General features: G+C 34.0%; 1 protein-coding gene and 1 pseudogene across 1 annotated transcript; one reads left to right on the top strand and one right to left on the bottom strand.

Moving 5' to 3' along the window:
• Positions 1–30,299: 30,299 nt before the first annotated feature.
• LOC137813752 (NAC transcription factor 47) lies at positions 30,300–32,501 on the bottom strand. Its single transcript, XM_068616167.1, has 3 exons — positions 32,023–32,501; positions 31,583–31,881; positions 30,300–31,264 (listed from the first exon to the last, which is right to left on the bottom strand). Exons 1-3 carry the CDS (start codon positions 32,183–32,185, stop codon positions 30,689–30,691), a joined length of 1,038 nt encoding a protein of 345 aa, XP_068472268.1. The 5' UTR covers positions 32,186–32,501; the 3' UTR covers positions 30,300–30,688.
• A 20,881-nt stretch (positions 32,502–53,382) lies between these two features.
• LOC137815653 (uncharacterized) lies at positions 53,383–53,943 on the top strand (annotated as a pseudogene).
• The last annotated feature ends 18,146 nt before the right edge of the window (positions 53,944–72,089 follow it).

Here is a 72,089-nt window from a genome sequence, read left to right as displayed (position 1 = left end):
TATTCAGGGAAGGTCACCCCAAAAGCTTTGTAAGCAGAAGACCCGTTAACAACGATGTACCTGATGGTAATCGTCCAAGCCACGCTTTCATCGAAGAAGGTCGTCCTCAGCTCAACGTACCCACATACTTCTACCTAATCTCCCACGAAGCCCACCAAACACCCATCGTATGGCCCCAATTGGTCAGGGGATAACTGGAAGTTGGTGAACATTCCCTAGAACATCACACTAGCCGAGCTTCCCTGATCGACCAAGACTTTGTGCACCTTCTGCCCTACAGTGAGGACAAATATCACCACCGGATCATCCTCGTGATGAACCACGTCTTCCAAGTCGGAACTCGTGAAGCAGAGAGTGGGCTCCAGAGGATTATTAGGTCTCCTCATATCCAGGGATATCACCGCTCACGTGTATCGTTTACGTTTGGAAGCCGAGTTTCCTCCTTCGAGAAAATCGTGTCTCATGTGTTTGGTCGTTGATAGCAACCTCTCCCTTTGGTTCTTCCTGGTTCACCTCGAGATACTCCTTCAAGCCCCTTCTTTGACCAGGCTAGCCAGTTGGTGACCCAAGGCTATGCATTGTTCGATGTTGTGCCCAAATGCTCTTTGGAACTCGCACCAGGCATCTCTTCGTGATCCCAAGGTCCGATCTGTCTTTTGGGGAAACTTTAGCTTGTCTGCTACCCCTGGCATACTTTGGAAATCTTTATAGCATACTCGAAATTTGGGCCGAGTTGTTGACTCTTCCCTGGCCTTCACGTTGGGCTCATATTTCTTGGCTACATATGGTACGTACCTCGAGTCCATTCTCTTCTTGGCAGAGGTTTCGTTGACCTGTAGGGGGCGATCTTGGTTGCTCTCCTTAGGCCTAGATTGCCTTGAGCGCGAGCTGTCGTTCTTCATGAGTATGGCCTCTTCCGCCTCGATGTGGGCGATAACTCGTTCATGTACCTCGGAAAATGTCTCCGTTGGTTTCCTGATTAACGAATTACTAAACGGTCTTGTTGCCATCCCTTGTTCAAAGGCGGCGATCATCATCTCTTCATCATGTGTTTGACCTTGGATGGATTGAATGGGCAAGCTCCTCTTCTGATTTGTCTCCAATTGGTGCTCCGAGATGCTGCTCCACTAGGACAAAGGGGGCTCTAATTGTTGATCACACTCTGACGATCAAGTCAATGAGAGCATACAAAATAAATATTTAGTTTCAGTCTCAAGTATTCAAAAACAACATACCTTTACTAGGGGCCTAGAGCCCCTTTTATAGATATCCCTTCAATCGCTTTCTCTGATCTCAACAGAGTGAGATTTCAATAGAGAGAATATAATCTCAACAGAAAACATATAATCATAACAATAAAACATATTGCTTTTGTGCACCTTTATTTTAGGATGCTTAACAACAATAACACATTTTGTTCACATGCACCTTTATTCTCGGGTGCTAACTACTTTATGCCAAAAAACTTTTTGGTATTTAATTAGTGTATGTATTATAAATAATCACAATATTCCTTCTTTTTAATTATATTTTTTGAGCTGTCTACCAGCATCTGGGCCGAGCTTACGGCCCACCGTTTAAATTCATACTTACGCAAAAATTGAACTGACCTAAACGCTTAAACCAAAATCTCCAGGACTTATGACCAATACAATACTTTTTGTATTCTAAATTTGCTTTTTTGAAAACGGGATTTTGATTTTGAAATTCTATTATGAAATTTCATTTTCAGAACACAATCATTTATTTTAGATATGCTTTTAAGAAAAGGTATTTTTTTGAATTAAGTGACGTTGTATAGACTTTAATATGGGCTTAGGTCACTCATTAGAGAGCCCGACCAACGCAAGAACTAAACACATAATTGATACAAAACAAGTTTCTTATTTAATAGAAAGTATAAGAACACTTTGCAAACAACGAGAATTACCTAAATTAAATTTTGTTTTTTCAGAATAATATTAAGCATCTACGTTTTGAATTGGGCTTGTAATTAATGCCCATATTCTGAAAGGGACCACTTGAGTCTATGGTCAGCCCAATATGAGTTCAACATAATATAATATGTACTACCGGAATCCTGAATAACCGACATCCTTCCGGCACCTTCTCAGATCGTCAATTGCAGAACCGATTTAGGTCGCCTAAAACCGTAAGACCTCCGATCCCCGAAAACGGTTTTCAGTCAAGAAGTGCAAGAACACTCAATAAAAAGGATGAATAGAGACGCACAAATAGCAATACAGAACCAGAGATTGCTCAAAACAGCGAGAATGGAAGAAAATCACTAATTGAAAATCGATTCAATCATGAGTGTGAAAGGCTTGCACCAAGGAATTTCAACAAAATGGCGCACGTAATCGGAAAAACAAGTTTACGAATCTCACCGGAAAACGTCACTTCCAATTCACCGATCAACACCGCCCATTTCTTCGATGAAGCTTTTCCATAAGCGCTCCAAAAGATGACCACGGATCAAAACGCATGAAAATGTTGCTATGCGTACCTTTGAAATTCCTTTTCGCACCAAAGATTTCAAGAACTTCACAAACAGATCCAAACGAACTGATATTCTCACCTCTTAATTCTGCATTTTGCACCCTGAAAATTTTCGGAAAAAAAAAAAGAAAATTTGCGAAAAAAAATTGAAAGTTCAAGAAACATAACTCTAGGAAAATTGCTAATGATCTAATAGTAATTAAAGAACCCAAAGATAATAATAAAAACACTCTAAGAATTTGAAACTATATAGAATGTTGAATATTTTTTACAAAAGTTCACTAAAGGAAGTGATGACAAATTGATACTAATCATGACTCTACACAAAACTTCATCCTAAAATCAAAATGACGCAATTGTAGAAAAACTTCATTGATTAAAAGTGAAAAATAAAATTCAAGATATGATCATTCTGCCAAATAAAAGTGAAAAAAAAAAGTACTTAGAAGGTTCAAGATGAACAAAGTGATTTGAACCGAAGAAAAAAAACAAATCTACCAAAGTACTCAATATAAACTTGCAAGACATTCAAAAAAATTATGAAACAACACAAAATTAGAAGAAGAAGAAAAAAATGTGTGAAATTATACTTAGCTTGGGCGAAGGATCTTGATGTGCTCTGATCCACCTTATGCACTCTAAGCTCTTGATTGTGATGGAAGTGTGAAGAGGTAGTGAAAGACTTTGTAATGGATGAAAACCGAGATGCAAAGTGAGGTAGGTTTTAGTGAGGATGGATGCTTTGAAGAGGAAGGAGGTTATGTCAACCTTCCAAGGTTCACTAGGCTTTCTAGGTTTGCTAGCAACACGAGATTTGGGATAGAATGGATTCTTGATTCAGAATTATTCATTCACTTTATGTCAAATCTGAATACAAAGGGTTTATGAAGGATATTTATAGATGAAAAGGATGAAGGTAGCTTGCTCCTTAAGCTACCATAATCCTAGTAAAGCAAGTTTAACTATGGTGAGGTTTGATGGCTTAAGGAGTGGTATCGAGATCCTTGCTTGTGTGATAAGTGAGAGTCTTCTAGAGTGTCTTTAATTCATCTACAAATACTCTTAAAAGTATTTAAAAATACAAATCCTATACAAGCATATTTTACTTATTTATACAGATAGTTCTTTTGTCTTTATTGTTGTGTATGGTGGCTTGGATGGTTCGCCATCACTGGCACAACAAGAAACAACCTTGTGTGGCACTCTCAACTATAAAGGCAAAATACAATGTTGCTGCAAGCTGTTATGCATAAATATTATGGCTCAAACAACAACTTGAAGATTGTAGTTTAAAGCTAAGAAAAATGCCTTTGTTGTGTGACAATAATAGGGCCATCAATCTCGCCAAGAATCATTTCCTTTAGGGACAATAATGTGACAATAATAACATTCCAAAACAAAGCACATCGAGATTTAGCATCATTTCCTTCGTGATGATGTTTTGAGTGGTAATTGTGAAATTAAGTTTGCTAAAAATGAAAAACAACTCGTTGATATTTTTACAAAACCTCTTCTTAGAGATATGTTTAATGTTTACCCTTTTCATTGTTGAAAATCAGTAGTGTAGCTAGAGCACCAAATGCTGAAGCACTGTCGCCCCTCCCTTAGCTCCACCACCACAGTCGTCGCCGCCCCCGCCTCCCTCTCCCTCAATCTTCTTTTCCCAATTTCCAAACCCTAAAATTTCGTTCAGTCTATGTGTGCAAACCAATGCCATTGTGTGCGCCACGTCATTAACAGTTAATGTCGTTGGTGGAAACTTAACGGAAGGGACCAAATTAAACCTTTTTAAAAAACCTTGGGACCGAATTGATTTTTTTTAAAACAACTATATTAAATTGAATATTGACCCAAATGTAGGAAAAAAAAGGTAATTATACCACAATTAAATGAATATTTGATGTATAATATATTCACAAAAATACAACTCTAAATCAAGGACATGACAAGAGATCATATCAAGAGTTTCCATTTAAAGCATCTGACAATAAGATGATCAAGTTAAATAGAGTAATTTATGCTATCACGTGCAACGACCAAATTCAACAAGCATTAATGATAAATTACATTGATGAAGAGAAAATGAAGAAAAGCGTAAACAAGAGAATTTTCAATCAATTAATTCGCAAAGCTCATTTTGAATATTTGAAGTTTCCTTTTAGAGCATCTAAAGGAAGATTGAAGATTCAACCTAGCAAGATTGTTTGATAAAGTGATTAGGCGTAGCAATTGACTTTATGAGAAGATATATACATTCCAAGGAATGTTTTGAAGAGCTACAATGTGATCAAGACGCAACAAGAACATAAGTCCAAGTTACCTAAAGTAGAGTCTAACACATGACAATACGAGAAGAATGCACATTCCTTTTTTAGCAGTCTTAATGCATATGGAAATAGAACACATGCAATTCTGAGTTGGAGAAAAGCTTCAAGAGATATATTTGAATCATTAGTGAAACATTTCAAATTCAAATATATTCAAGACTCATTGAGAAGATCGAGATAAGAAGATTCCTAAAAGAGTGTTTAACAAGAAAATTGAAGTTATTGTAGAGCGAGATTTGTGCAAAGGATTTAATCCTCATAAAGCCACTAAAATAAAAAAAGGAATCAAGTGAGAAAGAAACATTAAAACGCGTGGAAGAACTTTCTATTTTTAGTGTTTAAAGGAACAAAGTTGAAGTGGAGAACAAGAATCTGAGCACATTCAAGATATACTTTCAACATTCAAAACAACACTAAGTTTAGAAAGAACTCAACAGTTCATTGATGCATATATCAGATGGAAAAGAGGCACATATATTGTCAAAGCCAATGTTTTCATATCAAGTGTCTACTACATTTAAGGTGATATCAAGGTGATTGATTTACTTGAAGATTAAAGTCACAAAAGCTATGAAGGGTTAATGTTCACATCAAAGATCTGAAAGGAGACAAATCAAATTGTTTCACATGCTCAAAGGCATGCAAAGCCTAATCAAATCAGAAGTTACCATATTCAGCATCTGATGAGAAGAAGATGATGAACAATACATTATGGTGAAGGAAATTATTGAAGATATTCAATATCACAATACTGAAATATCAACTTCATAATGGGACTAAAAGAAGGAACAATTCAAATTATATTTAAAGTCCAAGTTGCAAAGGAATCAATCAGAGCAAGAGTTTACATATCCAATGTCTAACGATCATGTAAACAAAGAGAAGAATTAAAGCCTTAATCATTATAATCTGAAGACTATATAAGTACCTTGATAGTGAAGAAGACAACACACAATTACATGAGACAAGATACAAAGCTTACATAGTGTATTCACATTCTTAGGGTGTATAGTCTTTTTATGAGAGAATTTTGTATATTTGATGTTTAGAGCACTCATTGTTTGGTGATTGAGCCTTGTATTGTAAATTTTGTTAATTGAATAAGGAAACAAGCAAGTTAATACAATTTTGTTTTAATCAAAATTAAATGTCAAGTATTTTGAGTATGTTTGAATTCTTTCCTTAAGTAGAATAATGGCAAGGATACATAAAGAATCAAATCAAATAATTCCTATATGAGCATCCACACCATTAAATATGAAGATAAACATTGAAGATCATTAAAAGATCAAGCATTATCAAATATTAACCTTTACAAAGCTTCAACAATTATCTCTTAACATCTATGTAAAGAGATCAATTAGAAGATGAAGAACACACAAGTGTAATACAAGTCTTATCAAGCTTTGAAATCTAAGTGTTCTTTGTGGATGTGATCTAAAGCCTTGTAATTCTTCACTTTGTGAAGTTTTCTCGTGAGCTTTGAGAGTGTTCTTTTATATATGAGAGGTTTTAATCTTAGGGGGAGATTAAGACAGGTTAATTCGGGATTGGTTAGTGTACTCGTGAGAATTCGAAGTGCTTGGCATACTCGTGTATAACTAGAAGTGGTTGGTGTACCTTTCTTGTAATCATTTAATTGATTACCGGAATGTCTTAAGTTGTCTACTTAAGGGAGAACGGGAAGTAGTCCGTGTGTTGGGGTGAACCAGTATACATCTTTATTGTGTTATTTGTTCTTCTTAATAATAAACAACTAGCCTAATTTGCTTCGAGAAAGAGTCAAAGGCTCTATTTAACTACATATTCTAGAGTCAATTGTTCCAACATCATATGCCATAATGTCTATTAATATACTTGATATTTATCCTAACCAATATTCTATGCACAACATCCAAACAAATACAAAAGTATAAAAATAATAATAGAGGATATATGTAACTTTAATTTATCTAACTTCATTGAATAATTGTTTTTATTATTACTTAATATGTATTATTCAAATTATAAAAGGATGATCTTTAAAATGATAAAAAAATAAAATAAATAAGAATGAAAGTAAGAAATTTAAATAAATAACTAGATATAACAAGTATATCAAAGACAAATAAAATAATAAAAATACAAAACAATAAAGAGGATCATTACATAACTAAAGATAAATAAAATGACATAAGAGGACTAGTGCAAAATTGGAGATAAATTAAACGATAAAAACAAATAAATAAAGAGGATTAGTGTGTAATGGAATATTAGATGATATAGTTATAAATTCATAAACATGATTAGTGGGTAATTAAAGATAAATTAAATTACTTAAATATAAATAAACAAACAGATCAATATGTAACTAGAAATTAAATTAAATAATAGAAATGCAAAAACAAAGAAATTAAAATTGTTAGAATTAGCGGCCTAAACAAGAGGAACGTTGAATTGTTTTCACAAGATTTTCGCAAAGTTTGAAGGTGAGTAAAAAGTTCTGAAAAATCAAGATATTAATTTTCTGTTCAACTCAATAAAATTTCTATTTTAAGGTTATTTTCAAAAAATCAACCTGTTGTTTTCACGAAACAATCGATTGATTATACCAACAAAATATAAAATCAAGATAAAACAGTTTATAAGAGTAGAGATAGTGAGAATCACACACGGGGTTTATACTGGTTCACTCTTAACCAAGAGCTACATCCAGTCCTCAGCTAACTACTTAGAATTCACTATGTAATCAAACCTAGATTACAAAACATAAACCAAGAGTGATGATCTTGAACCCCTCAAGAACACACACTCCTCCTTGGCAACACCACAGTTTCCAAAAACACTTTTCTAAAACGGTCTTACACAAGAACATAAAGAAATACATGTTCAAGGAGAAGCGAATAAAATACACCTGGGTATTTGATTAACATATATTTATTCACATTTAATAGCTTTAATCATAGGTTATTGGACTATAATAAAAAATAAATCCATTGTTTTAATTCACATTCATATAATTGGTTTTATTCGGGCCTTAACTATTATTTTTCTTAATTTTGTGTTTTTAGAGTAAATTATTTGGAGGGAGCATCTACCTTTGTGAATAGGCCAAATATGCAAAATTTCAAGTTGCTTCTTTGAATCAAAACAGAAAACAAATTTTGAAGAGAAGAAAGAGAAAATAAAAGCTACAAGATCTAGAAACAAAATTGGAAGCAACTCTTTTGCAAAATAAAAAAAATTATGGAAAGTTGAAAATGGTCAACAAAATCTAAACTACAATATTTTCCCAAGATCATTGGAGCAAAAAAGCCTATAAACTTTGGTTTCTTAGTTAGTTCGCATTGTTCTAATTAATTTCTTGGACACATGATTCAAGGGAGAAGAGATAAGCATTCCTATGGAGTATACGCATGGAACAAAGTGGGTATTGATTAAACCCGGAGACGCATGCTTTGCTGGTGAGTTTCAGTTGAATTAGATTGACGCTTGTTCAATCAGGTTTAGCTTTGTTGGAGGATTGAGAAATGATTAATCTTTAGAGAACCTGTGAAGAATTCAATGGTGGAAGAACTTGAGGATCAACCGCTTTTTATTTGCTCTTTTAATCTCTTTTATATTTTTTGCACAACTATTTCAACCCCCTTTTTATTATTATTGTTATTGCTAACTTGTATTGCTTGTAGATAGATTCTAAACACCACTCTACTAATTTCAATATTGGATTCGTTGGGAAACGATTTGGGGTCATCTGACTACAATTATACTATCATCTATCTAGCGTTAGACAGTTCTACGCTGGAATCATATTTAATTTGACTGCTAAACGATAACTATCAATATTACAAAGCAATAGTTCAAAAGTATACAAAACCCAGTCCTATTCCACACACTTGAATTCTTGAAAAACGTTTTAAGTAATCTCTCTTTCTTAGTCAGTTCAAAAGAATGTTAAATACCCTTTATATAACCTTAATCAAGTGGTCAAAGTTGTTAGATCAAAAACCATAAGTAGTTGAAAGCATTTACAACAATTTAAAACACATACCAGAATTTTGTTATGAAAACAATAGTTGTTTTCCAAAACAATCGATTGAAATAATTTTCCTATTAAGGTTTTCATAAAAATAACCAGTTGTTTTATCGAAATAACCGATTATTTCTGTTTAACATCAAAGACAAAACAAATCAAAGCTTTTTCAAATCATTTTAAAAACCATTAAGTACACTAAGTGTCAAATAACAGGTCACAGCCTTTTAAAAAACCCATCTTTTAAAAAAGATAAAGATTCAAATAAGCTTGGATCATCTTAAGGAGTAAATTAACAAGTTAAAAACTACTAGACAACACACACACACCCAACAACAAGGTCTTCAAGCTTTCCACATAGATTTGGAGACATCAAAACATCTTGTTCAAAAAAATAATATATAGTTCAAAATAAATCAAAATTTATTAGAACACACATAAGTTTAATATTTATTTGTTGAAGTGACACACTAGAATTAGAACTATAAGTGCTTTTAGAAGGTTAAAATTTCTTGAAATGCTCTCTCTCACACATTAGAAGGTTCCTTTAAATAAATTTTTTATAATTAATTATTTTTTGTTTCGTTTTTTTTTATTTTACTTAGTCATAATGTTTTTTAAAAACTACTTGATTTTGTTTTTCAATATTGAGACTTTATCTAGATAGAATATGAAATATTTTTAAAATATGACTTTAATCATAGGAGTTAAAAGGTAAATTTTTCTACTCTTTTTAAAGTAAGGAAAACATAGATAATGAAGTTATTTAAAAGTAGGGATGTCACATGGAACATGTCACTTAAAGGTTATTTTTTGCGCCATCCTCTACCTCTGGATGTCCAACATTGTTTTTTAGTCCCACATTAAGTTGGTCAAGCTTATAAGGGGAGTTATGTCATCTATATATATAACCTCTTACTCCATGTACAACTCACTTTTGATTGAATGAGAATTGAATTAGCATTATTTTTGTTCTGTAAGGTCACACATGGTATTAATCTTCTCCTAGTTCTTCTTCAAGGATCCTTCCTTGAGAGGGGAGCAAATATACGTTTCTTCTTAAAAACTTGGAAAGTGTACAATTTTTTTTATCTCCAAGAGCCTTTCGTTTCTTGAAGGAAAATAGAGGCTTCATCACTCTTATTCTTAGTTGTATGTTGTACCACATTTTTTTCCCAAATCCTAATATATAACATGGTTTTCCAACTACAATTAACACTATGAAATTGTGATTTGGTTAGCTAGGCCAAGCAAGCTTTAAGAAAAAAAAGTAAAAATAATTAATTGAATAATCAAATAATGTTAGAAAGGAGAAGATAAGTTACATGATTTAAGTAGCTACATCAACCTCTAAAAATAGGGTGTTTAGTCATTCATGACTTTACACCTACACAAAACTAAAAGAAAAACTAAAGACCCGAGCTCATTTTGATATGTGTCTCAAAACATTTTGGTGTAAGCTTTGGACTAAGTTTATAACATTGTGTTAGGTTTTTCCTTCATGACCTACTTAAAATATGTCTCCTAGGTCAAGTAGCAGTAATGAAAACGACAAAGCATGCTAAATGAAGGGTAAGCTGAAGTGTGCATGCCACGTGTCTCCCGCTTAAGCGTCCTTAGGGATTTCTTAGGCGAGCAAGCACAAGCTATAATGCTTCGCTTGACTGAAAGTTCTTATGTAATTCAATGTAGAAATCACACCAATTTTACAACTAGGCTAGAAGAATAAATTTAAAAATTGTTAGAATGTATGGCTTTAAACTAGAGGGGGGGGTGAATGGTTTAAAGAGGGTTTTCGCAAACTTTTAAGTCTAGAATAAAATTCCTTTAAGCAAACTTGATTAAGAATTCAGTTTTCCAAAAACACAAAGCAATTTAGCACAGCACCAGAAAAACAATCGGTTGTTTCGCATAAACAATCGTTTTTTTATACCAGTTCACAAATATAAACTGAAATTAAAGAGTTCAAAGGATAGAGAGATTGCACACATAGGTTTATACTGTTGAACCATGTGGTGTTCAAGCTTTGAAGAATCCAAATCCTTTGAAGGATGTTGAAGCCTTGGCTGTGCTTGCTGTTGCTGTGCTGGTTTAGTTTACTTCTGGGGTATTTTGAGTGTTGTAATCCACCCCTTGATCGAATCTAAAGCATAGGCATTCTCAATCTTTGTGAAAGTAAAATGTTTTACAATATAAGTTAAAACAACCGATTGTTTTGTCGAAACAACCGATTGTTTATACTTAGATGTTTTGAGAAAAGATTGAAAACTGTTTTTAAATGGTTGATGATGTGATTCCAATAGCCACATAGAGAAAGGTTCTTGACCTTCTTAGGAATAAACTTGAGTTGGACAATAGTTAGGCACTTTTTCTTAGAATTGGATCATTGTTCTAAGTCAAGAACTCTCCAAAAACTAGCACCAATTCCAAACTCATATGGAAGTTTCAATTATAGTCAAATTGAACCGAACAAAATGGAACAAAAGATAAGCAAACAGAATTAGAAGTGCTGGAAATTAAAATGCACCGAACCAAAACATAAAAGAATAAGAACAGCTGCTGGAAAATGAAAAATAACCAAACCAAAACTCAAGAACACAAGCTAAACATGAACAATTGAAAGAGTAGGAAGAAAGGAGAAGAGAAAAGCTTATGGAGATGGAAGAGAAGGTGAGTGATCACGCCACTAGAAGGATGGTTGCTCCTAGATGAGTGTGCTGCCGCCACTTGAGGACACCATGGATCCTTCAAGATAAGACTAGAGAAGAAGGCTCAAAAGCTCTCCAATGCTCACTCAAAAATTGAGTATAGTTTCTTTATTCTCATTTCAATTCTGAAAAATACAAGGGCTGCACCATAATTTATAGCCTAAGGTGCTGAAATGTAAGCTACACAAATTTCCAAAAAATCCCTCCTAAAAGCTTCTAGAAATGGCGCCTAAAACAATGCATGAGGAAGGTGTGATCCCTTCTCTCACTTTGGCACCTCCTTATTTACTCCTACACCTATCTACTAACACACCCCCCCCCCCCCCCCCCAAAACTCCTAACTAAAGACTAAAAGATGCTTTAACAATAGAGGTTTCTAATGTTTCCCTCTAAGCACCTTCAACAATATTCTTTATTATTTAATACTTGGCCTTGCCCTTCATAGGATGGACTTGGGCTTTTTGGGCTTTGGCCTTCTTGAGCTTGGGCTTTGGGCCTCATCTTTTGCAAAGAATAATAAGAAGAACTTTAAATGTGAGGGCGAATAATCTTGTCCTTCATTATTAAAAGCCTTCTTTATTTGATTCGCATCAGTTGAGCTGTTAAAACCAAAACAACCGATTGTTTGTTTTGGGACCATAACAGAAAAACTGTTTTATCTTGACTGAGCTTTAAATGATTTAACTGCTTACGCTCCAGTCATTAAATGCTTTGACCAGTCTTTTAATGCAATTTAAGAGTTTGTTAAGATTTGATAACAAACAACATCTTTGAATAAATTCAGAAAAACAGATTTGAGTAACAATCTTTTACAAGATTTTAAAAAGAGCTTTTGAGTTTTCAAAGAGTTGAGATTGCTTAGAGTTTGTGATTGATCAAAGTGTGTGGAATAGGATTCTGCTTGTATTGATTTCAGATTATCTTTTGTAACAAGTGTAATCCTTGTACTCTGTGAAACAAGTTTCGTTTCTGTGTTTGCTGAGATTGGCTGTGTGTTCTTGAGGGGATCAAGATCAACAATCTTAGTGTTGGTGTGTTGGCCAAGAAGAGTGTGTGTCTTGAGGTGTTCAAGGTCACTTTCTTGGTTGTGGTGTAAGTGATCAAGGTGTGATTGCTTAGTGGATTTCCTCAGGGTTTCTGAGAAGACTGGATGTAGCTCTGGATTTGGAGTGAACCAGTATAAACATCTGTGTGCAATCTCTCTATCCCTAACTCTTTAAATTCAGTTTTGTTTGTTGTTTGCTGGTATAAACAACCGATTGTTTTTCTAGTACTGTTGTTTTTTATTGCTGTTTTGGCAAACATAATTTCTTATCAATTATTTCTTGAGATAATTTCATTCTTGTTTTAAAAGTTTGTGAAAATCCTCTTTAAACAATTCACTCGCCCTCTAGTTTAAAGCCATCCATTCTAACAATTGGCATCAAGAGCTTGGTTCTTGAAAGTTATTCAAGTTGATCCTAAAAGTGTTTTTAAAATGGCTGATAGACTACCTTTTGGGGAAGGTGCTTCAATTAACAGACCACCTCTGTTTTGTGGTTTGAACTACCAATTTTGTAAAGTGAGAATGAAAATATTTATGGAATCACTTGACAATGGAATTTGGGATGCAATTGAAAATGGTCATTTTGTCCCAAAGTTTGAAAAAGATGGATCTTTCATTGAGAAGCCATGGTCTCAATGGACTGATGCAAAAAGCAAAAAGGCCAAATTCGATTGCATTGCCAAAAATATTATAACCTCTGCTTTAAATTCTTATGAGTTTTTCAGGGTCTCTCAATGCAAATCATCAAAAGAAATGTGGGACACCTTGGAAGTCACTCATGAAGGAACAAATGAGGTGAAGAGAGCTAGGAAGCATGCTCTAATCCAAGAGTATGAGATGTTCAGAATGCTTAAAGGAGAAACAATTACTGAGGTACAGAAAAGATTCACGCACATCATCAATCATCTCATGAGTCTTGACAAGACCTTTGATAGAGAAGAGCTGAACATCAAGATCTTGAAATGTCTTGATAGAGCATGGAAACCAAAGGTAACTGCTATTTCCGAATCTAAAGATCTAACATCATTAAGTGTTGCTTCTTTGTTTGGAAAGCTTAGGGAACATGAGTTAGAGATGAATAGACTCAATGTTCAAGAGAGTGAAGACAAGCACACAAGGAGCATAGCCTTAAAAGCTTCCAAGCACAAAGGAAAACAAGAATCTAGTTATGATAGTGATGAGGAAAACCTTAGCTTGCTGTCAAGAAAGTTCAGCAAATTCCTAAAGAGAAACCGCAACAAAGACAACAACAAAGATAGGTATGGAAACAAGAAATCCAATGATTTTAATTCCAATAACTATACTTGTTTTGGTTGTGGTGAGCAAGGACATATAAAGGCAGATTGTCCAAACAAGAGCAAGGAGAAAAAACCTAGCTACAAGGAAAAGAAAGGCAAGACAAAAAGAGCCTACATAGCTTGGGATGAAAATGAGGTGTCATCATCAAGTGAAGATGAGAAATCAAACATTTGCTTGGTTGCTGAAGATGATGATGAATCTTGCAGCTCAAGTTAGGTAAGTTCATGTGCTTCCTTGAATGAACAAAATTACAGTGAATTACTTGAAGGTTTTCAAGAAAGTCATGATGAAGCTAATCGATTGGTCTTTCAAACAACCGATTGAAAGAACTTAACAGCTGGCTAGAAAAGAGAGTGAAATCACTTGAAGATGAGATTGAATAATCTAAAAATGATTTCAAAAATCTGGAAAACCATTTCAAAAATGCTTCTTGCAAGTGTGACACTCTCATTTGCGAAAATTGTGAAAATCTTGAGAAAAAGGTTCACTATCTTGTTGAAACTGTGGACAAGCTTTCAAAAAATCTAACTTTGAGAATGTCTTGGCATGTCAAAGCTGTGTTTTTGGAAAGGCTGGTTTGGGTTTCAATCCACATAACCAACAAGATAAGTTTTCAATAAAAATTTCAAGAAAGCCAGTGAAACAACCGATTGTTAAATCGAAACAACCGGTTGTTACATGCTTTGATTGCATGAAAAAGGGCCATTCGGTTAGATTCTGAAAAATAAGAAAAGTCTTTGTTCCTAGAGGCTACATGAAATGGATTCCGAAAGGATGTGAGGTTCCAAATGAGAAAAAGAAATTTATTGGAACCACATTTGTGAAGGGACCAAATCTTGTTGCTTGAACTCATGTTTGTGCAGGAATTCTAAAAGAAGTGTGAAGAACTAAGTCATGTGATCAAGTTCTTGGAAGAAAAAGACAATCATTGAAGCTGAATCAATGCTATGCATCTGTCCAAAGGACCTCAACAGTGAAAAGAGGTTGCTTGATCATAAAGCACATGGCTCATTGAAGAATTAACATAAGGATAAGCTTTCCTTTATTTGTTCTTAATTTTTGTTTTAAAGTTCTTTCTCATGGTTAAAAATCTTTTTAATATGCTTAATGTCATTTGCTTTGAACTCTTTCTGCTCATGGTTAAAATTCAAAATCAGTTTTAACTGTTGCAGAAAAACAACTGATTGTTTCTTCGAAACAACCGATTGTTTTGGGTCTGACAGCACTATGAAGAAATCTTTTTAATTGCTATTTTGAATTTCTATCCGTTGCAGATCAATTCAAAGAGAGAATCTTGGTCAAAGAATCTGTGTTGAAAGCTGATCACGTTCAAAGAGAAGTTACAACAGTCATAAAGGAATATATTCCTAAATCTTGGAAATTCAAGAGCCTTAATGACTAGTCAAAGATCACATATGAAGACCATGTGATTTTCAGCTTTTTCTGACGTTTTCTGTGCAGGGCAGAGTCAAGTTCTCTCTGAAAATCAGATACCCACTCATAACATAGAATGCTAATTGATTCTTTTTCTGCTATAAAATCTAGTGCAGCTGATCTCTTCCACAAGAACAACCAAATTGCAACATTTCTTGCAACATCTCTTGCAAAAATCTGTGAAGTGAGCTCTTCTCTGTTTTCTTCTCTGCCATCATGGAATCAACTCCTCCCACCTCAAAGAGAGTCAAAACCAGAGCTATAAGGTCTGGAGGAAGGCTAGAAGGCTGATTTTCTGGAGACCATGATCTTATTGAGAGGTATAGGAATGAAACAAGTATCAAAAAGATAAACAACCCCAAGGTTGTATGCTTTAATTGGCTGAAAAGTCAAAAGCTTGAGAATGTAAGGAGGCTGCTCAAAGATCAATCTCTCAGAAAGTTCCTGGAGATGAAGGGAAACATTTACCCAGATTTGGTAAGGGTGTTCTACACAAACCTAAAGTTTGAGGGAAACAATCCAGTTTCTCATGTGAAAGGTGTAGAAATGGAGATAACTCATGAAGTATGGACTGTTGTTGCTGGTCTCAAGTTCTCTGGGCTTAGAATCAACAAGGGAAATCTTGGTGTAGTGGAGGATTTTAACAAAATCCAATACTACAAGAGTTGCTTGAAGAATCAACATGCTTAAGTGAGAACATGCTCGGTTGGAGGTCTAAAGCTTGATGAAAGATTGCTTGCTCTCATTGTGACTTGGATTTTAACTCCAAGGGGGAGTAATCACTCTGTTCTTACTGAGGAAGATCTGGTATATATTTTCTGCATCATGAAGAAGATCAAAATCAATTGGATCCACATCATCAAAGAGCACATGCAAAAGGCTATGAGGTTAAGTGACTATCACTATCCATATGCTATTTTGGTATCTAAATTTCTACTTTATTTTGAAGTGAACCTTGAAGATGAAACATCTGAGTTGGTCAAGTCAACTCAAGAGTTGAACAATGGATCACTCAGCAAAATGGGTTTTACCAAAGTAGGTGGCAAATGGATTAGCAAGGATGGTGATCTTGGTGCCTCATCTAGTGGTGCTACTGATCTTGAACAAGATGAGCCTGCTGATATGGATGTTCAACATGAAGATCTACCTGAAGTTTATCAAGATGTTGGACCTAGTGCTAATGCTGGAAATCAAGAAGAAAGGATGCAAACCATGTCTCCTTTTGAAAGACTCATGGTGAACAGGCTTGATAGCTTTGTTGATAATGATGAATGAGGAAAAACAACCGGTTGATGTATCGAAACAACCGATTGTTTTTGGTGGTTATATCTGTTTTTCAATTTTTTTTCTTCTGTTGTTACTGCTTTAATTCTGATGTAATCAAAACAATTATCTCTTGTTTTATCTCTTCTTTTGTCTATTTGTGAAGACAAATAGGGGGAGATATATATGTTGTGTTTAAATTTCTGTTTTTTTAGTTGTTAAAACAGTTTGGATGAGTAATATTTGTTTATGATATTTTGCTCTAAACTTTAATTCTTATATTTGTGCTAACCAAATATCAGAAGTTCTAGGCTTTGTTCAAAACTGTATCTTGCAGGAACTGCTTCAGATTCAATCAGGTACAACACAAGCATCAGGGATTTGTCTTCATCAAATAGGGGGAGATTGTTGAACCATGTGGTGTTCAAGCTTTGAAGAATCCAAATCCTTTGAAGCATGTTGAAGCCTTGGTTGTGCTTGTTGTTGCTGTGCTGGTTTAGTTTAGTTCTGGGGTAGTTTGAGTGTTGTAATCCACCCCTTGATCGAATCTAAAGCATAGGCATTCTCAATCTTTGTGAAAGTAAAATGTTTTACAAACTAAGTTAAAACTATCGATTTTTTGGTCGAAACAACCGATTTTTTATACTTAGATGTTTTGAGAAAAGATTGAAAACTGTTTTTAAATGGTTGAGCTGTTAAAACCAAAACAACCGATTGATTCGAGGAAACAACCGATTGTTTGTTTTGGGACCATAACAGAAAAATTGTTTTATCTTTGACTGAGCTTTAAATGATTTAACTGCTTACGCTCCAGTCATTAAATGCTTTGACCAATCTTTTAATGCAATTTGAGAGTTTGTTAAGATTTGATAACAAACTACATCTTTGAATAAATTCAGAAAAACAGATTTGAGTAACAATCTTTTACAAGATTTTAAAAAGAGTTTTTGAGTTTTTCAAAGAGTTGAGATTGCTTAGAGTTTGTGATTGATCAAAGTGTGTGGAATAGGATTCTGCTTGTATTGATTTCAGATTATCTTCTTTAACAAGTGTAATCCTTGTACTCTGTGAAACAAGTTTCGTTTCTGTGTTTGCTGAGATTGGATGTGTGTTCTTGAGGGGATCAAGATCAGAAATCTTAGTGTTGGTGTGTTGGCCAAGAAGAGTGTGTATCTTGAGGAGTTCAAGGTCACTTTCTTGGTGGTGGTGTAAGTGATCAAGGTGTGATTGCTTAGTGGATTTCCTCAGGGTTTCTGAGAAGACTGGATGTAGCTCTGGATTTGGAGTGAACCAATATAAACATTTGTGTGCAATCTCTCTATCCCTAACTCTTTAAATTCAGTTTTGTTTGTTGTTTGCTGGTATAAACAACCGATTGTTTCTGTGAAACAACCGATTGTTTTTCTGGTACTGCTGTTTTTTATTGTTGTTTTGGCAAATTGAATTTCTTATCAATTGTTTCTTGAGATAATTTCATTCTTGTTTTAAGAGTTTGCGAAAACTCTCTTTAAACAATTCACCCCCCTCTAGTTTAAAGCCATTCATTCTAATATATATTGATTCACTCTTAAACCAGGAGCTACATCCAGTCTTCCCAGAAACCACTGGGGAATCCACTAAGCAATCAACCCTAGATTACTTACAACACCACCAAAGAAATGACATTGATCGCCTCAAGACACACTTCCTTTGGCTCAGCATAAACACCACTAAGAATGTTGATCTTGACAACCTCAAGAGCACACAACACTTCTTAGCTTCACACACAGAGTTTACAAAAGGTACATAAGGATTACACTTGTTACAGGAAATATCTGAAATCAATACAAGATAAAATCCTATATCACACCCTCTTGATCAAAAGCAATCTTCAACTCTTCAAAATCAAAATCAGTGAAAAACTCAAATCTGTTTTTCTTTGATTAAATCTCAGTTCTTGTTTGTTACAAAATCTGAACAAACTATTTATTGCTTTCAAAGACTGGTCAAAGCATTTAAAACTGGAGCGTATTCAGTTATAAAATCATTTAAAGCTCAATCAAAGCACAAAATAGTTTTCTGTTATGGTCCCAAAACAAACAATCAGTTGAATGCTCGAATCAATCGGTTGTTTTGGTTTGACAGCAAGTCAACCATCAAAAACAGTTTTCAACCTTTCTCAAAACACCGAAGTATAAAACAATCGGTTGTTTCGATAAAACAACAAGTTGTTTTTCACTTAGTTTGAAAAACATTTTCAATTCAAAAGGTTTGAGAATGCTTAAGCTTTGGATTCAATCAAGAGTGGATTTACACAGATAATCTACCCCAAATCCTATTCTAAAACACCTCAACAACAGCAAGCACATCCAGCCTTCCATCAAACTTTAAGGATTTGGATTCTTCAAAGCTTGAACACACTTGATTCAATAAAAATGAATCATTATTACTATATATAGAGAACGAATTTATTTACACTTACTCTCTTCACTAATTGCATTACATATCTCTTCACTATTTGCATTACATATGTACTTTTTTTGCTAATTTTTCTCTCGATCTGATGCCTTCACACATCATCTCAAACAATTACATGACACATAAATGTGAGAATCATTGGCAACAACCCTCATCAAGCAGTGTAACAACATTCTTCTTCTCAAACTTCCCAGATGATTATGGTGAATTCGATATGTTAAAGGTCTTCCAGCGATGGGCTAGAGTAAAGGAAGTCTTCATATCCCGTAGGCGAAACAGGTGGGGGAGGAGATTTGGTTTTGTAAGGTTGTTTGATGTGAAAAATGCGAGTAGGCTGGAGAGGGAGATGGACCAAGCGTGGGTGGGTACGATGAAACTATATGTCAATATTCCGTGTTACAGAAGGGCAGAACAAGAGCGACTAGAGTACCAGTCCAGAGCTAAGGGGGTGCAATCAGTGGGTAAGGTCAATGTAGAAAGGACTCGCCCTACATATGAACAAAGGGAGGAAAATAAAAAAGAGGAATGGAGGGTTAAGAAGGGGAAGGAGAAGATGGAAGGGAGAGCGTTAAACGTAAAGCAAACATACGCGGGTGCGGTGAAAAAATCTTCACAAGGTGCGTGGAAGGGTCCCATGATTGAGACAAAGCAAATAATCCTACCTTGGATGCGCAATAGTGCAGTGGGGTTCATTGTAGCAGATCTAAGCTATAATTAGCTATGCGGAGAGTTCATAGTGGGAGGGATGGATATGGTTAAGGTGAGGTACTTGGGTGATAATTTGGCTCTGTTATCATCAGACTCAACAAGCAATGGTTTGAGAGCGTCTTTGAGACTATTGAGCCATGGTCAGATGCACTTGTAGCAGGGCATAAAATAACATGGGTTAGATTCTATGGGCTCCCTATATCGTTGTGGAACAGAGACTATTTTTCCAAGGTTATCGATGAAGTAGTTGTTGGGTTTAATAGTGCCAAAGTTCAAGAGGGGGGGTGAATTGACCTTTTAAAACTTTCTCACAGAAACAGTGTTTAACACAGTTTTACAGAAAATAAATCGATTTATGTGAAAATGAACAGATTTATTTCAGCACTGTTTTTGTTTGAAAAGCTTTTAATTCAGCAAGGTTAATCACAAGATTATGCTGTGAGAATTTCCAGCAGCACACACACAAATATCAGATTTGAAAAACAGTGAAACACAAAACAGCAAGCTTCAATTTCAAGCACGTGATTAAGGTTCAATTGATAGCATGCTAATTAATTGAGTGACCTTTGCAAACAAGCTGTTCCAGTGGCTTTTAACAGACTATGAGTGTTCTTCTTGATGTCAAGCAATTTCCAGAAATTAAGAACAATGAATCACAGAACAGCAAGCTTCAACTTTGAGCAATTGTTTAAGGTTCAATTAATAGCTTTGGCAGTTTCTTGAACAACTTATCACAGTCAATCTGTTCCAATGGTTTTTAGCAGATTATATATGTTCTTATCAGATTCAAACACCTTTTTCAGAAATCAAGAACAGTTTGCTCAGTGCCCAGAAAGAACAGATTTATTTTCAATTGAACAGATTTATTTCTTTGCTGTTTTATCAATTATGCAGAAACGAAATTGCAGAGAGAGAGAGAATGAATACAAGCAATTATACTGGTTCACTCAACCTGAGCTACATCCAGTCTTCACCAACAACAGGTGGAAATCACTAACACACAGTACAATCAAGTACAATTCCCATTGTTCTTGAAACCTACAAGAACTTAGGTACTCTTGCTGAAAAAACCTATTTCAGCATACACACACACCCACTCTTCAAGAACACCTATCAAGAAGAGTGTTCAACCAAACTATTACAAGATAGAGATGTGAAACGACTACACCTGATTGAGGATACACAGATCTGCCTTAAACCAGTAGGCAAGATTGCTAGAACAGTAGCTGCACCTCACACCAAGCTTTTGGAACCAAACCAAGAACAAGCACTTTGTGATTTTTGAAATCTTTGAAGAACAAATGCTAATCCTTTGAAAACACTTAACTCTCTGCTGTCAAAACTTGTTTTTTGCAAATGTATGAACTGTTTGAATCGTTATTAAGCTCAGAAACAAGTTTGCATTTTATAGAAAGCCAGCTTATAACAGAATTTTGAAAAACAGTTAAAGCTGTTATAAAATGAACAGATTGAAAATAAAATGAACTGATTTATTTTCAAAAGCAGTTAGAGAATTTGTTAAGTGAGGAGACTTAGTCAACCATTCTGGTGCTGAGATAAAACTGAAAAACGTTTAAGCTTGACATGGCACCAGAGGCAAAAAGAATCTATTCATTTACAGATGAACAGATTTATTTTTCAAAACGAAAACAGAGAAAGTTTAACAATTTAAAACCCAGTCGTTTTGAAAAGAAGAAGACTTAGTCAAAATACCTGATGCACAAAATCTAATTTTTACAAGACTTTAGCCAAGGCATCAGTGAAAAAATGAATCTGTTTATTTAGAAAAGAACAGATTTATTTTTATGCAGTAAACGTGTTTTTGTGTAAAACATGTGAAAAACAGTTTAAGAAAACTTATGCTTGTTCTTATCACATGGCCAGTGGTTATGAGGTGAGTTACTCAGCAAAAAGCCACTCTTAGACTACCTCTAAGCACTAACTAAGACATACTTAAAGCAAAGCAAAATTACATGAAAAGTACATACAAGTCTTCATCAAACACTACATATAAGTCTTCATCAAACACAATCTTGAAGGGGCAGCAACCATCTTCAACAGTAGCTACATTGGTGGATATCAATAAGGCAACAAAAGCATGGGAGAACTTGGAATATGCCAAATTCCAAGTGAGGCTCCTTAAGTCGTGTTGCGTCAGAGTGGCCAAGGAGATGATGATCAACGACCATGTCTATAATATATGCATTGAAGAGGAACAACCCAATTTCTTTGAAGGAAAGTGTAGGTGCACGTATAATCACTATGCATTCTCAAACAGTGTCACTTCGTCAGAATCGTTCATGGAGTAAACTCAATGGTCGAAGAAGAGTGAGGAGGAGGAGGGCGGACAAGGTGTGGGGGAGGTGCGATGGTTGGAGGAAGCAGTGGGGGAAGGAAAGATGATAAACCATATAAGACAAAAATGCCGAATGTTGAGGAATGGAATGTGCAGGCTGCCTCTGGCTAGGAGAAAAGTGAATTTGGTGACACAAATGAGGAAAAAGTAAAGCTAGAAAAACAGGCAGGGGAGTCAGCTTTTTCTGTAGCACATTTGGTCAATGTTGCATGCAAAATCAACTTTGTCCAAGCGACTCTAACCAATTTCTTCGTTGCAATGGAAGCATCAAATGGTATCAAGCCCAACAAGAACATGGGCCATGAGGGGTGTGGTGAAGTAGCCCAGCAGGAGAGAGGGGTACAAGGCCAAGGAAGGGATGTTGGGCTGTGCAGTGTAAGGAATGGCAACTCAGTGACAACACTTGCCCCAACACTTGCAGATCCTGTAGGGCCTAGAGGAGTGAAATGTTCCCTAGCGCAAGGTGCAACGAAACGTTTGATGAAGGGAGCCCAGGGGGATAGCAGCGGTGACCAAAGTAATGCGGAAAAGGTCGACGTAAAATATAATTACAAAGTGAGGGGATAGGGTACGATCAGGCAAAGCGGTAGTGATAGTGAGAAGGGAGATAAATGCCATTCATAATCCAATAGTGAAGGGTGCAGTGGCAGGGTGTATAACGTACAAGTGGAGAGTGGTCGTGAAGAAACAGATGGGGGAATTACTGCTGTAAAAATTTGCGACATTGGCGTCGGAAGGGACTCTGGGAACTTGGCGAATCCAGAACGCTGCCGCAAAGGAAGACCCGAGTAGGAGCAGAAAGTATCTACGCTGGGAGCTGTACATAATCAAGGGTCAGTAAAAACTCTTATTCTTTATCTGATGGGGATATAGCTAAATGTAATAGTAGATGTTGTAAAGATGAAGAAGTCAAGGATCCAAGTGCAGTATGGGAGGTAGGAAAACAGCTCGAGGTTTCTTGTCAAAGGGTTGAAACTGAAGTCATTATGGAATTAGAGAGAATGGAAGCCAGAGACCTTGAGGTTATGAAGAAGTTTGAGTTGAGAAATTAGGGGAGTTTTTTATGATTATTGTGAACCTAAATATAAGAGGTCTGGCGGGGAGGGGGGTGGACTAAGGCTAGATACTTGAGGAACATTATAGCCAATGAGTATGTGGAGGTGGCGTGTCTACAAGAAACCAAATCTGTTGAATTTTCGGATGCTAGGTGTTTCTCAATATGGGGGAATAATGATGTAGGTTAGATCCATAATGAAGGTCTAAGAGGTGCTAGGAGCTTGCTTGTAATGTGGCATAAGCAGATGTTTAGGTGTAGGCGAAAGGGGTAGCCAAAAGAATGAAATAATTGGCTTTAACAATTTTATCGAGTGCAATAGCCTGGAGGAGTTACCGTTAGTGGGAAAGAAGTATACCTGGTACAAGGCAAATGGTACAGCAAAAAGCAGACTTGATAGAGTGCTGGTGTCTGATGAATGGCTACGGAAATGGCCAATGGCCAAGCAATACATATTACCAAGAGAGGTGTCGGATCATCGTACCATTGTCATCAAGTGTTTGATAAAAGATTGGGGACCCTAGTCGTTCAAGACAATTGACGCATGGATGTTGGAGCCAGGGTTCAAGGAGATGGTGAGAGCTAAGTGGACTTCGTATGTTGCCCACGGTGACAGCATAACAAAGTTTAAAGACAAGCTGAAATGTCTTAAGGTTGATCTCAAAGTATGGAATATAGATGTGTTTGGGCATGTGGAAACTGAGAAGAAAATAATTTTGAAGGAAATAAAAGCTCTAGACACTATAAATGATGTAGATAATCTGAAGGACCATGACAGACTGGAGAGAATGGATCTTATCGGTCAAGTGAGAGTGGTTAATAAGAAAATTGAATCTTTGGCCAGACAAAAAGCTAAATCATATCAAAAGTATTATTCTGTCGTATGAAGAAAGTGTTACCTGCGGTCATTGATGAGTGCCAATCAGCTTTTTTTAAGGATAGAGGGTTACTTGATAGTGTTGTAGTGGCCAATGAGGTAGTTGAGGAGTTAAAGAGGGGCGGAAGAAGGGGCATGTGCTTGAAAGTAGACTATGAGAAAGCGTATGATTCAGTCAGTTGGGTTTTCCTCTTAAATATGCTACAGAGGCTTGGGTTTCACAGGAGATGGATCACGTGGATTAAAGGTTGTCTGGAGTCGGCAACTGTCTCAGTCTTGGTTAATGGTAGTCCCACATCGGAGTTCAATGTCACAAGAGGGTTGAGACAAGGTGACCCCCTGGCCCCTTTTCTGTTTATTGTGGTTGCTAAAGGTCTGTCTGGTCTAGTAAGGCAAACGATCAAAGCCAACCTGCTAGTGGGCATCAAGGTGGGTAGGAAGGAGGTTGAGGCTAGTGTCCTACAATTTGCGGATGATACATTGTTCCTATGTGAAGACTCCTATTATAATGTATTCACTATAAAGGCCATCCTCAGGTGCTATGAACTAGCTTCGGGTTGAAGATTAATTTCCATAAATCGAAGCTTGTAGGAGTTAATGTTGGAAGAGAGGTGTTGGATGTGTGCGCGAAAACTTTAAATTGTACCCTAATGAGGGTACCCTTTAAGTATCTGGGACTTGAAGTTGGTGGTAACCCTAGAAAGAAACTGTTTTGAGAACCTATCATCGAAAGACTAAGCACAAAGCTTAATGTTTGGAAGGGGAGATTTATGTTGCTGGCTGGAAGAATATGCTTAATTAAGTTGATCTTCACATCTCTACCACTTTTCTATTTATCATTCTTCAAGGCTCTTCAAGTGGTATGTGATAAAATGGTCAGTATCCAAAGAAGATTCTTATGGGGTTGGGGGAGGAAGAAAAGGTCGATACCGTGGGTGAGTTGGGAGAATGTGTGTAAGCCTACGGGAGAGGGTGGGTTGGGGATAAAAAACGTCAGGAATTTCAATGGGGCCCTACTAGCTAAATGGAAGTGGAGGCTTATGGGAGAAGAAAAGGGGATGTGGAAGGAAATCTTGTTTTCTAAGTATGGTATGGACATAGAACGCAACCGCAAGAGTGTGAAGCTCCATTCTTGGTGGTGGAAAGATTTATGTATGAGTTATGGAGAGGGTGAAGAAGTAAGTTGGTTTCACGATGCAATTGGATGGAAGGTGGGAAAAAGTGACAAAAAGAGGTTCTGGGAGGATGCTTGGTTGGGAAGTAATCCCTTAGAGTAAAATATCCTAGGGTCTTCTCTCTCTCCTTGGATCAGGGAAGGAAGGTGATTGAGGTAGGAGTTTGGGAGGAAGATGAATGGAATTGGAGGTTGCAGTGGAGAAGGGCTAGGTTCCAGTGGGAATCCGAACAAGAAGGTGACATGCTAAGATTAGTTGACAGAGTCCGCCTGTGCAGGGTAACCAAGGATTCTCAGACATGGGATGGTGACAGTTCAGGTATGCTCTCGGTGAAGTCATCATATGAGTGTCTCTATAAACGCATCAGAGGTAACCCAAATTGGGTGTTTAAGCAACTGTGGCAGGTCAAAGCTTTCCCTAATGTGCTGACAACAGCGTGGAGGGCCTTATTAGATAGACTACCAACAAAAACATGTTTATTGAGTACAGGGGTAATGGTTACCTCACCATTATGTGTGATGTGCTACAGTGTTAATGAGTTAGCGCAACATCTCTTTGTGGCATGTATAGTGGCCCAACGAGTATGGGACCGATGTCTTAGATGGGTGGGAATCTCGTTTGTCCAACACAGGAATATGCAAAGTCACTTTGAACAATTCAGCTTATGCCATATCAACCACAAACAGAATTTGGTTTGGAAAGGTATGTGGGTGGCGGTGGTAAGGTGTATATGAGAACAATGGAATCTAATAGTGTTCTAGCAAGGGGTAGTCTATGAGGAAGAAATTTTTCATTTTGCTCAAATCAAAGTGTGGTTGTGGATGAAACATAGACAACGCTCCTTTAACTACTCATTAGCGGAATGGCACCTAAATCCAATACAATGTCTAAAGAGTTAGTTGTGTCAAGTATAGTTAATAGCAAAGGTGTAAGGGAAGCCAGAGCAGTTTTGCGTTGTGGGGCAGTATGATGCTGACATATTAGATCCAGCAGAAGGATTTGTTTTGAGTTAGCATATGAGAGGAGGCAGGGTGTATATGAGGGAAAGTTGCACTGTTATAGCTGTGTTGTGGACTAGAAAGGCACAAGATGTGGGCTTGTGGTGGAGTCAATGGCAATACGGTCAAGATAAAAGGTGTTGAACCAAACCTTCACATTTGGAGTCTGTTATCTAAGAATGAAGTGGAAAGATGTTTATGATGGAGGCTGTGAGGGTGTGTGGCTGCTAAATGCCATGTTATATCAAGGACTTCGGTGGAAATGTGGTTATATCTTAGTGGTAAAAGCACTTATGCAGCATATGAAACGGAGTGGGAATTACCACCTGATCCTGTTCTTTTTGCTAGGTGCTAATTGCTAGGTGGTTTGTAATTGGTTGTTGCTGCTATGTTTGGATTATTTCTCTAGCTGCAGCCTTATAGAGGGTCCAGAGGTGTGATCTTTATGTCAAATAGGACCTTATATCAGGAGCTTGGTACTTGTACGTTGTTGGTTCTGTCATGTTGGGGTTCAATTTTATGCAGATTTAACTTGGAAGGGTGCTTAGTATAGCATCACTGGTGGTATGGTTATGCATAATTTGTTGATTATAATGTCTAAAGGGCTATCGAAGTTGTAGCCGCTTACAGTGCCAAGAGAGCCAATCTTTTCTGCTTTATAGTGCTTGCAAAGTGTGGTGTTGGTTGGTTATCCTCCAAGCATTCTTTGTTGTTTTTGGATGGTATTTTGCAGCCTCTTCCGAAGCACTTCAATTCTTGTTGGTCCTCATGTAGCCGAGGGGTGGAAACTTTTATCACTGTTTTTTAGGCTTGTTTTTTAGGGAGGCTAGCTTTAAATTGCTGCATAATTATGCAGTATAATTAGATTCTCATAAGCCTTAATCTTTCAAGGGTGTTTTTAGTTGTAATATTTTAGATTTTTTATAAGGGTTGGACATTTCCTGTCCCATTTATTTTTATTTAATTAATTTTTTACTGATAAAAAAAATTGTAAGAATCATTAAGAAATTTAATGTCTTGGAGCGTGATTGGGGGATATATATAACATGAATTTTTGCCTAATCAAAATGATTTTTTTTCTTGAACATAGATCATTAGAACTCATAGATTTTCACCTTTCGCTTCACATAAAGTAGCTTTATTGAATATAAAAAATTTGTTAATATTATCTAATTGTAGTCTAAAAACCTATCACATATGATTGGATTATCTTCGTACCTAATTATTATTAAGACTTTTTTAAGATAACAGATATCCAACCACCTTTTATATACCCAACGAAATTAAAATGACGTTCATTATAAGAATAATTTACATCAATATCAAAATTCAAAATTCAAGCTCTTGATCACAACCATGGCTTGTTAGAAGAGTTTTTTTTTCTATATTAAACTCATAATCCGTTTCCTTATGACACTTAATTAAAACATTTAGTATGTTGTTTTTTATGAGTTTCTATTCTTTATTTATAGTTGGATTTCCTTTAGGCTGACAATTGAATCTCTATAATAAAAAAAAAAATCGTTCATGATTTTTCTCTTATTTTCTCAATTCTATGATTTTTATTCATTTATTGTATAAATTTAATTGGTTTAAAGTTATAATTCTTTTAGAATTTTAATATTAATCTAGATTCAGTCTTAATCAAATATTCACCGACGAATCATCAGCCTCAATAATAGGAATAATAATAATAATAATTCTTGACTTCTTTGTAAGATGTAGATCCCGAAATAAGGTTGGTATTTAGGCTACCAAATAGGTTACTGAATTTGATAACTTATAATAAAAGATAATTTTGAAAAATTTAGGTTAGACTGAGTTCCTGTTCACATCGAGGGTGGGGTAGATTTTTCGCCATAAACGACAAAGTAATCCATTGAATTATTTTCATACCATTTTGTGTATTTTAAAATTTTAGACATTTTAGTGGTTGGGTGATTTTTCACTTTGAATATCTAAAATTCTTTCCTCTTGGAAGTACATTGCTCAAAGAAATACCTTAGTAGAGAGATAAAATTAACAGATAAATATTTCGGTAAAATATTTATTTGCTACATCATAATTAAAATAATATATTAAAAAATTGTTTTTACAACAAATAACGCAGTCGTAAATTTGGTTGTTTTTTTTACCTGTTTTGGTCATTAAATAATATTTACTTTCTTCATAATTTGTAAAAAAAAGATAAAAAATATTAAATATACATAAATTGTAAAACAAAAGATCAATTAAATAAAGAAGGTGAACTAATAATGTAAAAAAGCTGATACTTCACATAGAGAATTGCATGGGCTCGAAAAATCTAAGTTTAACAGATAAATCAATTGGAAATATAAAATGTTGAATTTGATTAGGTCAAGTGAGGTTGAATTTAATTATGAATTTACGTAATTCGTATCCTACTCATGCACACGTTCATCTCGCTACAATCGTTGACCATGAGAAAGTCTCTATTTTTGGTTTTCCATTTTTCGGTGTTTTTTCGGTGTTTTTAATGACAATTTTTGGTGCTTACTTGTAATCATCCTAGTGTAATATCTTCGAGCAATAAATAATGAAAAACAAAACTTAGACTAAGGAGGTTATTTGATTCATGCGCATAGAATTTTGCATGTAGTGACAAAAAGGTGATTGAAGAGATGAAATAATTAAAATAAGTGGAGTATGGTGAACACATTAATATTGCATTCTATTGGTACCACTTTATGTTTCTTTGTGGTTATTGGTTACAATCATGAAAATTAATCATGAACACGTGGGAAGTAATTTGAAATAGTAGATAAAGATCATTCCTCATGCAAACTTAAATATATGACAAAAGACAAATTCAAAATTTTGTATATTCTTCTTTGGGTAGAGGTTAAGTTACATCCAATTAATGCATGATGTTGTGTAAGTTAATTTCCCTTCCTTTTTAAATGTTATTTAAAGTTTTATATATCAAAAGATGAAATACTTTTTTATTTTTAAAAAAAAATTATAAAAAAATTTATTTTAGTTTTTTAGTTTCTACATTGCGTAAGAGTATAAATAGTAAAACAAAATTATTGTTGTTGTTTAAAATTTGAAAATGGCATTAAATAAAACAATAAAATCTCTAAAAATGCGAGGCTTAAAAATGAAGGGAATAATAGTTAATTAACTATCCATTATTTTCTATATACACACATTGCACGAGTTTATAACAAGCACAATTGCTTATTTAGTATATTACACTTTCCTGTTCTCTTATAATTGTTCCTCAAGTTTTATTTAATCCAAATCAAAGAACATTAATTTTTTTTCTATTTTTAATGCATTTTTAAGCGAATTACTTATTATACCTCTTTCAATTTTCTTATTTCAAAATATATTATTAAAAATTACAAAAAACTATTTATATGTTAAAAGTAAAGATTTAGAGATATTATATGATATAATTTATGTAAAAACTAATTTTAGTTTATTGGAAAGGTTCTTCTATTTTTTATTTGTTCAAGAAATATTTATAATAAAAAAACTCGTCCAAACAATTTCCAACGTATTTTCAAAATCTATAAGGTAAGAATATGCGATGCTCTAAGAAAGCAAATGTTAATTCTTGTAATACCTAAAGTCAATGAGTTTATACATATTTTTATTAAAAGCAAATACAAATTTTTAACCATATTGTGTCATAGCACGCTTAATTATTATGTGGTATGGGGAAGTTGGACTTGGGTGGGAGTTTATTTGAAAAGGAGCCAAAAAAGTTGGACTTGACATCTAAAATTTGGACCCATTCTTCCAACTAGATATTTAGAAAAAACATGGAAGCAACGAAAGGTGTGGGAAAAAATTTGGGTAGAAAATAAAGACGACACGTTTTCATTTCTCACCCAATTGATGTAATTCATGTTTTTAATTAATTAACTTATTGACGCGTTTCTTAGTTCTTAGGTTGAGGTTCAAAGTGACTTCAATAATGCATGTGAATAGTAACAGATGATAAAGTTGCACTGTTGAACACGCTGAAATGGCAAATAATGGCATTCCAAGCACAAAAGAGAATTCGTAGCTAGCTATCCTTTCTGGGAAAAGAATGAAAAATATCAACACAATCAACTACAATCAATACCTTATCTACAAAGTATATTATAAAGCTAACCTCCAAATCCAAACACGTACAAATTAACATTCTGCACACAAATTGTTTTGATTTGTCATAGAAACTTGGATATTTTGTTTCTACAGTTTCTTGACACCTAGAATGATGGAATATTTCTTTTGATTCTATACCAAATTGTTCTCCCTAACAAGATACCTTCTATTTTTCATTCTCCAGCACAAATTAATTGAAGGAAAAAAAACGCTATAATAATGTCTAAGAACTAAATTACTAACCCTTATCTAGTGATGAAATTGGTGGGCTCAGCTTTTGAATATTTTACTTTAATTTTTCTATTTCCATTTTTGTTTTTTTGTCCGACTTAATAACTTATTGGTATGTTTAGATTATCCTTGAAATTGAAGCTGAGGACCAAGCAGTAACCGCTGATTCAGTAAAGACTGTTTGACGAGGTAGTTCCATTGTGGATTCTCGTATGTAGGAAAGTTGCAAGAGGAACTCAGGTATTTCTTTGATGGGTACAGAGTTTCATCATCAATGTTTGAAACTTGGCGCTTTGGCCTCATGCTTTCCATGTTGGAGAGTGAAGGGTTCAATTGGGTGTTCTTCTGAAACGTGTAGCTATTGGTGGGGTTGTTGATTGGAGAGGATTGTTGTTCCAAATTCTCACTGTTGAAGCCTGCACTTGATCCAATCCCTGCAGGGTTGGAATGATTCTCTGATAAGAAACTGCTTAGTACAGAGTAGTCCATGGCATCCAACAGGTTGGAAAAGGACACAGATTTTTGAGACATCAATGTGGTCTGAGGAGGTGGTGTTGGAAAATTTAAGATTGGTAAAAGGGTCTCTTTGAATAGGTGTTCCTCTGCTTGATCTACCTCACCAACCCCTATTGTTGCCTCCGCTGAAGTTAGAGCATGTTTGGACTTCTTGTAAATCCGACACAACACCCAATCATCCAACTGCAATAATTATTAATGCATATCAGCCATAAGCAAACAACATGTGGTATGGTTAACAAGGTTTTAAAAATCTCGAATCAAAGAAATTTTTACATGATCCAATCAATCACTACATGCATGGCACATTCTCAAGTTTGAATAGTAAATTAAACAACATAGTTAAGTGCCAAGTGAAAATTGATTACAATCATATAGTCTGACATAATCTAATAACTGTTTTTACATTCTACAATATTTAAGAATGAACATAAAAATGTAACGGAAAAAACTATAATTGAAAACATTTTTGGGTAATAAGTGGGGTCATGAAGCGCTTACTCTCATGGAGGAGTCTTTGAGCTTAATGGGTTTGTTGTTGTCTACAAGGCGATATTCATGCATGATCCAATTGGTCTTGACACCCTTTGGGGGTCTTCCTTCGTAGAACACCAAAGCCTTCTTCACACCAACGTTCTCTTGGGCTGCTCCACCTTGCAATGATGTCACTATGGTCTTATCTGTGCCAGTGGCCTTCCAATATCCTGAAGCAGCTGCCCTGTTTGGCCTTGCCCCATTTGGGTACTTTCGGTCTCTAGGACTGAAAAAATACCATTCTTTCTCCCCAAACGTTGCTTTTGCTGTTAGAAAACCACATCAAACACTAATAAGTGGACCTGAGTGATTCACATCTCCGACATGGACACTCACAACAATGATCATGCATTATTCATTATGTATGTTTGGTAACAAAAAATAAAGGAAGTGGAAGAGAGAGAAACCTGGCAAGTCCCATGGATCTAACTTGTAGATATCAACCTCGGCAATGATGGAAACGGGCAAGGGTATGGATGCAACCTTTTTGCTAAGGTAGTGAAGAATGAGCTCTTGATCTGTTGGGTGGAACCTAAAACCGGGTGGCAAATTGGATTGAGGGCTTCCCATTATGGGGGAGGCTAAATGTTGTGGTGTGAATGAAGACAGAAGAATAACACAAGTGGCTAATGGGTAGTTGAAAAATGCATAGAAGAGGGAAAGAGAGGATTGAAATTTTTGGGGTGGGGAGAAGAGAGGGCATTTTATGGTTGTGGGATTTTGTCGCCATGTGGAAAGAGATTAGGTTGAGAGGGGCAAGGGGGTGTGAATGAGAAGAAGAGATGAGTTCAAAAAAGATTGTAAGTGGGGACCATGTAAAGTGAGAGAAGCAATGAGGAATTGGTGATGGCTAGCCACAACATCATCTACCAAGAGAAACTTTGTCACTTGATAATGGCCCAATCACATTGAGATATTATGCAATTGCAAACACTCCCACTTTTGTCCTTTCTCTTGGATTATTGCGTGCATTGGCGGCGGCTAGTGACATCATTTTCTTCAGATAAGACGACGACACGTGTCATTGCCAAACCCACAAGATAAAATGATTGATGGCTAAATTCATAAGAATAATTTAATAATATTTTCTTCTCCTTTATGAAAATATTCTCTTCCAACGGATTCCAGAAATTTTGTTTAAACGGATTAAAAAAAATGAAAATGCGAATAACAAAATTAAAAGCATAAAAATAAAGAATTATCTTTCACTAAACATTTCATACTTTATAGGAATGATTCATAAGGAAATACCATGCATAATTAAGTATGCTTTCAATATAATTAATAATATAAAAAATTATTTATAACATGATTTATTATACTATTAACTTATTTATATTTGTAGTAATATTTATTATTTTAAAATATAACTTTTTGTTTATTAAGATTTGATAATGATTTTTTATTTTTATTTAAACTCTAATACATATTTGAGTTTTTTTATATTAAATCGTTTTAAGAACAATTGTTTTCTAAATATATAAAAAATTAAATTTATTACTCAATTAAAATAATTACAAATTTTCTACTCGTCTCATACTTTTTACTTTAATCAAAATAATCCACCTTGTTCTATCTTTCTCTCTCTTGTTTCCTTCTTCACTCCGCCTCTAATTCAAACCAAATATATTTAAATAAAAGAAAATGTTATTGTAAAGCATATTTAATATTTTATTTATTTAATAAATGAAAAATTGACGTAGAATTGTTGAATGGGAAATATAAGGTGATTAATGTTTTTGTGTTGGCATTGGTCTATGAAACTTGGAAGAATCTTTTGGGAAAATAGTAAGTTGTTCTCTTGAGAAAATGTATATTTTAATGTTGGTGGGCGTTGTCATCGTCGTGGATTGAGGTGGGAACTACGATTATTATGCGTGTGGCTTTGACACTTTGACTGGATACCCAATGTTTTATTTTATACTTCTGGGTCTATGAATAGGATCATTTTTTCTCTTCTTCGTTTTGTTTTCTATTTTAATATTGTGTTAGGGTTGAGTCAAGAGTGTGCATGGCACAAGCATACTCATTAAAACAAGTTCCTAGTTTTATACTTACCACTTTTTCTTCTTCTTTTATTCCATCTTCTACATTGTATCCTTTGTTTCCATTTCTAATTTATTTTATCTATGTATTTTCACTATAAAAATATTAAATAAAAATTAATTTTAAAAATAAAAAATTATTATATTGACTAAATTAGATATTATCTTAAAAACTACAAAATTATTAATATTTAAAATAATTTTATTATTGATAAATAAGTTTTAAATTGATATCTAATTAGTTATTAATATTTTTTTAAAATAATATTTAATTTAATTAACATAAAAATTAATTATTTTTTTATTAGAATTGGTGTATGATTTTTAGAAGTGGTAGTTGATTTTGTTCTCTTCTTTTGCATGTCAATTTCCCTATTACAATAATCTTATACGAATAATCACATCGCCAATAGAAAGTTAGTGTGGCTTAACTATAATTATTGAATTTAAATTATAGATATGCAATTACATTAAATGTTTAAATGAAGAACTTTATCACCAAAATGATGTTGTTCAATTTAAATATATGATCGTTTTCTATTATTAGTATTTTGAATAATTGAAGACTAATATATGTTATTAAATTAATTTTTAGTTAAAAAATAGATTTTAATAAGAATATCAATATTACTAAAGGAGATTGATTTTATTATTGCTAGTCCGTTCAATATATTTGCTAAACCTTTACCTATCGAAACTCTTGAAATCTTAAAAGACTATAAAAAATTATTTATTATAATAAAAGATAGTTGAAGAATACTACCATCACTGAAAGATAATAAAGGAAAAGATATATCATTAGGGAGTTTTTATTCAAAAGAAAGATTTTACTATTGATAGGAGATCTGCTTTAATATTTAATATATAGTTCATTCTAATTAGGCTTATACACTAGAATATAAGAATACATATAAAATGAGTAAATACTTAAACAAATCTCTAAAAGTTTAGTATATAAGGTTTCTCCTGGACAGGAGTGATCGGGATCTTGGACCAAGCATTTGGGTATGGTCGACTCGACTTTGGGTCCAAAAGACGGGTCATGAGTTCGACCCAATTTTAATGGTAAGTACGGTGATGAATAATTAAAGTAGGAAAAATATTGAGTTGAATATATTTGTTAAAATATATAAAGTTGTTAGTCAAAATATATATATATATATTATGTTAGAATATAAGTATAAAGTCATTAGTTAAATAAATGAGTAAAGTTGTTAATTAAGTAGCGAGCACCTGTAAAATAAAGGTGCATGAGATTTTCTTCTGTTGTTAGCACCATGAGAGAAGGTGTCCGTAGGAAAAATATATTTCTGTTATATATGCTTTAAGTTAAGATTATATTCCCGTGGGCAAAAGATGTTAAAGGGATAACTATAAAAGGGGCTTGAGACTCCCAATAAAGGTATGTTGTTTCTGAGTGATAGAGATTGAAACTGATTATTATTTTGTATGCTCTCATTGACTTGATTGTCGGAGTGTGATCAACAGGTAGAGCCACATCTGTCTCGATGGAGCGTTATTCCAGTGCACCAAGAAGAGACAAACTAGAAGCAGAGCTTGCCCATCCAGTCAACCCAAGGTCAACCGACAAGAACATTTGGCGCCCACCGTGGGGCCCGATAAAAGACTATCCCATCCGCATTCATGATTGAGCCTTCTAACATGATGAGAAACACAAGGCAAGGCCCGTAGAGATCTGAAGGAAGTGACGCCCCCATTTTACAACAACTCATGGATGCCATGAGGGCCCTCCAGGAGGCCAACAAGGAGCACAGACGAAAGTAAGAATGGATCCAAGAGCGGATCCAAAAAGAAGCCAAGGCTGAGAAGGAAAGGTTACGAGCGGAAGCCCGATATCTTAATAGGAGAGACTTCGAGCGAAAGCCCGAGTTGAGCAAGCGCTTTTGCAGAATCGCCTGATGGCAGAAATTGAGGCATCTCGGATAGCAATGGAAGGGCATGCGCAAGCCAATGAAGAGTTGTGCAAAACCATTGAAGAAATATGCAAGACCTTGCACCAACATGTTCAACGTTCCACCAGGGAACGACCTCTAAGCTTGCCAACGAGGAATAGTCCCAAACCATTCTTGACAGAGATCATGGATGAGCATATGCCAACTCATTACATCACACCGAAAATTGCCTTTTTGACGGGGATAGAGGACCCTGAAAATCAGCTTACGACATTCAACGCTAAGATGATTATCTCCGAAGGAACGAATGTCATCCAATGTAAAATGTTCATGGACACTTTTACAAGTACAACCCTACAATGGTTCAGTGGGATCCCTGATGGGCATATCACCTCTTTCTCTTAATTTCCCACGATGTTTAGAGAGCAATTCTCCGCCAACAAGGTCAAACCTCCGAGGATATATGACCTTTTCGACGTGAGGCAAAGGGAGGGAGAGTCGTTGAAGGATTACCTGAATAGGTTCAATGCGCTTACGATAAGACTTCAAACACATGATGAAGATATGATGATCACCGCTTTTGAGCAAGGGATCACGACAGGACCATTCAGCGACTCCTTAATCAGAAATCCAACGGAGACATTTTCCGAGGTACGAGAACGAGTTGTCGCTCACATCGAAGCAGAGGAGGTCGTAGTAAAAAAGAACGCAACTCACATTTTAAGGCAACCTAGGCCTAAGGAAAGCATCCAAGCTCGACTTGTACTCTTCTTCCCACGGTGACAATGGATATCACCATTGGATCATCTTCATGTGGGACCACGTCTCCCAGGTCAAGACTCGTAAAGCAGAGGTCGGGCTCTACCGGTTGGTCAGACCGCTTCGCCTCTACTATCATTACTTCTCTCGTGTATTTCTTACGCTTGGAGGCAGAGCATCCCCCTCCCGATATGGTGTTTAGCTCTCCATGGACTAGTACCCCATGCCCTTGGTCCCCTGAAGCAATCTCTTCCTTTGACCCCTACTTGTTTCCTTCCAGATATTCCTTCAAGAATTCATCCTTTACCAAGACTGTTAACTGATAGCCCAGAGTTATACAATGCTCCACGTCATGCCCAAATCCCTTGTGGAACTCGCACTAGGGCTCCTTTCGTGGCCCCAAGTTCCTGTCAAATTTTGGGGGGAATTTCAATGTATCCACCACCCCTGGCATATTCAACAACTCCTTGTAAGTCATCTGAAACCTTGGTTGAAATGCCAGGTTTTCCCTTTCCTTCGTCCTGGGCTGGTTCTTCCTAGTTGAATATGGTGCTCGTCTTACGTCTGACCTTTTCTCGGTCGCCGTTTCGTGGACCCTCAGAGGTCGGGCTCGGCTACCTTATTTGGGCTTGGCTTGCCTTGGGTGTGTGTTATCGTGCTTCACATATACTGCTTCTTCTACACCGATGTGAGCAACAGCTCAACGTCGTATCTCCCCAAACGTTCTTGTTGGATTCCTGATCAGTGAGTCGCTAAACGGTCCCGCCATGATTCCCCGCCCAAAGGCGTTGATGAAGATCAAGTAGAGGAGGCACTTGAGGCCCAAGCCCAACCCATGAGCTCAATATCCTCCATGCCTCAAAGAATTACTAGGAGTAAGGTCAAGGCTTTGGGAGATGAGCATCATTGGATGTCTCTTTTTGTAATGACTTTTGTGTAGTTTTTAGGAGAACATTAAAGGAAGGTGTAGAGATGAAATAAGGGGTGCTAATGTACAAAAACAAGTCACACCTTCCATGTCAACATCTCTTTTCTCATTTTGGTTTAGCTTTCTTGCTTATACCTTTTCTTGCTTGTCTTTTCCTTTTTCCTCAAGTTTTGTGGTGTATTTTGCTTTGGCATTTTTCACTTGAGACTCATCCAATCCACAAGAGAGGCTTAGTTAAGGAAAGAAATATTTTCTTGGAGTGGTTTGAGTGCATTTCTTTGCCTATTGCCGCAAGCTTTCTTTTGTTTATTGACTAACAAGTTTTCTTTAATTGTTTTCTCTTTGTGTTTTGTGTTTCTTTGTTATCATGGCTAATCTTTCTAGTGGAGAATCCTCTAAGCCTTATTCACCTCAAAAAGCATACCTAATTGGTGAATTAAAGGATGCCAAACTAACAATTGCACAAAAGGATGAGGTAATAAGACAAGTGGAGGCAAGGCTCCAAAGATTGGAGATGGATCATGAAGATATTCATCAAAACCGAGAGAGAAAACCTCATTATCATCATAGGAATTCTTCCCGGACTTCTCAAAGTTCTTATGGACATCATGAAGAAACCGAATGGAGGAGGCATCAACATTATGAAGATAGGCGCCAAAATGTGGCTAAACCTTATTTGCCTTATGTAAAATTACCTAGTTTTAGTGGTGAAAGGGATCCTAATGTGTATTTGGGATGGGAGGCAAAAGTTGAGAAAATCTTTCATGTACATGAGGTCCTAGAAGACCAAAGGGTTAGGCTAGCTTCTTTAGAGTTCATGGACTATGCCATGCAATGGTGGCACAAAACTCTTATGGACATTGGGCTAAACAAGAGGTCGCCCGTGGTCTCTTGGGATGATTTAAAAACATGTATGCGTGCTAGATTTGTCCCTCCACACTTTAGGAAATACCTTTTGTTGAAGCTCCAAAAGCTTCATCAAGGCACGCTTAGTGTGGATGGTTATTTTAAAGAACTTGACACGCTTTTAATCAAAGTTGATATGCATGAAAGTGATAAAGCTAAAATGGCTAGATTTGTTAGTGGTCTTAGAAGGGAAATCCGAGATGTAGTGGAGCTTTATGAGTATTCTTCTTTAGAAACGTTGGTTCACCTTGCCATCAAGGTAGAATCTCAAATTGCAAGGAAAAATTCTTTTAAAAATTCTCATAATGATGGCTACTACCACTCTTCTTGAAAAAAAAAAATCTTTTTCAAAGTATCCTTCTAAAGACTTTACTTTCAAACCTAGAGATTCCAAGCCTTCCACTTCTACTTCTAAATCACCATATAAATCTTCAAGTAAGAAATGTTTTAAATGCTTATGTTATGGTCATATAGCGATTACTTGCCCTTCAAAGCAAAATATGATGATGCATGATGGGGTGGTTGTGAGTGAGCATAGTTCGAATTCCTCTATATCTTCCACACCTCCTAGATCCTCGAGTGAGCAAGAGAGTGAAAGTCCACATGAAGGTGATCTATTAGTAGTGAGACGAATGCTTGGTCAAGTTTTGAAACCCTTTGATGAAAGTCAAAGAGAAAATATTTTTCATACAAGATGTCTCATTAATGATAGGTTATGTTCTTTAATAGTGTATGGGGGTAGTTGTGCCAATGTGGCAAACACAAGAGTAGTAGATAAGCTTGGATTGTCTACTATCTCTCATGCAAAGCCCTACAAACTACAATGGTTAAGTGAGGTTGGGGAAATAATAGTTAACAAACAAGTCCTCATTGCTTTTTCCATTGGTAAATATAAAGATGAGGTATTGTGTGATGATGTCCCAATGGAAGCAACTCATGTTCTTTTGGGTAGGCCATGGTAATTTGATAGAAAAGTTTTTCATGATGGCTTTTATCAACAAAATTTCTTTTAACTTCCATGGGCACAAGGTCATACTTAAGTCTCTCTCTCCAAAGGAAGTCAATGAGGATCAAATTAAAATGAAGGAAAAGAGAGAGAAAGAAATTGATAAAAAGAAGTTCCAAGAGAAGCCTTCTCATGTCAACACAACAAGTCAAAAAGGTAATAGTTGCTCAAAAGCCTATATTTTTAGTTATTCCTAGGATTCTTGATAGTGAGTCGGCTAAAGATAGTCCCACATGCTTGGACAACTTGGTAAAGGAATATGAAGATGTGTTTCAAGATCCTCCTAAAGGTTTACCACCTCTAAGAGGGATTGAACACCAAATAGACTTCATGCCCGGGGTTTCTTTACCAAATTGCCCAACATATAGGACCAGTCCCATGGAGGCCAAAGAAATTCAACAACAAGTTGAGGACTTAATAGCTAAGGGGTGGGTACAAGATAGCATGAGCCCATGTGCTATGCCTGTCATACTTGTCCCTAAAAAGGATGGGACATGGAGGATGTGTACGGATTGTCGTGCTATAAATAACATTACCATCAAGTATAGGCATCCCATTCCAAGGTTAGATGACTTGTTGGATGAATTACATGGGTATAAAATATTTTCCAAAATTGATCTTAAGAGTGGTTACAATCAAATTCGTATTAAAAGGGGGATGAATGGAAAACTGCTTTTAAGACCAAATTTGGTTTATATGAGTGGTTAGTCATGCCTTTTGGCTTGACTAATGCTCCTAGTACCTTCATGCAACTCATGCATCATGTCTTAAGAGCATTCATTGGCAAGTTTGTTGTAGTTTACTTTGATGATATTCTCATATATAGTTTGTCTTTAGAACAACATGAGCAGCATGTTAGGGAAGTTTTAGAAACCCTTAGGAAGGAGAAGTTGTATGCTAACCATGCTAAATGTTTCTTTGCATTAGATCATATAGACTTCCTGGGGTTTGTTATAAGTTATTAAGGGGTGCATGTTGATGAAACAAAAGTTGCAGCAATTCAACATTGGCCAACACCCACCAATGTTAATGAGGTACGAAGCTTTATGGACTTGCTAGTTTTTATAGTCGGTTTGTGAAAGACTTTAGTACAATTGCCACACCTTTAAATGCCATAGTAAAGAAAGATGTGGTTGTTAAGTGGGGACAAGAGCAAGAAAATGCTTTTATAACTTTGAAAGACAAATTGACTAAAGCCCCCATCTTAGCTCTTTCTAACTTTGCTAAGACATTTGAGATAGAGTGTGACGCCTCCAATATAGGAATTGGGGTTGTCCTCCCTCAAGAGGGTCATCCCATAGCTTATTCTAGTGAGAAACTCAAAGGGAGTCATATCAATTACTCCACTTATGATAAAGAACTTTATGCTCTTGTTCGAGCTTTGCAAAATTGGCAACATTATCTTTTTCCTAAGGAATTTGTGATCCATGGTGATCATGAGTCCCTTAAATATTTGAAAAGCCACAACAAGCTTAATAAGAGACATGCTAAGTGGGTGGAGTTTATTGAGCAGTTTCCTTATGTGATCAAACATAAACAAGGTAAAATTAATGTGGTTGCTGATGCTCTTTCAAGAAGATATACCTTGTTAAATGTTTTGGATGTTCAATACTTAGGTTCTGATCACATAAAGGAACTCTATAGTGATGACCTTGATTTCTCTCTAATCTATCAAGAGTGTTCCAAAGGAGGACACAAAGACTTTTTCTTACATAATGGTTTTCTTTTTAAAGGAAAAAGACTTTGTGTTCCCTAAGGATCTATAAGACAATCTCTTGTTGGAAAGGCTCATGAGGGCGGGCTTATGGGACATTTTGGGATATCTAAGACTTTAGAAACATTGCATGAACATTTCTTTTGGCCTCACATGCACAAATCCGTACATAGCTTCTGTGATAAATGTATAGCATGTAGGAAGGCTAAATTTAAAGTTCATCCCCATGGTTTATATACCCCTCTTCCTATCCCAACAATGCCTTGGGTTGATATTTCTATGGATTTTATCTTAGGACTACCCAAGACATCGAAGGGTAAGGATTCCATCTTTGTGGTAGTGGACCGTTTTTCTAAGATGGCTCATTTTATTCCATGCCACAAAGTTGATGATGCTTGTTATATTACAAATCTCTTCTTTAAGGAAGTTGTTCGTTTGCATGGGCTTCCTAGAAGTATAGTATCTGACAGGGATTCCAAGTTCTTAAGCTACTTTTGGAGGACCTTATGGGGCAAACTTGGCACAAAACTTTTGTTTTCTACTACTTGCCATCCCCAAATTGAAGGTCAAACTAAGGTGGTTAATAGAAATTTGGGTCAACTGTTAAGATGCTTTATTTCCGGGAACCCAAGGGTTTGGGAGAATTTACTACCTCATATTGAATTTGTATATAATATAGTAGTAAATTCTACCACTAGCCATTCTCTTTTTGAGGTTTTTTATAGGTTCAATCCCCTTAAACCTCTAGATCTTTTTCCAATCCCTGTACTTGATGAGGTTATATGCAAGGATGGATTTGAAAAGGCTTCTTTTATTAAAGACTTGCATAACCACATTAAGTTACAAATTGAGAAGAAGGTTGGCAAGTATGCTAAAATTGTCAACAAGAGGCGCAAGGCATTAATCTTTACACTCGGCGATTGGGTTTGACTTCACTTGAGAAAGGATAGATTTCCTACTCAAAGGAAGTCCAAACTTATGCCTTGTGGTGATGGTCCTTTTCAGATCATCAAGAGAATTAATGATAATGCCTATGAGTTAGATATTTCTATACCTATCTTGGTAGTAATTCTTATAATATCAGTGATCTAACTCCTTTTTTTGCAGGTCTTCAAAATTCGTGGTCGAATTCTCTCCAACCCGGGGAGTATGATGAAGATCAAGTAGAGGAGGCGCCTGAGGCCCAAGCTCAAGAAGCCCAAGCCCAAGTGGGGGCCCAAGCCCAACCCATGAGCTCAACATCCTTCATGCCTCAAAGGATTACTAGGAGTAAGGTCAAGGCTTTGGGAGATGAGCATCATTGGATGACTCTTTTTGTAATTACTTTTGTGTAGTTTTTAGCAGAACATTAAAGGAAGGTATAGAGATTAAATAAGGGGTGATAATGTACAAAAACAAGTCACACCTTCCATGTGACATAAAGAGTAGGTGTAGATATAGTTTTAGGAGGTGCTAAAGTAAGAAAACAAGTCACACCTCCCATGTGACTTGTTTAGGCGCCGGATTTGAGTGCTTTGTATTTCAAATTTCTCTCTTCTTTTGCAACCCTCTAAACACTATAAATAGAGGTGTTTAGCTCTTGAAAAATATTAATGAATTGGAGTAAAGTTACTATGCACAATTTTATGTGAGTTGTGAGAATTGTTTTCTCCTAACTAGTCTCATCTTGTGAGTGTTTGGGAAGCTCTCAAGTGGCGGCATCTTGCGCTTATCTTGAATCAACCACCATCCAAGTGGCGTGTTCTTCCCTTCCATGCTACAACCACATAAGTCTTTCTTATTCCATTTCCGAAGCATGTTTAGTAAATTCCAATCGGTAGTTTGTGTTCTTATGTTTTGTTCTTCCATTTCATTCGGTTGTTCTTGTTCATCTAGTGTATTCCTTTCAATTCTGCACTTCTAGCTTAATTTGATTCAGTAATTGTGTTTCAATTCCTTGTGTTTGTTTTCAGTTCAATTTTGTATTAAGTTTGTGAATCGGTTCCTTGTGGAATGACACTCAATCTTGAGTTAGGTTCATCTTTTGGAAGGCATTGTTCTCCATTGATGCTTCCTTAAGTTCCTCCACTTGTACCGAATTGTTTGTCTTTGTTTACAGCTCCTAATTGTCATCATTCTTCACCTCTAATTGTGTTTTACCTTGGATCTTTGGAAATGAACCTTCACATTTACTTAACACTTGTTAAGTTAATGTTTAGTGGGGATTTTCCTTAAGTGACTCACCTTAAATTGCTAAGAATCTTGATCCTAATTCTTAAGAAGTGTCATAAAATTAATGAATCTAAAATCAACTCACATCAGGTGTGGACCATCAAGGGCTCATCCCGGGTCTGAAGCTTCACTGTCAACGCCCCGAAACTGTTCAAAAAATTCTTCAGAGACTCACCTTGCCTCTGCTTCATGCCAAAAAGATCGAAGAAGACCAGTGGTCGGGCCTAATTAATAATGAATTGTTCTCTGAACAACACAAAAAACTGATTGAAGGAGGTGATGTGGCCGTCAGGAAGGCCATTAAAGCACTGCAGAGTTGTGCATGTGAACGTACCCATGAACATCTTCCAATGTATGGCGTCTATTCCTCTCGAAATGATCATCTAGGCATTGAATGTCATAAGATGGCTCTTGGGGTCTTCTACTCCCGTGAAAACAATCTTGGGCGTTATGTAGTTAGCCGTTATGAGAGCGTCCATGATCGCTTTCGAGAATGGCTTGGGGCGAGCTCTTAGCTGAGCAATCGGGCCTAACTCCACTGTAGAGAATTCATCAAGTTGTTGTAAGTTCTTGCGCAATTCTTCATTGGCCTTGCACAACTCCGCACTTCTTGCTCGTGACACGTCTATCTCTGCCATCAGCTGATCTTGCCTGAGTAGCTACTCAACTCGAGCTTCTATAATGAGCTTTTCCAGTTCAACTCTAACTATTGCCATTGCGTCTGCTGTCAGTCTTTCTTGCTCGGCTCTGGCCTCTCGTTGGATTCGCTCCTGCTCTCTTTTGTACTGCTCATTGGCTTCTTAGAGAGCCCTCACAGTTTCCATAAGTTTTTGTATAATGGGGGCGTCGTTCCCCTCATATCCCAGTGGACCTTGTCTTGTGTTCCTCATCATGTTTGAAAACTCAAGTACAACTGTGGATGGAATCAGGTTTTACCGGGCCCCACGGTGGGTGTCAAATGTTCTTGCCGGTTGACTTGCTCGCCTGTTGACTCTGGTGACAAGTTTTGGCTCTATCTGTCTCTTCAAGAATCTGTCTTATCTCTTGTTGCTCTAGAACGTAGTTCTGTTGAAACAAAGGGGGTCCTACCTGTTGATTGCACTCTGACGATTATGTCAATAAAGGGCTTACTAAAAATTAAGAAGTATTCAGTTTCAGCTTTAGAAACAACGTACATTTACCTAGGGTCTCAAACCCCTTTTATAACTTATCTTTTGTAATAGCTTTCTCTCACGAAAACATACTCAATAGGAAAACATTTTGTTCAGGGCACCCTCTCACGGTGTTGCAACAAAACAGAATCTTGTTTCTAAATAGTGCATAAAATAACAATAGAATAATCACCTGCCAGCAGGGCACCAACTCATGTGCCAACATCAGAGGGATATTCCACTTACCTCACTCATGGTGCAACGTTATCTTTTCCATGCATGTAACTTAACTATTATGTGTTCTAGCACATATGTACTTAAGTTAAAAAGAAACATTTACTTGACCTAGGTATCACATGTTCTATATGTACCCCTAGGTCCAAAGATACCCTTCACTAATGACTGCATAAAAGGTTAAATTAAGTCAAACGGGTTTACCAACCAAACTGGGCTCAATCACATGGCCACTTTGCTAGCCCAACAACCGAGCTGACCTACATGTGTTACGCACCAAGATCCGACCACCGAACACTGAACCTTGAATGCTCCACCATATTAAAACCACTATTATATACACGTTTTTTTTAGTGTATGATCTGATATCTTCTCCTAAAAAATAGATATCATATTGTATATAAATCATAAAAACCACATAAACCAAATCAGTAGACTAAAGAATGGCCAGCTAAAAACAGATGAAAGAAAGATATTCAAAAGTTTTGAATGAAGTGAAACATAAAAAAAAGCTTTTGGAGTATGTTATTATTCTACCTCATAGAACACTGGCCATTGACATAACCTAAAAAAAGTGCTGCGAGTACCTTTTCACTTGGGTCCAAAGAGATAAAATTATCCTCTTCACCATAGGAGAACATTTTACTACCAAATTCATATATACTTTTTAGTATTTTAGGATTGTCATATAGTTTAGGTTTAGAGTTTTATATTTAGCTTTTAATCTAAACATATTATGTAGATAATTAAGTCGAAAATTGAATTTTAAAATTTATTAATTACTTACATATTATATCGAACTTAACTTATCGTATTAATACTTAGTTTTTCAAAATTATTATTAATATTTTATGAATTTTACACCGTTATACTTTATTGATAATTTTTGAATTATAATATTATATTAATTAAAGATAAGATCAATTATATAAATATTTTTTTATAACAAATAAATTAGATTTAAATTTACTTTTTAATATATTTTTTAATAAAAGTAATTTTTCTTAGCATTGATTGATTTTGTTGTAATAAAAAGGGTTGTCGTAAGCAAAATAAAAAATAAAAAGTGATAACTTGCTACTGGCCAGCTACCACTATTGTTGGCAAACTAGAATATCACATGCATTTTTTTTCTACTTCATTGATTTATTTATATATACGTTTCCAAGTCTATGAAAGTAGTTTATTCTATGAGAACAGTCATGTATTATTAAACATAAATTTCTGAAGTTGCGTTTAATTTTCTATGTGCATGCCAGCTCATAGGCTATAAGGATTGCACTCATATAATGTATCATTCATGTCTTTCTATTCATGGAATCTTAGAGTATGCATGTATCTTAGATTCGACATGGAAATTTTGGTTGCATAATTTATGTTACTGATACGAATATTTACCAGTTTTATTATATTTAATTATATGTAACTTTCTTCATTTATCTGCAACTTTTTACTTTAAACGTGATTCAATATTGGGAGAAACATGTATACTCCTTGTAGCTTTTCTATAGATTGAAAAGATAAGATTCGCTTAAAATTTGAAAAAAAAATATGAAAAGTATCTAAATTCAGACACATCATTGATGAGGTTTGTGTGAAAAAATAGTTATTAAGTTAGTTAAAATTTGAAAAGTTAATTTCTCGAATTTTTTTGGTATATAGTTTAACATTTATTAAAATAGATAAAATTAATATTTAATTTAATTTTTTTATCACCAATAATAAATAAATATTGATATATTGATAAGTGTTTGATAAATATTTGATCTAGTTAATAAATGTAAAATAATACAAAGGGATATATTGATATGATTTTTACTTCAATTTTACTTTTTTAAAACAAAACATATTTGTTATTTTGGAAAAATAAAATTAATGACATAGATATATAGTGTAAAACTTAAATAAATAATGTAATTTAAAAAAATAGCCCGTGAAATAGTAAAAATAAGCTACCAAGAGCTTGTCAAGATACGCGTGATGGTTTCTCCTTTTCTTTATAAGGTGGCAAAGAAAAAATATTTAGATATTAAAGATAATAATAATAATAAAGAAAATGATATCATAAATTATGGCTCAAAACACACTTCATTTAGGTATTATCTAAAAATATCGTTCTCAATTACATAAATTTGTTTATTAATAAACGTATTTGTATTGATTAAAAAAATTAATTAAATTAGATGAAATTTTTTAGAGATGTTTCAATCTTTATAAAAAACCTATAAAGTTAACTAGATATAAAGTTATTATATAGATTCAACATTACATCACTCATACTACACCCACCTTCATATCCAGATAATCACAATCTTATAGCATCATATAAATATAGATATGAGACAAATACAAACTAATCATATAACATAAAAATCGTTAACATAACCAACAAACATAAGCCCTCAGCCCCAAAATGCACCCTTTTTGCTAGAAAAGCAAGAAAAACAACAAAAAATAGTCCTTGGATAGTTATTCTACCAATAACACCCTTTTGACTTCTTCCAGACCTCTTATTAAGATGTTAACTAGTATTGCATCTAACTCTCTATCTAGAGTAGTATGTATGTTCATATCCCTTATACCTCACAACCCTTCCAGCACAAAGTTTCCTATAAGCTTTATGTTTTTGGAAAACCAATACAAAGGCAACCTAGAGCTGTGATTAGAAATACCCACTCCCAAAAATAAACTTGCATGACAATTTTAATACCAACGCCAAATAAACAATGTAGATCAACAATCATCATTCAAAAAACTACCTATAGGATTCAAACACCATTCATGGTATGCAAAATTTGCTAGCCTTTCTTTATTAGTTAACCTAGACCACACTTTTAACTGAGCCAAAGTAAAAATATCTACGTTATCCACTCAACCATTCTTAAAAATGATTTTATTCATTTGTTTTCATATCTCTCGTAATATTGTTGTCCACATGCTTCCCCATAATCTATTCACCTTTTTACTAGCCCAACCCAAACTAAAGAGTTCAAAGTGTTTTCTAGCTTCACGTTGCTCAACTATGAAAACACCTATCCATTTGCTGCATTGACTCCATACTAGCAAAATCACTTTACATTTTTTAATATGGTTAACTGTCTCTTCTTCAACATTGCACATTAAGCACAAGTTACTTTCCAACACCATTCCTCTTTTCAACAAATTGTTCCTTATCGGAAGCTTGTCACTTAAAACCCTCCATGCAACCGCTTATGTTGACAGTAACGCTTTAATATTGAAAAACTCGTATAATTATTTACGACTCATCCTCCTTCCAAACTCAAACATCCTTTGTGTCCTTAACCATATTCTTGCCTTCAATTTGTAGCATCAAATGGCACTCCTCATCTTTTTCTCACTTAAATCGAGACATTCTCCAATCCAACTTCCACTGAAATCTTTTTCCATTACCAAACCCCTTCCAAATCAGGTTCATCATTTTATTGATTAAGAATGTAACGACTTCAAAATCTATTTTATTAAAAATAAGCATTTCTAACCTGAATATAAATTTTAAATAAAATTCAACTTAGTCTTAATTATATAATTTTGAAATATTATAAATTATAAAATAAAGAATTGGTAAATGTGTTGGATACTAACAATTTAATCGTTTTTTTTAAATAATGAAATGTTTGTTGGAGATCCCACAACTAGAGATTAGAGCCTTTCATTGTATATAAGTGGTGCAAACCTCAACCCTATGAGCGGATTTTATGGGGTTGAGTTAGACTTAAAATCCACTATCTAATAATGTTTATTTTATTTCTTAAAGTGTAAATAGTTCTCTAATTATGTTTTATTATTAAGTTTTTGTGAGATTATTTTGTTGCTAAAATATATTTTTAAAAACTAATTTAACAGATATAATATTTCATCATCTAACTAATATAAAGAGATAGTTTAAATTTTTAATATATTCACTAAATTAAAATTTTTATTTTTTAAAAGAATAAAATAGTTGCGCTTATATGAACTAAGTTGATATTTAACCATTAAAAAAATAAGTTGATTTAATGAAAATAATATTTTTTTTATCAAGTTTAGTACACTTCTTATTATAGTGACTGTTAAGTGCTTTAAACATATTCGTATACTTTGAGTGTCAAACACGTAAATGACGTTATATTCCAAACATTTTCTTTTGTTCCATATTTTTTATTATTTTTTTTGTATCATCTGCAATTTTTTCTTCGACCTATTTAAAATATTAAAATAGTGACCAACTGTTGCTAATGCATTCTACGTATGAATAAGATTCAGATCACTAAAGCCAGTTGTTTCTGAATTTCAAGTTGTTCTACACCAACACAAGAACAAAAGCTACTTCACACCTAAAATTATTGGGATAAGTCTATCCAATTTGGATATGTATTTGACATGCAAGAGGATAGAAAAATAAAACAAAAATAAGAAATACTAATAAAATATATAAAAGTGTTTATACGATAATATTTTAAATTTTTTTATCATGGGCGAATACCATAAATGATATATCCCTTTTGTAGCTATAGATAAGGAAAAAATGTATTTCATCCATTCTATTTTATATGAAGCTTTTTAGAGAAAAATAATTTGCACTAAATTAATTGTTGTTTTATTAAATTAATGATACATTAAAGATTTTTATCCTTGATCTATGCTTCATGCATTAAAAAAAAATCCTAAAAAGAAAAGAATAAATGAGTCAATGCGCCTAATTTAATTAGTTGGCTGATTATTGTAATTTTTGTAAATGTGATCAATTCTTACTAATAAAACATAAGTAATTAATTACAAAAAATAAAGAGTATAATAGAAAGTTATATGATATTTTTTCATAAAATTTAAAATATTAATTATATTTGTAATATCTATGTGTTAAAAGGTTTAAACGTCATATGAAATATAAAATGAAACTGAAAACAACATTTACTAGATAATTGCAATACGAATATGTTTTTACGATAAAAAATTTCTAACTCGTTTAATTATAACTTGTCACAATAAATTAATAGTTTTTTTTGTAATAAATATTTTTTAAAATGATATCCATTATAAATTTTAATTAACTGATGACTTAAACCTTTTTATACACAATGTATAGAAATTATATTTTATTTTTAATAACTGAGATATTAGATTAGTTTGGAATTTATTAAATAATATTGTTTGGTATACACAAAAATCTCCACATAAAAGGTATCTACATATATTGCTTAGAACGTAAGACATGCACCCTCCAATAATTTTGAATCCCACGTGTTCTGGTGGGTCACCTTACATTTGCTCAAGATAAGTTACACTCAACACCAAACCAACAAAGGAACCATACTAATAAACACAATCATTTTTCAAAGAAGTAATTATCAAACCAAGCATGCCACTTTCTCTCATTTTCTCCAGAATCATTAACCAAAACAAAAAAATTATTCACTTTTTTTTTTCATAACAGCATATCAAAATGTTGAACCCAAGTTTAAGTTAAAATCCTATACTAAAAAGTAGAAATATATATAAAATCAACGACTCATAAACCTATTTTATATAGATTTTAAGTTGAAGTTTATATCATGATATTTTATATAGATTTAGTCTTATTAGTATGCCAAATTTTTTTGATGTCTCTTCTAAAAAGAACTAACAAATAATTTTCTTATCATTAAATAAAAGATGATTCTGCTAAAGTGAAAATCTACTAATATAACTCATATAACTCATATTTCTCATGTCTCGTCCATATTAAATGTGTGATTAACATTGATTTATGAAATAATAATACTTTAAGCTTTTTAAATAAATGGGTCAAGAATTTTACTATGAAATTTTAGAAATAAAAAAGTTATATGTATATTAAAAAGTAAATACACATATATGTTGAAGATCTTTACAATTATATTTATTTTGGAGCAATGAAACCTAATTATGAATATCATGGTTAGAAAAGAAAGATAATACTTTTGTCCCTCTCCCAATGACCCTAAGGGTCAATAGTTGAACCATTGCCAAGTGGTCCAGGTTCGTAGGAGTGTGATAACTTTATCTTTTTTCTGAAATTAGTATTGTACCTAATGCACTTGGCTTTCCCTTTATGATTTAGAGAAGAATCAAAAGAAGTATATAATGAACTGGTTGGACCCTTCTCAGAGTATTTATGTCTATCCATAATATATATGATTGAAGTGCTTGTTGAATTCTAATTGTGGCTAAATAGGGTTTGATTGTCAATGATTGAATAATTTATTTGAACACCTTTTTTTTTCATTTCTTGCTAGTAAATGAAGGACTCTTGATTTCAATTGAGGTAGCATTGAAATCGAGTGTGGCAATGTTTTTGTTCTGCAATTAGAAATAATAATAGTAGTTTTGAAGAGTCCCAAGAAAAGTGTACGACGTTGGAGTTGGATACTGATTCTTTGGACCAAATAGGTAGAACAAAAAATGAGACTTACTATAAAAACATATCAGGTCTTTGAACTTTGAATTTAATCAAAATATCATCTTCCATGCACATTCCTATTTCCTTAAATATCTATCTATCTTGCATCCCTTATCTTAGGACATGATATACACACAAAAATATTCATGTTTGCTAAACTAAATATGAGTCAATTTTAATCTTATTCAATATCAGCACTTCAAAATATATTCTCAAGTTTAATTTTGAGTATTATATATGATTGAAAGATTTAAAAGAATGTATTTTTTTTAGGATCTTGTTAACCAATATTTAAAAGCACTCGTATCACACACACATTAAGAAATTACAGTTGTGTATTTCTTTGTATCATATTAAGGAAACTTTCCTCTTTTTAAATCTGTTAACACTGGTTAATATTTGTCCTTTTGTATTAATAAAGAAAATTAATTGAAGTTATCTAACTTTTAATTAGAGAAAAATCATACATATATATATATATATATATATTTGAGTTTCTAGAATGTAAAACTGATTTGAAGTCTACTTAATGAAAAAAAATATAAAAAATCTTAAAAAATTTAATGAATTTTATTAATAATACAAAAGTCTTAAAAAAACAATACTATATGATGACACCCTCTTAGAACAAAAGTTAACCTATCATAGATAATTAAATTATTACTTAGCCATCAAGATTGCGTAAATAATATTAAAATAGTTTATGTTAAAAATATTTCAATACATGCATGCATGTAATATTAAAAGTAATTTTCCAAAGAAAGTTACAGTGTGATAAATTAAAAAAGCACAGGCCACTGTTATGAGGCAAAGGTGATGATTATCCACAACTGTTAAATTATTATTCCTTTTTTCTTGGTCCATAACTACAATAATGTACTGTGATAATTATCCTTCAAAGATTCTTTATTCGATCGAGACCGCAAAGGAACGAGAGCTATCTCCAATACTGTTTCGGGTTTTGATGCACCAATCCCTTTGGCTCTTCACCATTGTGATGGTGTCACCTATGATGTAAGAAAAATAAAATAAAAAATAATAATTTGATATATGCATCTACCAAAATAAGTAATAACATACATAGTTATACGTAACTTTACGTAAATACAAATTCCATTAAACGATGATAGCTAGGTTTATTTTATTCTGTACACACTTATAATATTGTTTCTTATAATGAAATGTGGATGAACTTTGTTAACAATGTATAATAATAATATTTGGATTTTGATTTTAAATTTTTCTTGAAATATCATAATAGCCAAAAGAGAAAGGCAACTTCACTAGCTAACTTGTTCACCTCAAATTCAAATACCCAAACACGATCGATCGTACCAAAAACTTATTTGTTAAGTAGCATGACTGATTATGTTGCAACTTTTTACTGTATTTGCTTTTAAATATTGGAGGATAGTGCTTTTTTGTTCTAAAAAACACTGAAAACTTGAAAAGAGTGTGTGATTATCTGATGATTTTGGTTCATTTTTAAAAATTTCTCTGAAATAAAATGTTTAATTAGTTTCTGCAATCAAATGATTTTCGTGTTTAATTTTCACCAACACCAACGACTTGTACGCTTTTGAGTACATAAACTATACCATGCTTAAAATTCATCATAAATAATTGTATTGTGATACAAAATTACTTTTAGCCCTTGATAATTTATTTTAAAAAATTAAAATAATATATTCTAAGACATAAGAACCCATGAAAAAAATTCACGTCGTACTAAAATTTCTACTCTCATTGAGATTCTACCAATTTAAATAACTATTAAATTTAAATTGGTTTTTATAATTAAATAAATTTTACATTTTAGTCTTTATACTTAAAAAGTATTCTTATGGTATGAGTGTAGACAATAATAATTAAAAAATGTTACGTATAAAAATAAAAATAATATATAAATGAATAAAAATTTAATTATCAAGTAAAGCAAGTTAATTTTTATGATAAATTTTTAAATATTATTATATCAGTGAATAATATTGAAACTTATGCATAAAAAAGATATGAAAATATACAATCAAATTATCAAAATAATAAAATCATAGAAAGAAAATAAATAAATGTTGATCAAAAAATAGAAAATAAATAAATAAATTTTACTCTATGAATTAGTTTAATTAATGGATATTTTTTTAACCTTCGTTAATTTTTAAAGGTTTATTCTAAAATCTTAGGAAAATAATAGAAGATTTTTTAACTTTCATTGGGTTCTAAAGATTTATTTTAAATTTAACATCCGTTAAGTTTCAAAGGTTTATTCTAAAATTTTAATAAAATAGTGAAGGTTTTTTAACATTCGTTAATTTCCAAAGGTATAATCTAAAACTCAACAAAATAATGTGATTTTTTTAAACTTTGGTCAAGTTCTCCAATTGTTTATTGTGAAATTTGAGTAAAATAATTTAGAGTGATTTCTTTGTGCTCTGTATCAATTGAATCGCTATGTATTTCTTTTACAACATAAATACTTATGATGGTCGCTCTCTGTTACGAAGTTGGGGAGTGGTGGATTGCATTGAAAAAAGAATATGCCGACAAAGACATAAACTTGAAGTAACTTTGTTTGATGGAGTTGTTCCTGCTCCAACTACAACTCTAGATGATGGTGTAATTAATTCTGATGAAATGCATATGTACATTATTGTAATTGTCACCATCTCCAAAGGATAAGGAGATGGTGTGTTGCAATGTTCTGCTTGGCCTGACTATGTAGAGATAAAAAGGTTGTTCATACATGCAAATGAGAATATAATAGATGATCCATATGTTGTTCCGGAATTCACGTAGACTTACTCACTCATTTATACTCCTAGTTGTTTACTTAGATTTGGATTTGTGTTAACAACACCTTTTTTTGTTGGTTCTTGGCAAGGAGTTGGATGATGCGTTGCAAGACAACCTTTATCATTTTTTGGAATTAAGAGGCATAAATGATGAACTTGTTGTTTTCTTGCATCAGTACATGAAACACAAGGTTAAAGTAGAAGTTGTAAGATAGATGGAAAATGTCAATTCTTTTATTGAAAGGAAATAAGGGCATTGAATCACTACTCTTGTATTTTTTTGTCATTGAAATGTGAATCTAACTAGGTACACCTCTTTGTTTTTTGTTGACTTTTGCTTTAGATTTGTAGTTATTGTTGGTGGAACAAGATCAAAATTATTGCATCAAGTATTTAGTTGTTGGCTACTAGTAATCAAACATAACGAATCACTGTTTATGGATTTCAAAATCGAAATCCAAATCATAAAAGTGATTAAGCATGCAAAATTTGTGGAAAAGAGAAAAATTTGTCCTTGGCGAGTGTTGTAATTTTATCTTATGTGTGCTATCTTTTTTGTTCACGTAGAAGATTCAAAGCAAAAACCACAAATACAATACAATCATTTCCAATCTCCAGTACAATTTCCACCAACAATAACTACAATTCTAAAGCAAAAGTCAACAAAGATGATTGATGCATTGACATCAACAGATTACAAGCCCAACATGATAGATAAGGTATTTAGAAGAAAGGATTGTTAGAGTTGATTACTTTAGATGCACTGCTGGCTCAAAATAAAATTCTGACACAACAACTTGAAGCATTAACTGCACATATGGCTAAATTGCCACAAGAATTACAAGTTGTGCAATTTTCTCAGAGTCAAAGTCAACCAATAAGGTGTGATTTTTGTGGAGGTGATAATCTCAATGGTCACTGTTCTTATGAAACCAATTCATTTGAAGCAGAAGTAAATTACATGGACAACCAGGAAAAGCAAAGTGGTTTCTCCACAATAATGATTATTCTAAAGGTTGGATAAGTAATTAGAATCAAAATTTTGGGTGGAAACAAGATAGTGGTCCATCCAACAAGCAAGGTCCTTTCCAGCAACAACAACCTCTATATCCTTCAGTTCCTGAAAGACTGAATAAATTTCAAGATACCTTGGAAAATTCATGAAAGCTGCTAATGCAATCCTAGCTTGCATTGTTATGAGTCTTTTGTTTTGTATTTTGGGGTGTGGAATTTGGTGGGATTGGGTGGCTAAAATGAGTGAAAGAAATTTTGAAGTATTGGTGTATGGAGAATGATAATGAAGCTTAAGAGAGGTTATGTCAACTCCTAAGAGATTTCTTGCTAAAACACGTAGAAAAAAGGCTAGCAAAGAGTGAGCTAAGAGACTAGTTGAGGCAGAAATTTGGCAGCAATTCAATAGTCTATTCAAAGCTAATTTATAGGGGGCTAGCACTTGTATTTATAGTGCTATGGGCAGCCAAGGTGCAATCTTTAACCCTAAAACTCTCCACTCATAAAAGGACAAGTGAATCTCTCTAATTGGAGCAAATCCTCTCAAATTTGAGGTTGACAAGTGTCCTCCTCTAATTGGAGAGAATCCTCTCCATTCCCATGAAGATAAATGTTCTTTTGGAATTGGAGGGAATCCTCTCCATTAAGGAGATGACATGTGGACCTTCATGCCTTCCTTGTCATTCCATGCTTTCTATTTGCACTCTAGTAATTTATTTGTGCATCCTAGAAGGTCTAGAGTTGCATTGGGTCCAAGGAGGCCCAATTATAACTCTAGTCATACTCTTTCTTTTTCCATTTACACCCTACTCTAATTGACCCAATACATGACCCATGAAAATTGACCCAAAACATGGTCCAAGAGAATGACCCAAATACAAGCCCAAAATAAAGCCTACACTACTCTGTATAATATTTATAAAACTAGATAAAAATGGAAAAGCAAAAAACATTAATTCTCCCTAAGATGAGAGTCTTCTAAGATCCTTTTTCTGCTTCCAATCTTCTTAGCCAAATGTTTCGAGGTTGGATGAGTTTTCATCAGCTACTCTGGCCAGTCGAAAGAATAATATGGCGACAATCAGAAATTTAGAAACACAAGTGATGTGAGTTGATTTTTTAGATGTTTTCATTTATGGTGACACTTTTACTTAAGGTTGAGATTTTAACAATTAGAGGTGAGAACCTAAAGAAAATTCTCACTGGACACGAACTTATCCAAGTGGTTAAGTAAGTGTGAAGGTTCACTTCACAGAGGCAAAGATGAAAAAAAAATGATAAGGTGAGAATGAAATGCAATTGCAGAATTGAAATAGGGGCAAGGTAAACATCAATGGTAGACATAGCCTCCCAAATGATGCATCATACTCATTCATGAGCCCAAAACCGAGAACAACAATTAAGAGAAAAAGAGATAAAAACAAAAATGAAATGGAGAGATGGAAGGAAATGGAATGAGAAAACTTATGGTGGTGAATGAGAAATGTTACGCCACTTGGAGGGTGATACGCTCCAAGATGAGTGTGTTGGCCGCCACTTGAGAACTTCCCAAAATCACTCAAGATAAGACCTCAAACCTAAGAGGACATAAGCCTCACTAAGAGCTCACACAATTTGTGTAAAGTTTCTTTACTTCATTCAAATTAAACTTGTAAAATACAATGTGTACGCCTCTTATTTATAGGTGAAGGAGCCTTGGAAAACAAGCAAAAGGGTAGGATGAGAAAAGGGAAAAAAGGAGCAGTCTTAGGGTTTGACTAAGTCAAAACCGCACCCTAGGCTTGTCCTTCTAGAAACTAGGTCAAATTGCCTTCCTAAAGGGCTAGAAACAAGCTAAAATGATAATTATATCCCTATTATGTTAAAGGCACCTTATTCTAGCCTATCTTTGCCATTTGGATCCCTAAAGTGAACCCAAATTATTTACAAACATATTCTATTTTTTAAGAAGACCAAAAGGAAGAAATTATGGTATTCTGGTTTATAGCTTCTTCTTCTTTTGATGATTCTTTCTCAAGGCTTAGTGGAACCTAGATTTGTATCTTGGAGATGACTGACCCTTTTGGGAAGTTCTTGTTGTGTCCTTAGTCATCTGTCGATTTGTATCAACAAGTGAGATAGATTGCCAAATAATTAGCAGAGAGAAAGAGTGGTCAGTTTTCAACCAACACCCAAACCAACCCAAAGGAACATTGCAATATAATTACCATTGAAAGTGGTAGAATAGCATGAAAAAAAGGATGGTGATAATTTAGTTGTTGAAAAAAGGGGGAAAGATGAGTCAGAGAGAGATGAGAAAGAGAGAGAGAAGAATATGATTGAGGAAGAAAAAATATGAAAAAAGAGGAAAAAAAAGTGAAAATAATGAGAGAGGTGTTCTTGAATTTTTTTTATCATATCCTCATGCTCCTTCAAAAAATAGATAAGGAATTGAAACTTTTGATAATTTGCTTCCTAAAAATTATTTTGTAGAAGCTCCGGAGCAAAAGTCAACATGTGGGAAATCTATAAAGAGGAGGAGCTCTATTGAAGAGTGGAACATAGAACTGGAGGTTGGATGCAATGCCATTATTCAGAAAGGCTTACCTCTAAAATCCAAGGACCCAGGATGTTTTAATCTTCCAGGGTCTATATGTGTTTTATTTGTGGACAAGACCTTAATGGATTTGAGGGCAAACATAAATTTAATTCCTTTGGCAATGCTGGAAAAAAATAGGTGAATTGGAGATTAAACCCACCAAGATGGCACTATAGTTAGAAGATAGATCAATCAAATATCTTTATGGTGTGGTTGAAGTTGTTCTTGTTAAGGTGGATAAATTCATATTTCCTCTAAATTTTGTTGTGATGGACATGGAAAAGGATGAGGAGTTCCCTTGATACTTGACAGACCTTTCATGAAGACTACTAGAATTATAATTGATGTTGACGAGCGAAAGTTTAATATGATGAGGTAACTTTTAATCTTTTTTATGGTTTAAAAAATTCTAATGCAGGGAAGGAATGCTTACATAGAGATATAACAAAGGAAGCCTTTCCTGATACTAAAGAACAATTGGACCTCTCAAATTTATTTGAGGAATTTATACATCATCACATTCCAAAGAAAGAGGAAAATAAAGTCCAATAGGAGGTGACTATAGAAAAGGATGAATATAGACCAGGGCAACCCATAATGCTTAGAGATGCTAAATTACAAATATGGTTGAAGACAAAAGGATCAAGATTATGGGTCATAAAAAACCTCAAGAATGATGGAACCATTGAACTTGAAAACCCATATTCGAGAAGAACTAAATTTGTAACTAGGAAATTGTTGCAACAAAGGAGTCGTCCACCTTGAAAAAAACATGCATCAAGCTATATGAAGTTAAACAAGCACTTTCTAAGAGGCAACTCAATATAACTTTATTCATTTAATGTTGATTTGTTTATTTTAATTTTTTATTTTGAGATTAGTTGATAAAATCCATGATTTTGTATAAATGTATCAAACTTTTGTGCAGGAAAACTCGCCCAGACATAGTATATCTCACCTAGACAAGTTTGATGATGTAAATTCAACTTTTTGTGCAGGGAACCTCACCCAGATGTAGTATACCACGCCTAGGCGAGGTTGACGACGTAAATTCAATATTTTTTGCAGGAAACCTCGCCCAGGCGTCGTATATCTCGCCTAGTTGAGTTAAGTAAAAACAAAAAAGTGTTCTCTGGAGTAATCTTGCCTAAGCGAGACAATCTTGCTTAAGCGAGATTCCACTTACACAATCCTGCTTGAGCAAGACACATGTCTGCTTGAGTGAATTTGACAGTCCTAAAGTACGAAATTCAAGGCAACTCATGTAGTTGACCTGGAGGCATGTTCTATTATTCAGGGGGCAGATCCAACAAATTAAGCAGGGTCATCTACATTTGTAGATGAAGACTTTAATACAAAGTTGGATGACTTTCTAGGAAGAGAAGATTGAGAAAAACATGGTTTTATCTTTCTAATTTTCTTTTCTTTTCAGTTATTTAAATTTTATTTTATCTCTCTAGTTATTTTACTTTTCAGTTGTTTATTTGCTTATTTTTTTATTTTTTGTTTTAATGGTTTGTATTGCTATTCTTGAATTTTTTTCAGTTTTAATTTAATTGATTTTCTAGCTTTATTTTTTCTTAAATAAAAAATAACCGCAATATTAAAATTGAATTGCGGGAAAAAGAACTTTGTGTTTAAATATTAAATAGTGAAATGAATTAGACAGAGATTGGAAAAGAATATGTGATTGAATCCCTATTCAAATGTAGTTGAAATTACGATACATGAAAATTTAACAGGATGACAGATTAGAACAGAGAATGAAAAAACAATAAGAAATGAGTAAACCAAGTGAATGTCTGAACCTTTAACACATACATGCTATAACTGGATTGTAGGTATGTTCTTCTTCTTTAAAATGTGAAATCCTAAAATCAACTCACATCATGATAGAACAACAATAACCTCATCCCATGGAAGCACTAAGATGGGAGACTAGTCAGATGGTGGTTGAGAAAATGATGTGGAATTCATATTTGTGGGAAGTTGAAGAGGGAAAAAGATGTTAAGGGTGGAAACTTTTCCATCAAATACAATTTTATCTTGCTTGAGCTTCTTGCTTTCTAAAAGCAAAGTTCTAATTGTTTTCCTTAATTTAAATATTGTTTACATGTTGAGTTGTAATTATCTAAAACCTTCTCATAGGAGAGATCATTCTCGTCTTCATCATTAGATAATAAGCATGAGGAATCAGAGACTAAAATAAGATTGGAGAAAGGCTTAGAATTTTCCTCTTGATCTATGTAAGCCATTATGAAGTAAGCACCCTTCAAGTATCAGTGGAAGACTCAAAAGAACTTTAAACTTTTTCCCAAGCTTCAAAAGAGAAACTTGAGAGGTACCCATTTCCAAGGAAGGTTCCTTGGTGGAGAACCTAGGAGAAGAATACTCCCATTTTTAAGTGACTTTGAAAAACAAGAAAACAAACTTTTATGCTAGTTCATTTTTTATTCATTTCCAAAGTGAGTACAAGAAGGAGGGTAAGCCTCTATTTATAAGAGAAGAGGCTCAAAACACTTCATGCACTAGGGAATGTAAGACTAATTGTGCAAAGTGCAGTTGCACTTGTATTTTCGTCACTCCATACAAAGCAAGTCCCACATTGCTCAATTATTTGATTTTCCAAGTGTGTACAAGCTCCAATGCTCCTTCACTTGTTGCTTAGTCATTTGGCCTTGTAGGTGAACATGAAGACTCTATTCTTGCATCTCCAATTAGGAATTTTGACCACCCTTTTTTTTTATCAGCAATAAAATAAATAAATAAATAGGGACCACTTCAGGGGTGGTCCAACCCTTATACAGAAATACTTGACATCAGTCTCCTATTAGAACGCCTACCAAATTAGCAAAGGGATAACCATACCAACACTAACCAATGTTAATGAATCAACCTCATACAAGCCAAAGGATTTAAAACACCAACTAGAATAAGGGAAATAAGCAGAACGAGACTTTGCATAAATCCAAGACCATACTTTTACTTGCACCGAAGCGAACACTTCAGACACATCTGCCACACCTCTATTGAAGATGACCGAGTTCCTATGTTTCCAGATTTCGCTCACAATGCCAACCCAAATTGTACCCCAAACTTCGTTAACCGAAACAGAAGCCTGACTCATCTTGAATTGTGAAAAATTTGACTTAGGATCCTTGTGAATTACAGACGACACACCAAGCCACTTAAAGCACAGACACCAGACACGCCAAGCAAACCTGCAAACAAAGAACAAGTGACAAGATGACTCCTCCTCCTCCCCACACAAACAACACAAGAGATTTTCTACCGCCACTCCGCGCCTTACCAAGTTAACCCTAGAGGCAATCCTATTCTCCAACACCCTCCAAGCAGTAAACAAAGCAGATGGCAAGGCTTTGCACCTCCACAACTTACTATACACAGGAGAATACTCCCCTCCTCTAATCCGCCTTACCTGAACATAGGCAGAGTTGACTGAGAAAGTTTGACTCTCCCCAATCTTCCAGACCCAACTGTCCGCCTCCCCAAAAACCAACTTCACCTCTCGCAAACTTTGAAACAGCTGTTCAACCAAAGACTTTTCCCAGTCGAAAAAGGATCTACGCCAGTCCAATGGAGAGGGCTACACCTTCACTTCCAATTGGGCCTTAGACTCTCCAAATTAATGCTTATTCAAGCCCAAATTAGGTCCACTTATGTATCTATTTTAAAAAAAATACTAATTCCTATACATTTTTACAAGACTAAAAAAATGAAAAGAATTTAATATTATTTTCTCAAATGTTGGTTATTCCTTTGTGAGGTTTTTATCTTCTCCATTCTTCTTACTCAAAATTTTTTAGGCTGGAAGATTTTCATCACATTAAATATAGATTTGTCTTCTCTTTATCTGATTCAGAATCAAAATTTGAGTTTGAATCATCCTCTATGAATGGTCACTAAGGAGTCACATATCTCCTCGATTGAGTTTAGCCTGCAAATCTTTTATACCTACCTTTTGATAAAGCATAAGTTAGAACATACATGGCTTTTTCATTTAGTTGCATCTGATTAAACTCTAAATCTTTTCTTGGGGTCTTGGCCTCTAAATCTCTGATGGCAGAGCCCCCAATCACACACAACCACACAATAAGGAGGATGAAGACTTAGAGGTTGTTTATGGATTTATTTGCACATATGAGTCTAATTGGGCTTTTGTTTATTTTTTTGTAGGTCTAATCAAGAGGATAACTATAGGGTGAAGGAATGTACAAACATATCCGAGAAGACCTCCAAGTCATCAAAACATAAACTAGAGCTTTCGTCAGAAGAACACGAGAAGACTGAGTTTTTGCTGACTTATCAACATTATTTTTGGGCCAAGTTTTAGCTTTAATAAATTGTATAAAGTTGTTTAGGATTTCATGGGCCATGTATTGGGCCTATTAGCATAAAATAATTGGACCAAATATTTGGGCCAAGTAGCATAGGTTTTTAGGCTTGTATTTTGGCCAATAGTAAAATAGGTCTAGTTAGGTTAAAAGTGACTAGTTAGGGTAACAATTGGGCTTCTTTGAGTCCAATGTAACCCTAAAACGTCTAAGATATATTAGAAGTCAAAAATTACCTTGGCATGGAGCACATGGATGTACACATGGCAGCCTAGGAGTGGAAAGGATTTAGCATGGAAGGTGTGAGCTAAACATGGAAAGCATGAGTCCACATGACACCTTCTCATTGGAGAGTTTTATTTTGAATTTTCAAATTTTGGCTCTAAAATGTTCAGCCCTCTCTCCTATAAATTGAGGTGCTTGGCTCTCATTTTCTAAGATCAATATATTAGTGAATTGTTGCCCAAGTTTGCATGCTTTCTCACTCCTTTGTCTAGACTCTTTAGGATAGACACCTTGATATTCTTTTTCACCTTTTTCAAGTTATATGGCCCATCCAATCACTCTCCCTACTTCTCATGCACCTTCAAGGAAACCATAGGTCCATTGGAGCCATCCTTGTCTGTTTCATCCATCTTGGAGCCCTCTCGACTAACCCCTTGAGTATTGTTTAAATTTGTAGCAACTTTTATCTAACATCTTAAGTATCCTCTTCACGAGCTACTATTGGCTCAATGAGCATAAGGAGAGAAGAAAAAGGAACTATTTAGTAAGAAACTAGGTTTAGCAAGATAGCTACCAAAGAGACTGAGCTTAAGTACGTAGCGCTTTAATAAGTGGTTGAAGAGTAGCTTAATCTTGTACAAGCCACTTTTGGCCTAACTAAGTATTCTTTCACAATTCACCCATGACTTAACTAAATGTTCTTTCACAAGCTATTTCTAACTCAACCAAATATTCTTTTTCAAATAGTCACTCTTGACTATGATACAAGAAATGTATTTGGGATGATCAACAAATCACATAATTTGCTCACTATAGACGATTATCCTCTCTCTCTCTCTCTCTCTCTCTCTCTCTATATATATATATATATATATATATATATATGATATTTGTACACTCTATTATAGTTATCCCATAAAACACAAACATTGTTCTTGTATGAAGCTTTCCATGGGTGTAAAATTTTCAACAAAGTTTATGCAAATACAACGTTGTATCTTTCTTCCTTCTTCTTCTTCTTCTTGTGTTGCTTTATATAGGTTCTAAAGAAAGTAGTCATTGTTAAGTCATTTTTGGTTGTTGAACAACTTCAGCTTTTTTCTAATGTCTTTCTTTCATCTGATGAGCTTGATATTAAAGGATGCATTAAATGCACTCAATGCAACAATAAATTTTCTTCTATTCTTTGTGTGACATCCCTATAGCTGGATGTATGTATCTCTTCTTGGACAGTGTGTCTTTTCTTGAATTTGTCTAAAGTGAAGTGTCGTACGAATTAGATAATCATTACAAAGTTGACAATGCATGACTAATGAATTTGTTGAAGAAAAGCATGTTTAGCTCTTTATTAAAAGGATATTCTAATGTGAATTGTCATTTTCTAATAGATCTCTTTGGAATACAAAAGGAATAAACATTTTCTGCAACATACAATAAGCATTTATATATTTTCATGTAGTACGTGGTTAACTTACTTTTACGCACCTATCGCTTGAGCATGTTCATGCTATGTCAAACATAGAATAAGACTGCACAATGTTGTATTGTCAAACAAACGAAACACTTGCGTCTTGCATGGTTTGTTGTTGAACTCAACCATTGTCTTACAGATGAAGCATGATCATGTTTTATGTTGTCGTTTTTAGAACTCAATCAGAATTACATGAATTGTTCTTTTGCTCTAACATTTAGTAAAGGAAGTGAAAATAAATTTATTACTATATATGTGATCAGTTACACCATACTCAATAACCCAAGGACCAAACAAACAAATGAATTATAAGTGGATGTCATTCAATCAATGTTGATAATATATTTGATAAGTCTTTAAATGTAGCTAGAGATAGGTTACTCGAGAATAAAGGAGCAATAAGTGAGTCAATAGTGGAAGTGCAAGGGTTAGACTCATCCATCTTCTTAAAAATCTAAATAATATGTTATAAAATTCACTTTAAACTTAATACAAAATTGACATTTAGCTATATAATATAATTTGATAACATTCGAACTGACATCTTCAATAAATAATACTGCTAGAATTTAAATTCGAACTGTTTAATTAAAAAAACACAAATCATTACAGTATGAGAACCGTGGTATAATAGTATTAAACCATGTAACATATAATTTGATTGCATATGAGACTCTTCTCTCCAACATTCTAAGACACGTGTTGGCAACATATTTCATTGGATGTAATAACTTGCTGGTTGTTAGAAATTTGGACTCATCAAAGCATTCTGACTAGTCAAGAACATATAATGGCACGATTGCATAAATAATTATATGGATGAAATACACATTTACTTACTTTATCTACCATTCTTGATTGTGACTCATGTAGTTTTCCACGTGTAGTAGTTTACCTAATCCAAAGGATTTCACATTTGCTATCTTATCCATTGTAAATGAGCCAATGCAGCTAGAATTGGAAATTACATGCTAATCACTAATGCCTTGTGCCTAACCTCCAATTATTCAACTAACACCTCATTTATATGTCCATTGGATAAGAAGGAAGGTTTTTTTCACAAGGTTCCATGGTTTAATAAACAATTAATTAGCTTTGTAGGCATAAAAAGTCACGTGTGGGTATATATATATATATATATATATATATATATATATATATATTAGTCAATAGCAAATGAGAATCTCACAAATTTAATGTCTCAACCTACACAACAAATTATTTGTACGTAACTTCTTCAATCTCTTTTAATAATTATATTTTGTAATCAGTTTTCTGTCACATGGCTATTTGTTTAGGATTTTATATTGAGCTACCTGATACAAATTTTAACTCGTAATTTAGTATCTAAAGAGGGAAGAATTAATAATAGTTCTCCAAAATTCAATTTCTCATTTTACACATGATTCTGCCGGCTAATGTAAAGAGAGATAGTGAGAAGGTATGAATATATATTTTATGAATTTGAATTGGTTAAAGTGTGTTATAACTTAATCTAATTTAAATTAATAATATCCTTATTTTATTGGGTAGAGTTCGATGTATGGAATAATTCTGCTCAAAATGGGTTTTGAAAACCCAGGTTTGACCCATCAGTTAGGCCTTAGCTCAATGCTCTTTAGCCATTTTCTTCTTACACTCACATAATTTCTAACTCTCATCTCATAATTTTAAAAATTATTTTACTTTTGTAAAAGTAATTTCTGAATTATCTGTTTTAAGTTTTTTTTAGAATAAACTTTCTAGAACATATATTATGATACTTTAAAAACAATTTTTTTAAATGAAATTTCTATAACAAACTTTGTAGATGCGGTTCTGGAATAAAATTTCGATAACAAATTTTCCGAAGCATAGTTTTTTTTTCTTCTGAAAACTGTTCTCTTTTTTTTTTCCCTCTCGTGCAGTGGTAAACAGAGATGTAGAGTGATGATACAGCGACAGTGGAGTGGTGTAGTTAAGGAGAGTATTTTTGTCTTTTTAATTAGTATGGGGTGTAGTTAATAATAATATGGGTGCATAACGTACAAACCTGCTTCTTATTGTAAACTGCTTATAGTTAGGCTTAGGGTGTTTTCTTAAGAGAAAATTAAGTCATTAATTTTGAGACTGTTTCTTCCTGCACCTCCATATGTTCTTCTAGCACCCCATACAAAACATGAAAATATTTTTTTATCCTTCTTGTGCCACCTCATATTCTGGATTACATAATCTAAAATGGTATTCTGGATTATATAATCCAAAAATCTAAATTTGAGAGTACCTTCCAGATTATGTAATTCAGACACACATTTGAAAAATGACTTCCGGATTATATAATCGAGAAGTTAATCTCATATTAGAAAAGACTTCCGAATTATATAATTTGGAAACTAATTGTGCATTAAAAAAAGACTTATGGATTATGTAATCTAAAAACTAATTACAAATTTAAAAAATAACTTTCAAATTACATAATCCGAAATATTATATAAGAAATTTTTGAAAATATGAAAATGTATGAAGAACATTCGAATACGGAGGTGAACTAACAAACGGTCTATTTTTAAAAGGGAACGATTTGTGAGATTAAATCCTTTGTCAAAAAATGAACTATAGTTCGTATCTCCATTGAGAGGATATCACATTTAGTGCCTATAAATATTTTTCAGTTTTAACTATCTTTTAAGAAAATACTTATTAGAAATAAATAAAGACAAAAATATCACGCCTAAAAAAATAAGATAGTTATACATAAAAAAAAATTGTTATGTGAAAAAAAATTGAGTTCAAATATTTACAATAAGGTGAAAAAATAAATTTTGTTAAAAGTGATCACTAAATCTTTCGAGACAGCCATAGAGAATATTTTGCACCTATATATAACATAATAGTAGTTGAATAAATAAGACCATTGCAGTTTGTTCATATTACTAAATTATTTCTCACCTTTATATTTTTTTTTTGTGAAAAGTAAATGAAAATCTATTGTTTTTCTATATATAAATAAAATATCTAAATCAGTATCTTCACTCTAGATTAATTGAATATTTTTTATTAATATAATATTATTTAAATTAAATTAAAACATTTAAAGGATGTTCTAAGTATATAAAAAAAATACTAGACATCTCCTCCCAACAAGTTACCCAAACTTATTACCTAATCTGTATTACATTCCAAAAAAAAAATAAAATCCGGAATACATCCTAAGCATTATTATATTTTAATTATATTAATGTGAAATGGAAAATGGCAGCAATAATTTGAGGGCACCAAATATAAAACAAATGGGAAGATGAGGTCATTGTAGTTGGTGACTTCTTCAGTCTTTTCTTTCTGAAATAGGACTTCTTGGATCTTACAATAACATACTAATATTAAAATCAGTTATTTCTTCTCTATTTTAATGACTAATATTTTTTTTTGCATTAAACTCATTGTGTATATTCAGGTTTAAAAAGTCATGATAATGCCGCTGTCTTTGTTTGCTATTATTGAATGCCTTTGTCAACTACTTTAAAATGCCATATGGTACGTAATTCTATTATCTTCACGTCTTTCACTTAAATTCAGTTTTGGTTATACTTTAATGAATGAAAAAAAATCGTATATAGAAAATACGATTTCAAATAAAAATCGTATTTCACATAAATACTTTCAAATATTATAATACTTTACTATATAATTTATTTTAAAAATATCGTATTTAAGAAATAGATTTCATTATAAATCTGAAAATCAGATTTCACTTTAAGTTTTGTTATATTATAATATAAATTAATATATTATGTTTTTTATATTATAATATAAATTAATATACAAATATATATATATATATATATATATATATAATAATAACTTGAATTAATATATATGTGATATGTTTATAATATTTGAATATATAATAATTTAAATATGCGGTTTTTATTATTTAAAATTTAAATAATAATAATAATAGAAAATTAAATAATTTTAGTTTATTATTATAACTTTTTTATATATAGTTAAAGAAAATTATTTTTTTATAAAATAATTTTTAATTAAATTAGTTTTCATAAAATATTTTGTATATTTTTTAAGACATACAAAGTTGAATTTTATCTAGTACGAAATTAAGATTATTGGTTTACTATATCAAATCGAACTTCAATGCGTCGTAAGAAATCAGGTATATCAACAACTAATCGTAGACATAATCAAATGGATGAACCACTTCAAAAAATAAACTAAACAAATGCTCCTACTATAGTAATGAATGTCACAATAGAGTAAATTATTTGTATCAATAATAGAAAAATGTATACTCTTCTACTATTTTTTTTTTGCTTTATATGATAACTAAAGTTTCTAGTTAACGTTATCCATTTTCAACTTTTCGATTAAAGTTTCTGGTTTAACTTTAGTATTTTGAATTTAGGGTTTTATCAACTTAAATTTTTATTATGGATTAAATTTACTTTAATCAATTTTTTAAAATAATTAACTTAAATTATTTTATATATACTTTTTAATTTTAAGTAATAAAAGATGTATATTAAAATTATTATACATTAACATATTTTAAATATAACATAGAATTCAAGTTATTATATATATTGTACTGCACCAAAGCGCTCAGAGCTCAACGCTCGGAGGTCGGACCTCAACATTTGTCGTAGGCAGGTCAACTTGGCTCTTGGACCAAGTTGGTGGGCCATGAGATTGGGCCCTAGATGTATGTGTTGGTTCCTTTTCGTGTAACCCATTGTGCATAAGGCCTAGACAGCTAGCGAGGGGTAGTTTTGGACCTTGGGGTGTAATTAGTACGCAGGGGGTCTAGCTTAAGTGAATGTTTCCTTTTAAAGCCTAAGCCCATGTGTGCTAGGGCACGTAGAGGTTAGGTTGCATGTGCTTAAAGTATAGCGTAGCACCACGCTGAGAGTGACTGCGTAAAACAGATTGGACCCCTGATGCTGGTACTTGAGTTGGTACCCTGGTGGTTATTCTGTTATGATTTAGGCATCCATAGGGGATAAATTTTGTTTGATTGCAGCACCAAGAGAGTGTGCCCTTGAACAAAATATTTTCCTGTTGAGTATGCTTTCAGTTGAGATGATATTCTCGTGATAGAAAGCTGTTACAAGAGGTAGACTATAAAAGGGACTTGAGATCCTAAGTAAAAATACATTGTTTCTAAGATTGAAACTAGTTACTTCTTGTTTCTTATAAGTCATGTACTGACTTGACCGTCCGCCCCCTCTGTCTCAACGGAAACACGTTCCAACGTAACCAAGGGAAGAGCAGATTACAACAAAGATAGACAAAGTTAGAGCTTGTCTTTAGAGTCAATCGGCAAGCAGGTCAACCGATGAGAATATATATATATATATATATATATATTCTATTTTATATATTAATTTATATTATAATATAAGAAGAGTAATGAAATCATATTTCACAAATATTTTTTTTCAAATTTTATATATTAAAATATATTATATGTTCCCGCCGGTCGACCACGGTCGTCTTTATGTGTGGCTTGTCCTCACGAGCTAGGGCACCTTCGTTCGGCTCCGTTTGTGAGTACCTGAAAAGAAGTGAACAAAGGGGCGCCCTTGCGGCCGTTTGCACTCCGACGATCAAGTTAGCTAGCGAGAAACATCAAAGGGGACACACCTCCGTATCGGAACACCGTGACTGGATGCTCTGAAGGTGGTCCAATAATACTGAGTGGCTAATACTGTGTGCCCTAATTGCCTGTGCGCACAATGGGTGCGCTGTGAAACAACTAGGGTTTTTTGGCTCTGTGTAAACTGTGAGAATTAGGTCAAAACTCGGATCCCCTTTCAAACGTCCCAAGACCCCTTTTTATACACCTCCCGCATTTAAAGCGCGTTAAAGCGCATTGAAAACGTATAAAAATATCCCTTGAAACGTTCGAAACTTAACTGAATTAACGCGTACCTTAGCGAACTTTTAGGAAAGCCTTGATGTTTTCAGTGCTTATTGCCACGTGTTCTTCTGACTTGATTGCTGCTCTACGCAGAGGGCCTCACAGCACCGTAACCCAACTTAGGGTTATTCCATTTGTGTGAGTCCTCTTTCCTCGAAGGGCATCTGGCGCGTGGGGTGACTTTCTGGGTGCCAACTCAGACCCTCCAACCTCTAGTCAGCTTCCCCTGGGAGTGTATCTACCTTCCTCTCGCACTACGCACGTGGTTTGCCCCTGGGCGTGGCTCTCTCATGGGTCGTATCTATCCCAGGGGCCTCCCAGCGGTGGCATGAGTACTTCACGAGTCAGGTTACTCCCTACTGGTACTAGAACTATGGCCTTGAAGCCACCTTTCTCTTCTCTTTGTTACTGTTATGGGCTACGTCTTAACCTGGTGACACCCTCTCCTAGTGACACCCTCTCCTGGCGACACCTTCTCTTGACGACGCCTCATCTTGGCGACGCCTGCTCTTGGCGACGCCTCATCTTGGCGGCGCCCCATCTTGGCGACGCCTTATCTTGGCGACGCCTCAAGCGGTCAGTTTGTTGACTTCCTTCCTTGGACTCCTCGAGTGGTCCCACTATATGTTGATTTTGACTTAACTGTTGACTTTGACTTTGGTCAACGCCCGGGGACGGAACGGTACATTATAATATTAGAAAATGTATACGTGAAATACGATTTTTATTTAAAAACTTATTTTTAATATGATTGGTGATTTTTCTTTGATAATTTCGTACTTCATATTAATAATTTGCCTATTTTTGGGAATATTTTTTTAATCAATTTTGGAAAAAAAATAAAAAAATTACACCAATTTTGGAAAATAACCAAAATTTGGACATTTACATTTCTAAAAACTCATGCAATGAAGGTTTCTAAGAAAAAAACCCTTAAAATAAGATTTTAAAATAGTGTTGGCCCGAAATTTTTGTTTAAAAATTTATCTTAATATAATTATTTGAAGCAAATCGGGGCAAAGAGAGGAAACTGTGAACAATAGCTTCTTTCCTTTTGCAACTTCTGACTTCACTCCACGCCATTCAATAAATTTCAAAGAAGGAATATCTAATATGGATATTTTTGCAATTGCAATGGATTTCGTTCGGCGGAAAATATTCATTTGTAATTGTAATAAAAACACACCATTAAACTTTTAAAGGTGTTTAAATAAAAAATAAATCCCGTTAGATTGGTCTCTTTACCTTTCTCTCTATCTCTATTTCTATCTGATATGAATGAAATAACAAGAATACATGATTATTTGACATTCTTAGGAGCAACTTGAGTTGGTCATGAAATGACACTTTACTTAGAATTGGATCAATGTTCTAATTCAAGAACTCACCAAGACTTTGCACCCAACCAAAGCTCATATGGAAGTCCATATATTGTCAAATGGAATCAAACACAAGGAATGAAGAACAAGGATGGCAAACCGAACAGAATATGAAAGAATTAAGCTACTGTACCGAACAGAAAATTGAAACAAAGCTGGAAAACACAATTTCAATCGGTGGAAATGAAAGGAAAGCACTTAAGCATTGAAACTACCGAATAAAAATGAAAGAAATGAAGGAAGGAACACTTATGGAATGAAGCTTGCTGGATTTGAGACTTTGGAAATTCAGTCACGCCACTTGGAACCTTGTTCCAAGATAAGTGCAAGGATGCCGCCACTTGAAGCTCACCATTGGCACACAAGATAAGGCAAAGGAAGAAGAAGACAACAAGACTCACAATTTCTCTCTAAACTTGAGTATAGTTTCTTTACTTCTAATTTCCAATCTGAATTTTACAAAGGCAAGCACCTTATTTATAGCCTAAGAGGTGCTGAAAAATAGGTGGGAAGATTCAAATGAAACTCATTTGAAATTCCCACAAAAAACAAGTCACATGGGAGGTGTGACCTTTTTCTACTATGACACCTCCTAAAAACTACACCTACACCCCCTACTAAGTCACATGGACAATGTGACTCTCTCTAATACATTCATACCTATTTATTTAATATCCACACCTCCTACAAGAGTCATTCAAATGATGCTCTTTTATTTAATGCTTGGCCTTGCCCCTCATGGTTTGGACATGGGCCTTCCTGGGCTTGGGCTTTGGGCTTGGGCCTCATCTTTTGCAAAGATTAATAAGAAGAACTTTAAATGCTTTGACCCTTGTCCATTTCTTCTATTGATAACATCTTTTTGATTCTCATCAATATCTCTCTCTCATTATATATTATATATTAGTTATATATAATCCATATGCAATACGTAACACATAATAATATTATAAAAAGCTATATAATTACCAATTGGTCTATTGGGTAATAGGTTTATTCGGATAAGAAGACTTACCAACCTTTATTAAGATTTGCTATAAAATAGACTTTTAAGCTGATTTATATTAAGCAAAGATACCTTTAGAAAAATGTGTCATGGTTGAAAAAATACTGAAAAAGAAACTATAACATATAAATAGGTTAACTGAGCTTTGTATATAATTTTAAAAAAAATTAAATTTAGTCTATCAAAACCTCTCTTCCTTTCTCCCTATACATACCATCTTCTAGCTACCTTTATATATATATATATATATATATATATATATATTTTTTTTTTTTTTTTTGTTCTTCATTTGTTTTTTCATGCACTTCATTTATTTTTTCATTTTCTCTTTTAGTTTCGTTGGGATTGGTCCTATATGCAGGGCTATTTGGTAAAGAAACCCCGGGCATGAAGTCGATTTGGTGTTCAATCCCTCTTAGAGGTGGTAAGCCTTTAGGAGGATCTTGAAACATATCTTC

This window comes from Phaseolus vulgaris, chromosome 1 (assembly GCF_051622355.1).
Source record: "Phaseolus vulgaris cultivar YP4 chromosome 1, ASM5162235v1, whole genome shotgun sequence".
NCBI lineage: Eukaryota > Viridiplantae > Streptophyta > Magnoliopsida > Fabales > Fabaceae > Phaseolus > Phaseolus vulgaris.
The sequence above is the reverse complement of the archived record's forward strand: the minus strand, read 5'-3'. Positions and strand labels throughout refer to the sequence as shown.

What these genes read in the sequence shown, in the direction of transcription:
- LOC137813752 (XM_068616167.1), bottom strand. Translation starts at nt 32,185, where the DNA reads ATGGGAAGCCCTCAATCCAATTTGCCACCCGGTTTTAGGTTCCACCCA. An exon ending in AGATCCATGGGACTTGCCAG is followed by an intron (nt 31,882 to 32,022) that starts GTTTCTCTCTCT and finishes GTTTTCTAACAG; the next exon opens with CAAAAGCAACGTTTGGGGAG. An exon ending in TCAAAGACTCCTCCATGAGA is followed by an intron (nt 31,265 to 31,582) that starts GTAAGCGCTTCA and finishes TAATTATTGCAG; the next exon opens with TTGGATGATTGGGTGTTGTG.